The sequence below is a fragment of the Nicotiana tabacum genome, chromosome 19 (assembly GCF_000715075.1).
Source record: "Nicotiana tabacum cultivar K326 chromosome 19, ASM71507v2, whole genome shotgun sequence".
Classification (NCBI taxonomy): Eukaryota; Viridiplantae; Streptophyta; class Magnoliopsida; order Solanales; family Solanaceae; genus Nicotiana; species Nicotiana tabacum.
This window is the reverse complement of record NC_134098.1, coordinates 93856620-93928708: the sequence shown is the minus strand read 5'-3', so window position 1 is coordinate 93928708 and position 72089 is coordinate 93856620. Positions and strand designations below refer to the sequence as shown.

The 72089-nt window shown below is 39.4% G+C and overlaps 2 protein-coding genes and 1 pseudogene across 3 annotated transcripts; 1 reads left to right on the top strand and 2 right to left on the bottom strand.

The window, feature by feature from the left end:
- Positions 1–28948: 28948 nt before the first annotated feature.
- Positions 28949–29624, bottom strand: LOC107812590 (agamous-like MADS-box protein AGL62; annotated as a pseudogene).
- Positions 29625–30625: 1001 nt separating this feature from the next.
- Positions 30626–47559, bottom strand: LOC107812591 (aspartate--tRNA ligase, chloroplastic/mitochondrial). Of its 2 annotated transcripts, none has more exons than XR_012702856.1 (15): positions 47063–47559; positions 46117–46260; positions 44437–44546; positions 42538–42649; positions 42278–42349; positions 41808–41899; positions 41445–41565; positions 34905–35027; positions 34221–34416; positions 33699–33886; positions 33509–33580; positions 32192–32290; positions 32009–32089; positions 31287–31919; positions 30626–31139 (listed from the first exon to the last, which is right to left on the bottom strand). XR_012702856.1 is itself a non-coding variant. In XM_075238206.1 (15 exons), the coding sequence occupies exons 1-15, from the start codon at positions 47555–47557 to the stop codon at positions 30970–30972; spliced, it is 2133 nt and encodes a 710-aa protein (XP_075094307.1). In that variant the 5' UTR covers position 47558; the 3' UTR covers positions 30626–30969. The 2 variants fall into 2 exon arrangements, 1 of the variants encoding a protein (XP_075094307.1); XM_075238206.1 differs by having other exon boundaries at positions 31862–31919; positions 47063–47558.
- Positions 47560–65495: 17936 nt separating this feature from the next.
- Positions 65496–68708, top strand: LOC107781975 (uncharacterized). Its single transcript, XM_016602788.2, has 3 exons — positions 65496–65847; positions 65973–68161; positions 68251–68708. Exons 1-3 carry the CDS (start codon positions 65661–65663, stop codon positions 68323–68325), a joined length of 2451 nt encoding a protein of 816 aa, XP_016458274.1. The 5' UTR covers positions 65496–65660; the 3' UTR covers positions 68326–68708.
- The last annotated feature ends 3381 nt before the right edge of the window (positions 68709–72089 follow it).

The following is a 72089-nucleotide window of genomic DNA, read 5'->3' as shown; positions in this document are numbered from 1 at the left end:
ATATGTTTTGTTATATGGCTTTGAGCCAAGCGGGGGAGTCTTCTATCTACGATTTGATTGCATGCTTATGTGCGGTATTGGTTTTGGTCTAAGTCATACTTGTTGATTAGTTATGACTTGCAGAGATTGAGATCGGGGATAACTCGAGTAAGAAAATTTCTTGAATGCGGGTTATATTGCACTTTATGAAAATATAAAAAAAATCATGAAATGATTAAATTGTTATTTCGAAGGATGTAATGCGCACGAAGTATGAATTTGATTGGTGGTGTTAAGGCAGGGTTACTTCTTTGGGGGCTGTTGTGCTAATGGGTCTTGTATCTTTCGGCCCATTTGGGCGGTGCAATTTAGATTTGAGCATAGTGGGTGACTTTCGAAAGGGCTCTAATGGATTCAAAATGTATATGTGTCAATTAAAAATTTTTCGAAATTTGTATATTGCCAGAATCGGTTATTTAAATTGGATGGAATCAGGACATGCGGTAATTTTTTATGACTATGGATTCTACATTTCAGTATAAAAAGGAAAGAGAAACAATTTTAAAATTCACATAAGGTCCGTCAGAGTGGGTGTGTCGGTTGTGGTACTTTTGTGGTGCTTAAGAATAATACAGTGGCTTATGGACCTTAGGGCGGTATGGTTTTACGTTAGGATGTCTTGTAGTGAGCTTTGGGTAAGGATCGTAATGCTCTGACAAGGAGAAGTGTCAACTTGAGGGTAATTATGATGTGGTGAGGCTCTGTAGATGTTTTGGTGGCAATATTCTTGGGTTTGGTGACTTGCGTGGCTTGGTCGAGTTAGAGGAATTTAGTTCTGATAGTTTGATTAGGTGCAAATTGATTTCAAAGTGTTCTTGATGGTTTCTACCATGGTTTGAACCGGATATTTTCTATTGGTGTGGGGAACGTGTTATTTATTGTGATTTCCTCCTGGAAGAAAGCAAGAGGAAGGTTTCTAAATGACGGAGTATGTAATTTGCTAGTTACCAGAGTAAATAACGAATTCTTGTGCTTGTCACATGATGGCATGATAGATGTAGTGTGTTGTGCGGGATTAAGATTTACATGTACAAGGTGGCAGTTTATTCTTGAAGGGAAGGTCACGAATTATGGATAGAATGGTAAGTTTCAGATATTTAGATTAATGTTATAACTACTCGGTACTCCCTGAGAAGGTTGCGTATTTTAGAAGGCGCATTGTGTTTTGACTTACGGATATTCATCGGTATTGCGGTACTCACATGGGTGATAGGCTGCTGATATTCCAATTATCTCTATGCGGCACGGAAGAATTATGGAAATATTCCTAGTGGGATGATCGTGCATGAAAGATGTGTTAGTCATTCGAGCGCTGGAGTTGAGATCAGTTACGGTGATTCATGTGTTCTATGAATTTGGAGACTGAGAGTTCTCATAAGCATATTATTTTAGGGTGGCGGCCTGTTTGAGGTGAGTGTTTTTATTTAAACTCAATAGAGGCACTAGTTGCGTTAATTATTTGTGGTAGCTACGCGCTATGAGTGCGCATATATGTATGGTTTGAGCCCATGTGTGGGCATCGGAGCAAGTATTCATACTCAGAAGAATTCCTAGGCTATAATATGCCTAGAGTTGACTGTTAAGCATAACGTTATAACATTTCTCGTATTCGTACCTTTGTCGAGAACTATCTGGACTACACTTGAGGCTACAAAGAGACTAATTCCCTGAATAAATTGGGTAGTTACTATTTTTGCATTAACTTGCCGATTCTAGTGGTGATAGCACACTTTGCACCTGCCTACTCTATTGCGTGTTATTTATACCAGTCCAGAAGCATGAGAATCTTAATTCATTTATCATATACATGTGTACTTATTTGATTTCTCATGTATGATATGCTTGGACTGGAGGCATGTGGCAATGCCATGCGGATTATATTATTGGCACGTGAGTTGTCCGTGCGGATTCATATACTGATATTATTGGCACGTGAGTTGTACGTGCGGGTCCTGATATTGATACTATAGCACGTGAGTTGTCTGTGCGAGTGATGTTAATGTGAGCTCTAGAAGAGCTGGTTACTGTTATTAAATTTGTGTGTCTTGGTTCTACTATATATAATGAGCTTATAGCATTGCAGTTGTGGTGGTGCTTGTTGAACTCGCAATACGGTTCTCTTCTTTGAGACATTTTCTATTTTTGGGTACACGGGTTGCACAGTTGTGGCTTGAGTTATATTGATGTGGCATGTCTGTGGGATAGTTGTGTTTAATAATATAAGGTCATTGGGCCTAGAATGTGTGCTATCGGATTTGGTTACGGTATATTTGGGAGGATGACATCGAAAGTCGGCTTAGAAAGTGATTATGGTTTGGGTTGGGGCGAGAGAGCTCGATGACTTGTTGATCTAATAAGTGGTTATAAGATTCCGCGTGTTTCTTTTAATATCAGCAGTATACGAAGTTTTTGGAACGAGGTTTGGCTTGATATGGGGTTTAATACTATTACCGTGTTAGTTTGGAATAGTTACTGTGATCGGCAATCGTGCTGCGAGCATGCGAGTTGTGTAGTATGTTACGTGATAATATCTGGGGTTATGGTTATGGCTTGATACAGCTTGTTCAGACTCATACAGTGTGTAGATGTGAGATTCGGGTCTTGAAAAGAAATTCTGAATGTTGGAAATTGAATTCCAAGGTTTATGGGCAGAGGTTGAAGAAATGATCTTCAATTACGTGGTATTGTCAGGCCTATATGGAATAGGGTGGTGGGATCACCCTCGGGTGTGTGCATGGTAAGATGGAATAGTGATGTGTGGCTTGGAAACAACTCTTGGCACATTCAAGGACGAACGTATGATTAAGTGGGGAAGAATGTAACGACCCGGCCGGTCGTTTTGAGTATTTCAGCCTCGTTCCCCCATTTATTGCTCAATTTTTGCTTTACAGCTGTTATGTGACTTGCCGGGGTAATTGGTTCAGGTCCAGTGAGGTTTTGGAATAAATTGGAACACTTAGTTCCAAGGTTTAAAGTTTAAGTTAAAATAGTGATTGGATGTCGACTTATGTGTAAACGACCCCAAAATAAAGTTTTGATAATTCCAATAGCTCCGTATGGTGATTTTAGACTTAGGAGCGTGTCCGAAAAATTATTTGGAAGCCCGTAGCTAAATTAGGCTTGAAATGGCTAAAATAGAAATTTTAGTTTGGAAGTTTGACCGGAGAGTTGACTTTTTGATATCGGAGTCGGAATCTAGTTCTGAAAATTTTCATAGCTCTGTTATGTCATTTATGACTTGTGTGCAAAATTTGAGGTCAATCGGAATTGAATTGATAGGTTTCAGCATCAAATGTAGAAGTTGAGAGTTCTTAGTTTCATTAGGACTTGTTGGTGTAGTTGGTTGAGGTCCCGGGGGCCTCGGGTGAGTTTTGGATGGTTAACGGACTAAATTTTGGACTTGGAAGAAATCTGTAAATTTCTGCCTTCTGATGCAATCGCACCTGTGGAATTTGGCTCGCAGGTGCGAGCACGCAGAAGCGAGCCTGGCATCGCAGAAGCGGGAAGTCCGCAGAAGCGGATAGAATCTCGCAGAAGCGAGTCCGCAGAACTATGTACCCACCGCAAGTCAAAGGCAACTTGTGGATGATGAGCAAGTGGTAGAAGAAAAGGAAATCCCAACCAATGTAGTGCAAGCTAATAATGAAGTGTGGATTGATATTGATGACACGGTGGACGAGACTCGAGAGGAAGTTAACCCGTCTAGGGAGCATGTGATTGACATATTAGAGATGGTAGTGTAAAATGCTAAGGCACCATTGCCTAAGACACCTCCTCCATATCCTCAAAGGCTCGCCAAGAAAAATGGCGAGAATCAATTTAAAAGGTTCATTGATTTGATGAAGATTCTCTCGATAAATGTGCCATTAGTTGAAGCCTTGGAGCAAAAGCCCGGATATGCAAAATTTATGAAGGACTTGGTGATAAAGAAGAGATCGATGAATTTTGAAACTATCAAAGTCACTCACCAAGTGAGTGCAATTGTGTATTCGATGGCTCCTAAGTTGTAAGATCCCGGAGCTTTCACAATCCCTTGCACCATTGGAAGTGCCGAGTTTGCCAAAGCTCTTTGTGATCTTTGGGCAAGTATCAATTTGATGCCCTCTTCAGTTTTCAAGACATTGAGAATTGGGCAACCAAGACCGACATCTATGAGATTACAAATGGCCGATCGTATAATGAAGAGACCATTGGGGGTGATTGAGGATGTATTGGTTCGAGTTGATAAGTTCATTCTCCCAGCGTATTTTGTTATTCTTGATTGTGAAGTGGACTATGAGGTCCCGATTATTCTTGGTAGACCTTTCCTTGCTACGGGGAAGGCTCTTGTTGATGTGAAAGCCGGAGAACTCACTTTTCGGGTGGGTGATGAAAAGGTAGTGTTCCACGTGTGCAAATCTATGAGGCGACCGAATAGAAAGTAAGTGTGTTCGTTCATGGACTTGGTAACCGATGTGATTATTGATGATACAAGAGCCACGATTAATGTGGGTGACATGTTGGAGGCCGTCTTGCTAAATTTTGATGATGACGAGATGGATGGCTTCATAGAATGTGTTAATTCTTTGCAAGGAATGGGGTCGTACAATTATGCACCCCGGAAGCTTTCCTTGGATCTTGAGAACAGGAAAACTCCTCCTACAAAGCCTTCAATTGAATATCCCCCTATATTGGACTTGAAGCCATTGCCTCCATATCTCAGGTATGAATTCCTTGGCCCTTATTTTACTTTACTGGTTATTCTTTCCTCTTGTTTGACTAACGTGCAGGTTGACTCCACATTGGCGGTGCTCCACAAGAGGAAGAAAGCTATTGGGTGGACTTTGGTGTATATTCGGGGAATAAGCCCCGCATTTTGCATGCACAAGATTAACTTGGAGGAAGATGCCAAACCCTCCATAGAACATCAAAGGATACTCAATAAAGCCATGCAAGACGTGGTCAAAAAAGAGATCATCAAGTGGTTAGATGCCGGGGTGGTCTACCCCATTTCCGACATTTTGTGGACTTCTCCGGTGCAATGTGTCCCTAAGAATGGGGGCATAACTCTGGTCACCAATGATAAGAACGAGTTGATTCCAACAAGAACGATGATCGGGTGGAGAGTGTGTATGGACTATCAGAAGTTAAACAAAGTGACAAGGAAAGACCATTTCCCACTCCCCTTTCTTGACCAAATGCTTGATAGGTTGGCCGGTCATGCTTTCTATTTCTTTCTAAATGGATATTTGGGCTACAACCAAATCCGTATTGCCCCGAAATATCAAGAGAAAACAACTTTCACTTGTCCCTATGGAACTTTCGCTTTCAAGCGGATGCCATTTGGCTTATGCAATGCACCGGAAACATTTCAACGGTGTATGATGGCGATCTTTATGGATATGGTCGAGGACTACCTTGAAGTCTGCATGGTTGACTTTTTGGTAGTCAGGGATTCCTTTGATGATTGCTTGGCAAATTTGGATAAAGTATTGGCAAGGTGTGAAGAAATGAATTTGGTGTTGAATTGGGAGAAATGTCATTTCATGGTCGAGGAGGGAATTCTCCTTGGACACAAAATTTCAAAGAAGGGCATTGAGGTCAACAAGGCAAAGATAGAGGTGATTTCTAAACTTCCACCTCCAACATCAGTGAAAGGCGTGAGAAGTTTCTTGGGTCACGCGGGGTTCTACCGACGCTTCATAAAGTATTTTTCCAAAGTAATGAACCTCTTGTGCAAGATTTTAGAGAAAGATGCTAAGTTTCACTTCAATAATGATTTCATGAGAGCCTTTGAATTGCTAAAGTTTAAATGGACAACAACTCCCATTATCACCGCTCCTAATTGGAGTATTCCTTTTGAACTCATGTGCGATGCTAGTGATGTAGCGGTTGGAGCAGTTTTGGGGCAACGTATCAACAAGATTTTTCATCCGGTCTACTATGCTAGTAAGACCATGAATGATGCCCAAGTAAATTATACCGTTACTAAAAAGAGCTCCTTGTCATTGTGTTTGCAATTGAGAAGTTCCACCCATACTTGATGGGTGCAAAGGTTATTTTTCATACGGGTCATACAGCACTTCGCTATCTTATGAGCAAGAAAGATTCAAAAGCTAGGTTGATGAGATGGGTGCTATTGTTGCAAGAGTTTTATATTGACATTCAAGATCGGAAAGGGAGTGAAAATCAAGTGGCGGACCACTTGTCTCGTTTGGATGAGGAGGATAGGATGCATGATGGCCGTGAAATCAATGAGTCATTCCCCGATGAGCAACTCTTGGACATTTCAATAAAGGAGAAGCCATGGTTCGCTGATCTAGCAAACTTCCTTTTATGTGGAATCATCCCGAATGAGTTCTCTTCAAATCAAAGGAAGAAGATCAAACGGGATTCTCAAGATTATTATTGGGACGAGCCTTACCTCTTCCAAATTTGCAAGGATGGGATAATTAGAAGATGTGTACCGGATGAAGAGCAAAATGTTATTCTTGAGGCTTGCCATTCTTCGCCTTATGGTGGTCACCATGGCGGAGCAAGAACGGCGGCTAAAGTGCTAAGTTGTGGATTCTATTGGCCCACTCTCTACAAAGATGCAAGTGATATGGTGAAAAGATATGATGAATGCCAACGGGCCGGTGGAATCTCGAAGAAGAATGAAATACCTCTCACTATCATTTTGGAGATCGATATCTTTGACGTAAATGTAAATTGGCGGCGCATAAGTACTCGTCACCTCACATATACGCCGCTCACATGAATTTCACATAGCAAATAGTTTAAGGTTTCTAATTCCCTCAAGTCAGGGTTAGACACAACACTTACCTCGCTCCGAAGGCCACTTAATCCTCAATCACAGTTTTTCCTTTAGAATTCACATCCAAACCACTCATATCTACTCAAAAATGACTCAATAATATCAAATATAGCTAAAGGAATCAACTATATTGCATAAATTAAATTTTTCAAATTTTCCTCCAAAAAGTCAAAAAATTGACCCCGGGCCCGCTTGGTCAAAACCCGAGGTTTGGACCAAAATCCATTTACCCATTCACCCCCGAGCCCGAATATATAATTGGTTTTGGCATCCGACCTCAAATTGAGGTCTAAATCCCCAAATTTCCGAAATCCCTAGTTTCTACCCAAACCCCTAATTCTACCATGAAAATTCTATATTTTAGGTTGATAATTCATAAAATGTAATGGAAAATTGAAAGAAAATAATTTAGAATCACTTACCAATATTTTGGTGAAGAAATGACTCTTGAAAAATCGCCTCTCACTGTTTGGTTTTTGAGAAAAATAATTTTTTGGGCTAAATCCCGTGTTTGGATTCTGTTAAGTGCTGGGCGACAGTGTGCATCGCGATCACGAGGCCACTGTCGTGTTCATGAAGAGCATTGGCTGCCAAGCCTTCGTGTTTGCGAGACCTGGCTCGCGTTCGCGATTGTTACCCCCCTAGCCTTCGCGTTCGCGAGACATTGCTCGTGTTTGTGATGAAGGAACGATCGACTCTTCCCCAGGTGTGCCTAACACTACGCGTTCGCGAGGAGCTGGTCGCATTTGCGAAGGGTAACGCCCCCATCGCTTCGCGTTCGTGACTAAGCCTTCGAGTTCGCGAAGAAGAAAACTCCAGCTGCCCAGTTTACTTGGGGTATTGACTTCATGGGTCCTTTTATGAGTTCTTGTGGAAACACCTACATCTTGGTCACGGCTGATTATGTGTCGAAATGGGTAGAGGACGTTGCTCTACCCAATAATGAAGCGAGGAGTGTGGTGGCGTTCTTGAAGAAGAATATTTTCACAAGATTTGGTACTCTGCGGGCTATCATAAGCAATGGGGGTCGCATTTTTGCAACAAGGCATTTGACACTTTGCTTAGTAAGTATGGTGCCACTCATAAAGTTATATCTCCCTATCATCCTCAAGCTAGTGGTCAAGTGGAAGTCTCAAATTGGGAGATAAAGAGTATCTTGTCAAAAATAGTGAATGCTAACCGGACAGATTGGCCAAAGAAGCTTGATGATGCACTATGGGCCTATCGGACTGCTTTCAAAACTCCTATTGGGATGTCTCCATACCAGTTGGTTTTTGGCGAAGCTTGTCATCTTCCAGTGGAACTTGAGCACAAAGCCATGTGGGCTTTAAAGAAGCTGAATCTTGATTAGGATGCAGCCGCTAACTTGCGGGTTGCACATTTGAATGAATTGGATGAATTCTGGTACCATGCATATGCAAGTTCGTCCTTGTACAAAGAGAAAATGAAGTACCTTCATGACAAATACATCTGAAACAAGGAGTTCAAGGTGGGCGATCTTCTTTTGTTGCTCAACTCACGGTTGAAGATGTTTCCCAGAAAGCTGAAATCCAAATGGAGTGGTCCCTTTGAAATTGTGGGTGTGACACCTTTTGGTAAATTGGACTTGAAGAACAAAAATGATGAGGTATTCTGAGCCAATGGTCACCGGGTGAAGCATTATTTGGGGCAAGCTGATGATGGCCACGTGGTGGCAGTTTTTCATTTGAAGTAATGCTAATCTGCATCGTGTCGCGATGTTAAATCAGGCGCTACTTAGGAGGCAACCCATGTTTTCTTTTTCTTTTTTTTTTCTTTTTCTTTTCTTCTTTTGTTGATAGGTGTTATTTTGTGCTAACTGGATTTGAAGTGAGTTGCAGGAATGAGTGTGCTTTACAGGAACTGTGCTCAGAAAATTAGCTTAGTGTGGAAAACGTGTGGACCGCACAATTTTGAATGCTGCAGTAGAAGGCAACTGCGACCGCACAATTCTTGTGTGGACCGCACAAATTGAGATGGGAAATTGCAAACTCTCTGAAGTTTGTTTTGTCAGAGAAATGGCCAATCTATGGCCGCACATCGAATTATGCGGTCCGCAGTCAAAAACTGCGGGCACACAACAAATTTTGCGGACTGCAGGTCAACAAAGGCTATTGAGCCTCCAGGTAACAGATTGCGAACCGCAGAAGGAATTCTGCGTCCGCACTCCTCCTTTATTTCCCAAGTCTGCCTGCAAATATAAATAGTATCCTAAGGACACTGTACTAAATTTTTTCCCTCTCTGCGCACTCTAAATTTTAAAACTTGGAAATCATCTGCCACACTCCATACACTTATGTGATCACTTAGTTGCACTCCTTCATATCTGGTATGTCTAATTTCTCATAGAATTTTTCAACTTTTAGTTAAATTTTTAATTTGTTATATAGTTTTAGGCCATTTATCAATAGATTTAAATTTTACTACCATGTGGGGTTTAATCTGTGTTGGGTCAACTACTAATTGCTTTATGGGTACTGGGTAAATTGATTTGCATACTTAATTGTTAATATCATGTCAATTGTTGAAAAAATTTGTAAACCCTAGGAGTCTGATCGACTTTGGTTTGAAACCTGCGGCCACACTTGAAATTATGCGGACCGTAGAAATTCCACTGCAGCCGCACAAGAAATTGTGCGGTCCGCAGAAGTAGAGAATAGGGTTCTTTGATCAAGCATGATTCTGCGGCCGCACTTGAAATTGTGCGGACTGCAGAAATTCCACCGCGGCCGCAGAAAAGTGTGTGCGGTCGCAGATCAGACCAATCTCTGTCATCAGAGAGTTGGTACTTATTGGAATTCTAATGTGCGGCCGCAATAAGAAATGTGCGGACCGCACTTCTATTCTGCGATCGCACACAAAATTGTGCGGATCGCAGTTCCATTTCTTCGATCGCAAGTTCAAGTTGTGCGGTCCGCACATCTTCCCCACCCTGCACTCATGTTCTACACTGTGATATATTGTCTGTATGCAATTGAATTACAACTGACTTCTGTTGTTGCTTGTTGCAGAAAATGGTTAGATCTCGTGGCCGCGGTGACACTTCAAAGGGGAGGGGTGAACCTTCTAGAGGCTGAGCCAAAAGCACTTTACCCCTCGCCCTCCAGAAGATAATCACCAAGAAAGTTGCAGAAGGCCGAGGAAGACAGCCTGAGCCCTCCGAATCTAGTTCATATGCCCCATCTCAGGAAGCATCGGATGGCGACTTAGTGCAAGAGCAGCCTGCAGCCCAATCACTACCACGACAGCCACAGGGAAGGTATCAACTCCGGGACGAGCCTTCCTCCTCACATAGAACTTCCAAGGGTTCGGAGAGTGCAAGCCAGGCTTCAGATCCCTCTTCAACACTTGTCCCTAAGGCACCAGTAGCTATTGTTGACGTTATTCTAGATGATGGCCGAGGGGGTGATACTGCAGTTGTCGGCCTTGAGAGGTCGAAGAATAAAGAGGTCTGGGAGGACAGTTTTGTGAGTCTAGCTGCCTTCACCAGCTTCCGTGGGTGGTGGCCGGTGAGATCGCTCACTCTTGAGCTATAGTTCCAGCTTAAAGATCTTGACAAGTACAATCCAGAAATGTTGAGATAGTTCCGAGAAAGGAGAGGGTGGATGTAGTTCACCCAGTCAGTTGTGGACACCAAGGAGTATTTGGTTCGGGAGTTCTATGCCAATATGGCACATATAAAGAAAGGGACAAAAGTTACAAAAGCGAGAAATCTGAAGGTGCAGTTCGACCAACACACACTGAACTCCTACTTGGGGTTTGAGGATGTTGATCTGGCACAGTATTTGGAGAAGCTGGCAATGGGTGATGCAGCTCATCCACGGCTAGTTGAGCTTATTGCAGCCCCAGGGCCACCACCACCATGGATCACTGCAAAGGTTCCTATTCAGCGGAATACCCTAAATTTCAAGGCGAAGGGATGGCAGACCTTTCGTATGCAGCATACTAGACCCATGCTAGAACGAGACAAACTTACCTATTCCACAGGCAGTTCTAGTCGCCTCTATTATGGCCGGGTACCCGATCAATGCGGGTGTCGTGATGTCAGTCAATATGTCAGTGGTCACCAGGCAGGCTGATACTTCCTACCAGTATCCCAACATCATCACTGAGTACCTTACGGATGCACGGGTAGAGCCCAGATATTATGACACGAAGGTTCGGGCGAAGAAGCCCTTCTCTTGGCATTCTCTGATGGATGCACATAACCCAAAGAGAAAGGTTCAGCCGACTACCACCGTAGGCCAGTATGATGAGCCATCGGTGGTGGGTACAGAGACAGCTGATATGCCATCCCCTTCAGCAGAGCCTTCTACCAGAGCAACTGTTATGCCTCCACATTTAGCCTCAATACCTCCCACCTCGGCTTTGAAGCCGGTACCTATGCCATCTGCTCTACTCTCTGTGCTGCGAGTCTCCTAGACACTGGCAAGCCTCAACAACTAGATGCAGACAGCTACTGCAAAGCTGACTAACATATCCAGTCATGTTGTAGCACAGTCATCCTCTCCGGCACCCCAGATTCCCCCAACAGTTGATGAAACTTTGAAGAAGCTCCTGGAAAATCAAAACATGATCATGGCCACTTTAGTGCAGCATGGGGCAGTGATCGAAGAGTTGGCCAAAGAGTAAAAGAAAATGAGAAAGTGGCAGGCATATAAGAAGTCAGAGGACGAGCTTCGGAGCCAGGTTACAAAGCTTGCAGTAGCCGAAGACATTCCAATTGACATGTTGATAGACCCGCACCACCCAGGCCAAGCTCCTACAGCACCTACAGTACCAGCTGGCCATTCTGAGGAGCCAGACACTGCTATTGACAATGCTGAGGTAGTCTGTCAGATGTTCACCAACCCAGCCACTCCCGGACTTGAGGATGATAAGATCCAATTGGATGACGCTGAGGTCGGTGCCACTGTTGGGGACAAAGAGATGGCAACAGAGCCATAGGGAGTTTTCTTCACTCTCACCCTTCTCTTACTCTTATGTTGTTAAGCATTGGGTACAATGCTTATTTTTATTCGGGGGGTGGAGTTTCTTTGACACATTTTGATGATTCTGTATTTTGATAACTATGAGACATTTGGCCAGTAATTATCTTATTACTATTTTCTTCCTCTTTCTCATTATGTATATATTCCCTCTTATCTCTCATTATGTATATTCGCTTAGCTTTCAATAGTTCTTTTGTTTTAAAGCTTCTTTATCTTTATGTTTGTCCTCTTTTTGAATTAGTAGCTTCTTTTTATTTAATAACTTCTTTTTATGTCTTAGTGGATAATAAGCCTTTGGTTTTCTTAATGCCACAGTTCTTTCCAAAGGTGGTTTTTGTGTAAACCAGTTGGCTCTTCCCAACGATGGATGGCGTGACAACTTTCTTAAGGGATTGAGTCTGTTTTTGGTGTTTAGGTAATAATAGTAGTAATAATTGTGAGAAGGCACGGGAGAAAATATGTTATTGATATTAGATAATAAATACAATACAAAAGGTCCCTATTTATAGCTATACACTACAAGGAGATATTACTCCCTTTCCAATGTGGGACAAGACTACACTATACATATCTGTAAACTAACACTCCCCTCAAGCCGGTGCATACACATCATATGTACCGAGCTTGGTACACAAGTAGCTAATACGAGAACCAATAAGAGACTTTGTGAAAATATCTGCTAGTTGATCATTCGACTTTACAAACTTTGTAACAATATCTCCTAAGAGTATTTTTTCTTTGACAAAATTACAGTCGATCTCAATGTGTTTAGTCCTCTCATGGAACACCGAATTTGACGCAATATGAAGAGCAGCTTGGTTATCACACACTAGTTCCATCTTGCTGATTTCTCCGAACTTTAACTCCTTGAGCAACTGCTTGACCCAAACTAACTCACACGTCGCCATAGCCATGGCCCGATATTCGGCTTCGGCGCTAGATCGAGCAACTACATTCTGTTTCTTGCTCTTCCACGAGACCAAATTACCTCCTACTAGAACACAATATCCAGACGTAGAACGTCTATCAAAAGGTGATCCTGCCCAATTAGCATCTGTGTACCCAATAATTTGCTAGTGGCCTTGATCCTCGAATAGTAATCCTTTGCCTGGAACTGACTTTATATACCGAAGAATGTGAACAACTGCATCCCAGTGACTATCACAGGGAGAATCCATAAACTGACTTACAACACTCACCGGAAAAGAAATGTCAGGTCTAGTCACTGTGAGGTAATTCAATTTGCCAACCAACCTCCTATATCTCGTAGGGTCTCTAAGAGGCTCCCCCTGTCCAGGCAGAAGCTTAGCATTCGAATCCATAGGAGAGTAAATAGGTCAGCAACCCATCATTTCAGTCTCCTTAAGAATGTCTAAGGCATACTTCCGCTGTGAAATAACAATATCTAAGCTAGACTGAGCGACCTCAATACCTAGAAAATACATCAATCTACCCAGATCCTTAGTCTGGAAGTGCTGAAAGAGATGTTGCTTCAGATTAGTAATACCATCCTGATCATTGCCAGTAATAACAATATCATCAACATAAACCACTAGATAAATACACAGATTAAGAGCAGAATGCTGATAAAACACAGAGTGATCAGCCTCACTACGAGTCATGCCAAACTCCTGAATAATTGTGCTGAACTTACCAAACCAAACTCGAAGGGACTATTTCAAACCATTAGTGACATGCGCAATCTACACACACAACCATTAAACTTCCCCTGAGCAACAAAACCAGGTGGTTGCTCCATATAAACTTCTTCCTCAAGATCATCGTGGAGAAAAGCATTCTTAATGTCTAACTGATAAAGAGGCCAATGACGTACAGCAGCCATGGACAAAAAGACACGAATAGATACTACTTTAGCCACGGGAGAGAAAGTATCACTATAATCAAGCCCAAAAAAGCAACAGGACGAGCCTTAAGCCGATCAACCTAGCCATCCGGGCTGACTTTGACTGCATAAACCTAACGACAACCAAAAGTAGATTTACTTGCAGGAAGAGGAAAAAGCACCCAAGTGCCACTCGCATGTAAAGCAGACATTTTCTGAGACAGCTTCTGTTGTTCAAATAGGTAATAGTGTGACTTGTTTCTCCTAATCTTCATCCTATGAGTCTTGGGTCATTGATTCAGGTGCATCATATCATATTTCTGGTAACAAATCTCTTTTTACTACTATTTCATATTCTCAATATCTGATACCAATCTCACCAATCATAGCATGTCGCCATCCTAGATGCGATAGTGCTCCACTTGTAGACTTAGGGATAGAAACAGTGGACAAAGAAGATATAAAAGCATAATGAGGTGACGACAGGTGATGATAACTTAAACCGGCATAGTGGGGATTAGGATTAAGTGTGGATCGTACACCTTTGCGGAGTGCAATTGGTTGACTAAGAGGAGACAAGGCCGCAGTAGGTGCAGAATCTGATGCGGGGCATGAATCACTAGGGCCTGATGCTGGATGTGGACGATGATGATAAGTCAAGAGTGGTGGAGCTGCAAAAGGTTGAATTGGATTAAGTGGAGGAACTGGAGCTATAGGTAGTGGAGCTACAAGTGGAGTTGTAGGTGGTGGAACTGGAGATATAGGTGGTGGAGCTATAACTGGAGCTATAGGTGGTGGAGCTACAACTGGAGCTGTAGGTGGTGGAGCTGGAGTGATTGAATCTCCAAAAGATGAAATTGGTAGTACCTAAAAAATATCTAAGTGATAACCTGAACCTGTGAAGTATGATTGGGTTTCAAAGAAGGTAACATCAGCGGACATAAGGTACCGCTAGAGGCCAGGAAAGTAGCATCGATACCCCTTTTGTGTTCTCGAGAAACCCAAAAATACGCACTTAAGAGCACGAGGAGCTAACTTATTTGTTCCTGGAATAAGGTTATGGACAAAACAAGTGCTTCCAAATATACGAGGTGGAAGAGAGAACAAAGGTAAGTGGGGAAACATGAAAGAGAATGGAACTTGGTTCTGGATAGCTGAAGATGGCATACGATTAATAAGATAGCAAGATGTAAGAACTTCATCCCCCCAAAAATGCAACGGAGCATGAGATTTTATGAGTAGGGTACGAGCAGTTTCAATAAGATGTCTATTCTTTCTTTCAGCTACCCCATTTTGTTGAGATGTGTACGGACAACATGTTTGATGAATAATCCCATGAGATTTCATAAACTGCTGAAATAGAGAAGACAAATACTCTCGGGTATTATCACTACAAAATGTGCGAATAGAAACCCCAAATTGATTTTGAATTTCAGCGTGGAAGGTCTGGAAAATAGAAAAAAGCTCAAATCGATTTTTTATCAAAAATATCCAAGTGCACCTGGAATAATCATCAATGAAACTGACAAAGTAACGGAATCCTAAGGTGGAACTAACCCGACTAGGACCCCAAACATCTGAATGGACTAAAGTAAAAGGTGACTCTGCTCGATTATCAAGACGCCGAGGGAAATGGGAGCGGGTATGCTTACCGAGCTGACATGACTCACACTCTAGAGCTGACAAGTGAGATAAACCAGATACCATTTTTGGAAGTTTTGAAAAACTAGGATGTCCCAACCGTTTATGTAATAAATCTGGTGAATCAGTAACAGGACAAGTTGTAGAAGGAAGACAAGATGTGAGTCCATGTGATTTAGCAAGGATAAGGTAATAAAGTCTGTTTGATTCACGCAAGGTACCAATGATCCGCCCCGTACTGCGTTCCTGCATAAAAACATGATCATCAAGAAATAAAACAGCGCATTTAAGTGATTTGGCTAGGCGACTAACAGCTATGAGATTAAAAGGACTATTGGGAACATAAAGGACTGAATCTAAAGGTAAGAAAGGAAGTGGGCTTGCTTGACCTATTGCAGTTGCCATGGTTTGAGACCCATTGGCCATTGTGACTTTTGGAAGAGATTGAGAATACGAAATAGTAGTGAAAAGAGATTTGTTACCAGAAATATGATCTGATGCACCTGAATCAATGACCCAAGACTCAGAGGATGAAGATTGGGAGAAACAAGTCACGCTATTACCTGTTTGAACAACAGAAGCTATCTCAGAAGATGTCTGCTTACATGCTTTATACTGAAGGAACTCAATATACTCTGCTAAAGAAACCATCCGACTATTCAAAGCATCGGTTCCCATGTCGCTACAATTTGTCGCTACAATTTGTAATAGTATGGTTAACTTGAAATAGTGAAAATAAGTAACTCCTGTGACTATTCAAAGCATCGGTTCCCATGTTTCTATAATTTGTAGTAGTAGGGTTAACTTGAAATAGTGGAAATAAGTAACTCCGGTGAGAAAACTTAAGAAATAGCTGGAAAAACACTATTTACAACAGTAAAAACATAGCATTGTTCTATGTCGGAACACTGTTCACGCCGGAATCTACTATAGCTGACGGAAAAACTCAAAATGGTCGAAATTAAACAAAACCAGTGAGGGTAGGATTGGGATTACTAAGCTATCCTACTGTTCAACTGGAACTTTTCAAAATCTGACAGGAACAGTGCTCACGTGCCGGTGCATGGGTCATATCTCACCGGAAATTTTTCTTTTCCAGGCGCGTGAGGGCACGTGGACGTGTGTCTTCCGGTGGGGTTGACTGGGGTTTGGTCAACGGAGCCTGAGGAGTCTTGTGGTGGTGTTGGTTTTTGCACAACATTAACAGAAAGTGATATGCTTATGGACAGCCTTCTAAGTCGCCGGAAAATTACAAGGCGAAGAGGTCTTTCTTCCCGGAAGTCGCTAAAATAATGCACATCGATGGTTTTCTCACTAATGCTCTGATACCATGTGAGAAGGCATGGAAGAAAATATTTTATTGATATTAGATAATAAATACAATACAAGAGGTCCCTATTTATAGCTATACACTACAAGGAGATATTACTCCTCTTCCAATGTGGGACAAGACTACACTATACATATCTGTAAAAAGACCTAATTGAGTCATGCTCGAAGAGTCAAACATGCTTCACTTGGTACCAACACACTTAACTACGTGCTTATGGTTAAAAACAAGGTATTTGGAAAGAAATAGCTCTAGTTAGTGACCTTTTGACTCCTGTGTCGACTTAGGCATTGAGTGGTTTAGTCGAACCATAGTAATTTTCAATCTTGAATATGGTCGTTGTGGGCCCTCGACTCTATCCTCTTTAACAATCCAGCTGCGTGAGAGGTGAGATGTTGTTGTTGCAAGTCCAAGTACCCGGGCGAATGGTCTAGAACTTGCCCCGAATGTGTTTCTAGGCAAAATTTTAAGTTTTGTTTGGATTGAGAAGTGATTGTAGGCTCTCCTTGACCCGCTTGAAATTTTTCGTTGCCCACCAATATTGTTATCCCTAGTCAACCCATTCGAGCCTAAGACCTTTCTCATTTGATAACTATGTAACAAACCTTTACCCGTTTTGTCGTGACTCTCTCTTAGCACCCGAGCTTTCCTTAACACTCTTGTGAAACAATTGGCTAAAAATATAAGTTTGGGGGAGAGACGAGGAGTTTGAAAAAGGTATCAAGGCACAAAAGAGAAAAGAAATGAAGAGAAGAAAAGGCAAGAAAAAGAAAGAACAAAAAGAAAAATGCAAAAAGAAAGTGAATAAGTTTAAGAGTTGAAGGGATTCAAAGAAAAGTGATGATGCAAAGCATGGAGAAAACAAAGAAGGAGAAAATGAATATCATGACCAAGAAAGAGTGATGTTAAATCTCTCTAGTTCCCCTAAGAAAAAGAAAATGCCTCAAAGAGTTGGCAAAGCATGAGCCTAGAAAAGAAAATGGAGTGCTTAAGGAAAGATGAACTTGTTCTATCATAGCATCTCCAACCTTAGTCCAAAAGCCTTCATTGCATTACGAAAAAAGCCCTACGTGATTTCAAGCCGAGTGAGCTTACATTAGTGGTGATTTACATGAGGGGCAAGCCTATGGTACTTAAATTCGTACTTGCGACATTCTTTTGAGAGAGATGAGCTAAACTTTCACAAAACTTTGGATTGAGTGCTATATTTTTAAGTGAGATAGGCAAACGGAGAGTAGAGGAGGGGGAGTTTGGGATCCACAATGACCTACATGAAAGAACGAGCTTCCTTTATGAACAAAGTCAACTCTTGATGCTCAAGTGTCACACTAGAACTAATTGTGCTTAAAATTTTAACTTGTTGCCTTGTTGATAATTCATAAGTGCTGTGGATAATTGTTGGTCCCAATTGATGTGTGATTGATTTACTTTTGATTAGATGGAATGGCTCCTAGCTTGTGGAGGTGGGAACTACTTTATTTGCTTGAGGACAAGCAAAAGCTTAAGTTTGGGTGAGTTGATAAGTAGGGATTTTGACTACTTATTAGCGTCCTTTAGCTTTTGTTTTAGTCCAAAAGCGCTTAATTGTGTTCCCGAAAACTGATGAATTGTACTTAATTACAGGAATATTGGAAGATGAGCTCCCGAGATGAAATCCAACTCAAGAAGGAGTAATCTAAACTCAAGGACAAAAACAGGCACAAAAGATCAGAAGTGCGGACCAAAGAATATCATCTGCGGCCCCAGGGTTATGAAGAATCTTCCATCAGAGAATGTTGCAAAGTGCGGTACGCACATGAAGTGTGCGGCCACAGAAGATGGGTCAGAGCAAACATTCAGAGAACCTGCATCTCAAGTCCACCAAAAGTGCGACCGCCGAAGAAGAGCTATGCGGCCGCAGTCACATTTGTGTGGACCACATAAGAACAAGGTGCGGCCGCACTTACAATTGTGCAGACCACAGAAAGAGTGCAGTGCGGCCGCAGATCAGAATTATGCAGCCGCAGATTTCCAATCCTGTCAAGCTGAAGAAAAGTGCGGACCGCACATGGAATTGTGCGGCCGCAAAACCTCTGAAAGGGCATTTTTGTCCGAAAACTCCAACCCTGTATAAATAGAAGAGTTTCACTTTTTTAGGTTAACTTTTGACATCAGGTGCTACAGTAGACGGTTCCTTTTACTCTTTTTAGTAGTTTTTGCTATTTTGAGCTTTTTGAACATAGAGTTTATCATTTTAATTAGCAATATGGGTTTAATTATCATTTTTTCTTATTTTTCTTCCAATTTAAGCATGAGTAGCTAGATTTTTACTAGGGTTGTGACCCAACCCTAGTGTGTAAACTTAATGGGTGTTTGATTTATTGCTTGTTTATGGTTAGGTGTTTAATATTTAGCCTTGTTCTTGCTTTTATTTGAATAATTAATGGTTGTAAATATTAGTTCATTCCTATTTGACTTGGTCTATACTTGAGGAAGAGAGACTTAGTCTAGGAAAACTTGGCTAACAAGAAATTGGGTTAATCGAGAGATTGATAAGCCTAATAAAAGAGTTGAACCTAGAGATAGTAAAACCCGACTTGAGCTTTTATTCAACCACTTTGTTCAATACCCATTCGGACTTGAGAAAGCCAAATTTGGCAAAATCACTCTCTAGCCGAGAGCTATTGAGTGGGTAACCGAGTGTTGATAGCTATAATACACCCCGACCAAGAAAATAATTTTTAAAGTTTACAACCCATTAGGTAAACACCTAGGTGAAGGTCATAGCCCTAGGCCTTTTATATCATTTGAAAAACAACAAAAATAATTTCCTAGTTTCAGTCTTTAAATTGCAATTGTACTGTAATTTAGGTTTTTAAACAACCAAACTTTGCGGAAGTACAAATTTAGATATACAAACTCACACACTAAGATATATACTACTAACTCCCATTCATATAGCTCCGTGCGGAATTCGACCCCGACTCTTGTTGGGTATTACTATTGCATCGACCATTTTCATAACCTCGAATAAAGGAGTGAAATTGAACAAGATCATTGACCAAGTTTGACTTTTGTGAATTTGACCCCAAAACGGAGTTTTGATGGTTCGGTTAGGTTCAGATGGTGATTTTGGACTCGAGCGTATGTCCGGATTTACACTTGGATGTCCGTAGAAGGATTTGGCGCTAATTGGCGAAAGTTGGAAATTTGAAGGCTTGGAAAGTTCATAAGTTTGACCGACAATTGACTTTGAGGATATCGAATTAAGATTTGTGGTTCCGGGAATTGGAATAGCTTCGTTATGTCATTTGGGACTTGTGTGCAAAATTTGGGTTCATTCCGGGTTGATTTGATATGTTTCAGCGCGAGTTATAGAAGTTGAAAATTTCAAAGTTCATTAAGTTCGATTTGAGGTGGGATTCATCGTTTTGATGTTCTTATGCCTCAAGTAGGTCTGTATTATGTTATGGGACTTGTTGGTATATTGGGACGTGGTCCCGAGGGGCTCAAGTGAGTTTCGGACGAGGTTCAGATTTGTTTGGATCATTTTTTGCTAAAGTTGCTGGTGGCAGCTCTAGTGTGATCACACCTGCGACTGGGTTGCACATGTGAGATGGTCGCAGAAACGATAGAGGAGTCGCAGAAGCGAGGTGCGATCTGGTGAGGAAGACCGCAGAAGCGGACGTAAGGGGGCATCTGCGCGTTCGCAGAAGCGTCGTGTGGCGCAGAAGCGGGGAAAGCTCCACAGGTGCGGAAGTCTGGTCTTTAGAGGGCTTCGCAGAAGCAGAGGTTGCAGATGCGATAATGTGACCGCATATGCGGAAATGCTGGGCAAAAGCTATATATCGAGGGTTTGGTCATTTTGTTTATATTTTGAGATGTGGGACTCGGATTGAGGCGATTTTGGAAGCTCATTTTATCACAAGGATTGGGGTAAGTGTTTTACACTCGGTTTTAATTATATTTCGTGATTTTGTCTTCATTTTTGGTAATTGGATTATGGGCTTTAAAGAGAAAATTGGGGATTTTCGCCTAAAGTTTCATAGAGTGAGTTTTTTAGTTTCGAATGCCAATTCGGAGTCGGATTTGAGTGAAACTAGTATGGTTAGACTTGTAATTTAATGTGTTGTAGGATTTTGTGAGTTTCATAGGATTTTGAGGCGCGGGCCCGGGTTGGGCTTTTGGGTCAATCTTGGGTGTTTTTATTAAGATTCGACCTTTATCATTGGAATTGTTTCATTGGGCTTTACTTGATGTATTTGAGTTGTTTTTGGCTAGTTATAAGCCGTTCGGAGTTCGGTATGTGTGGGATGACATTGCGGAGCTTCGTTTAGCTTTCTCGGTATTAGATTTGGCTTGTTCGATGTAAGTAACACTTCTAAACTTGGTGTTGAGGGTATTAAACCCCGAATTACGTGTTATATGAATTGTTTGGAGGTGACGCACATGCTAGGTGACGGGCGTGTGGGCGTGCACCGTAGAAATTGAGACTCAGTCGATTTTGTAGAGCTGTGTAGTCAATTAACTTGTATCTTTCCGTGTATTTGTAATGTGTTAGAGAAACTGAGTTGTAACTCATGTTAGAAATCATGCTTAGGCAAATGCCGGTATTATTGGGACCCACTGAGATCATTTCTGTTGTCGAATTATACTTTTAAATTGTAATTTCGTACTCAGTCATATACATTCATTGCATATCATATCTCAGTCTCTGTTATTATTTATTGATACATCACATCATTATTTTGGGCTAGTTTCATGACATAGTGAGCCCGAGAGACTGGAGAGATTGATTACTGAGTGAGGTCGAGGGCCTGATTGTGAGGTTATTAATACTATAGCACATGAGTTGTCCGTGCAGCACGTGAGTTGTCCGTGCGAACCCAGATATTGATACTATAGCACGTGATTTGTCCTTGCAGCACGTGAGTTGTTCGTGCGGATCCAGATATTGATACTATAGTACGTGAGTTGTCCGTGCGGATTATAGCACTTGGGCTGAAGGAGCCCTTCCGGAGTCTACACACACACCCAGTGAGCGCATGTACCTATTGAGTGCGAGTGCCGAGTGATTGGGAGGACTGAGTGGATTGATACTCTAAGATTATGCCTGTGGTTGTTCATTATGTTGTACTAAATTGACATGCACACTTGACATACAAGCATAGAGATGCATTTTTCCTCATGTTGTACGGTATCACGTCGTTCATGACTTCTCATACACATTGACATGTAGGCATAGAGAAGTATTTTTCCTCATGTCATTTGATAATGAAACATTTACTTGTTGAAAAGATTTGGAAGGGAAAATCACAATTTTACAAACTTACTCATATTTTGGTATTTTCGGTAAAATATTTGGGTTTTCACTGTTATACTTGAAAAGCATGTCTATTTTCTGGAACTGTGAACGAGCTGAACATCTTATTTTTGAGTTATTTCCTCTACCATTTTTATTATATTGTTATGAGTTGTTGTTGGCTATTGGTGTTGGACTTTGACTTGTGTTCCAGCTCGTCACTACTTTCAACTTACGATTAGGTTTGTTACTTATTGAGTACATGGAGTCGGTTGTACTCATACTACATTTCTACACCTTGCGTGCAGATATTAGATGTTGATGTTGATGTGATCGACGGGAGCTGGATTTGAAGACGTGCCTGTATTTCGGTTGTAGCTGCCTCTTATTCATGGTAGCTTTCAATTTATAAAAATCTGTTTATGTACATTTTGAACGGATGATGTATTTATTTCATACCAGCTTTGTATATTCTAATCTTAGAAGATCATGATTTGTACTACCAGTCCTTAGAAATTCTTGTATAAAAGTAGTTTTATTATCCTTTCTTTTCTTAATAAATCTAATCTAAATTGGATAGTTGTTAATTGGCTTACCTGACGGGTTGGGTTAAGTTCCATCACGACTAGGTGGATTTTGGGTTGTGATAAGGTGGTATCAGAGCTCTAGGTTCATAGGTTCTACAAGTCATGAGCAAGTGTCGAGTAGAGTCTTGCGGATCAGTATGATGACATCCATACCTATCTTCGAGAGGCTACAGGGAATTTAGGATAATTTCTCCTCTTTCTTTCCTTATTGTGCGGAATTGATTTAGCTTGAAACATAACTCTTTGAATTCCTTCCACGCATTCGTATGCGCACATAAGCGCTCGGTATCGGCTGTGCATCGACAGCTTGTGATTCTATGGATGAGGTGCGAGATGTGATTTATGTGTGCTGATGATGGGCCAGTCTGGAGGACTTGAGGCCGGGTTATGACTGTAGCTTGAGCACGGGGATATCAGTTATGTGAGCACGTACTTTTGGACTTATATGTCCGGCAGTGTCCCTATGAGTGGAATTTATGGCTCGATGAGTGGCTGGATGGCTGTATGATAAGTATGATGTGACTACGGGATGTGTTCGGATGGTTTGAATGTGATGAAAAGAGTTGCTTGAGATGTAAAAAGGGCTATTGGTTGCTATATTTATGTCTTGATGTGACGTATAGTCTCGAGTGGAATGTGTTGGAAGATTTTTCATGTTGTTTAATTGTAGAACAAAGTAGATTTTCATGTCTTGTGATGATTTCAGACTCAAGAAGATTAAGTGATGGCATAGTAATCGCGGCAGCGAAAGGGTATAGCAAGATGCCAATTTGAGGCTAAGCAGGCGGGTTATCTCCTGCGGAGTAATCTACGGAGGTGTGATCCTTGTAATGTTGTGTGGAGAGTTTCCTTTCTACCAGCAGGGTATATTTGTTGAAATTCTAATTTGAATTTGGTTGAGAAACTTGACATGATCTTCATGTGGATGTATGTGAGCTTATGAAGGATTTAGTTGAATCTCCCAGCGGTATTATGGAAGTGATAGAGTATGGGTATGTTGAGTTATCAGATGTTTTATTCTATGGCTTTGAGCCAAGTGGTGGAGTCCGCTACCTACGATTTGATTGTGTGGTTACGTGTTGCATTGGTTTTGGTCTGAGGCATAATTGTGGATCGATTATGACTTGCAGAGGTTGAGATCGAGGATGACTCAAGTAAGGGAATTTCTGAATACGGATTATATTACACTTTATGGGTATATGGAAATCATGGAAATGATTTAAGTTATTATGTGTGAAGGATGTAGTGTGCATGGAGTATGAATTTGATCGGTTGTGTTAAGGCAAGGTTATTTCCTTAGGTGTTGTTGTGCTAATAAGGCACATGTCGTTCGTCCCGTTTGGGCGGTGAAATTGGGATTCGAGCAGAGTGGATGACTCTCGAGAAGGGCCTAATGGGTTCAAGATTTATATATGCAGCAGTTGAGAATTTTCTAGATTGGTATATGGTTAGCATCTGAGATTTTGCAATGGATGGTGTCGAGACTCACGAGATTTTTATATCATTATGGATTATACATTTCAGCATCAGGAAGGTGAAGTTAACGGCTTTAGATTCATAGAAGGTCTCTTTAGAGTGAGTGTCTCGGTTGTGGTACTTTTGGGGTGCTTGAGAGGGAATACAGCGGCTTATGGGCCATAGGGCGGTGTGGTTTTATGCTAAGATCTCCGGTGGTGAGCTTTGGGTAAGGATCTGGCAAGAAGAATTGTCAACTTGAGGGTAATTAGGAAGGAACTCAGGGAAATAGGACAGCCTGAGTAGTAGGTTGGATCAGCACGGTAAAGGATATGATCAGTTCTTTGGGTATTTATGATGCGGCGAGTCTCTACAGGTGATTCATGGCAATGTTCGTGGGTTTTGGCGGCCTGCGTGGTGTGGTTGAGTGTGATGACCCGAAAGTTCATCTTTAAATTTAATATTTATTTCTGTATTCCGAAACCTCAAATAGCACCATTTAGCTTTCCTCGACTTGCGTGCGCAGTCCGTATATTTTTCCGAAAAGTTTTTATGTGAAAAATTGATAAAAATGTGAAATAGTGCTTTAAAACTCATTTTAAAACATTTTGATGATTCCAATAGCTCTGTATGGTGATTTTGGACTTAGGAGCGTGTCCGAAAAATTATTTGGAAGTCCATAGTTAAACTTAGGCTTGAAATGGCTAAAATATAAATTTAAGTTTGAAAGTCTGCCCAGGGAGTTGACTTTTTGATATCGGGGTCGGAATCCAATTCTAGAAATTTGAATAGGTCCCTTATGTCATTTATGACTTGTGTGCAAAATTTGGGGTCAATCGGACTTGATTTGATAGGTTTCGGCATCAAATATAGAAGTTGAAAATTCTTAAGTTCCTTAGGTTTGAATTGGGGTATGATTCATGGTTTTAGCATTGTTTGATGTAATTTGAGGTTTCGACTAAGTTCGTATGATGTTTTAGGACTTGTTGTTGTATTTGGTTAAGGTCCCGAGGGCCTCGGGTGAGTTTCGGATGGTTAACGGGTTGAATTTTGGACTTGGAGCTTTGCTGGAATTTTTCTGATGCACTGTCTGGTTTCCTTCTTCGCGTTTGCGAGAGAGGTCTCGCATTCACAAAGGGGAACTGGAGGCAGGCGAGTTTTGTTCTTCGCGTTCGCGAAGGGTCGATGGCAGTGTTCATCGCGAACGCGTGAAGGCATTCGCGTTCGCGTAGAAGGGCGAGGCAGGTCGGGTAATGGGCACTAAAGCTTCGCGTTCGCGAAGGCCAAGCTTGGTAAGGCATCGCGTTCGCGAGGTTGCCTTCGCGTTCGCGAAGAGTAATTTTGGGCAGCATAATTTTGTGCTTCGCGAACGTGAGGGTCCTGTCGCGTTCGCAAAAAAGATATCCCTAGACAACAAAACTTAAGTTCTGGAAATGGGATTTCGCCCCATTTTTTATTATTCACGATTTTGAGCTCGGGTAAGGCGATTTTCACGAGAAAATATTAGCGTAAGTGTTTCTTATCCTATATTGATTATATTTCATGATTCCATACTCATTTACATCATGAATCTGTAAATTTATGGAAGAAAAATTAGATTTTTATAAAATCTTCCAAAAATATAAAATGAAGATTTGAAGGTCAATCCGATGTCGGAATTCGATAATTTTTGTATGGTTGAACTTGTATCGGAACGGGTGTTCATATTTCGTGAGTTTTTCTGGGATTCGAGACGTGGGTACCACTGTCGATTTTTAAAATAAATTTCAAGTTTTAATCCAGTAAATTAGTAAATTCATATGGAATTAATTTCATATTGAATTGTTTGTGACTAGATTTGAAGCTTTCGGGCATGAATTCGCGAGGCGAAGGTTTATTGGAATCTTGAAATTGGTTGCGAAGCGAGGTAAATGCCGTGGTTAACCTTGACTTGAGGGAATAGAACCCTTGAATTATTTGTTATGTAAAATTCATGTGAACGACGTATAGGCGAGGTGATGAGTGTTTATACGTCGTCAAATTAATTGTTTGCATAATTATTTGAAAATCATAAATTATTTTAAATTATGAATTAATTGTTATATTAATTGTTTCTCTCATATTCCTTGCTAAATATTATGCCTTGAATCCATGTTATAATTGCTACATGCTTATTTGATTTATGTGACTTAATTGCTACTTGACATTTAGCATACTAATTATTAAATTGCCTATTTCCTCCTTAGTTTCCACAATTAATTGCTACTTGTCATCACTTATTTCTAAATAAATCATAATTATTGTATGCTTGTTGTCTTATAATTTCATATTAATTGTTGCATTTATTGGAGTAATTTCTTTTATAAGAATTGGTAAATTATATTATTTGAGAAGCGGGTTGCACGCCGCAACAGAGTTGATTGAAATGAATATATTGGAGGAGCGGGTTGCACGCTGTAACAGAATTGATTGAAATGAATATATTAGAGAAGCGGGTTGCACGTCGTAACAGAATTGATTGAAAAGATATATTGAGGATCGGGTTGCACGCCGCAACGGAATTAAATGAATATGAATATATTATGGGATCGGATTTTATCTTCATTTTTGGTAATTGGATTATGAGCTTTAAAGAGAAAATTGGGGATTTTAACCTAAAGTTTCATAGAGTAAGTTTTTGAGTTTTGAATGCCAATTCGGAGTCGGATTTGAGTGAAACTAATATGGTTGGACTCGTAATTTAATGGGTTATCGAATTTTATGATTTTTATCGGGTTCCGAGACACGGGCCCGGGTTGGGCTTTTGGGTCAATTTCGGGTTTTTTATTAAGATTCGACATTTATCATTGGAATTGTTTCCTTGGGTTTTACTTGATGTATTTGAGTTGCTTTTAGCTAGTTTTGAGCCGTTCGGAGGTCGGTACGTGCGAGATGGCATTGCGTAGCATCGTTTGGCTTGCTCGATATTAGATTTGGCTTGTTCGAGGTAAGTAACACTTCTAAACTTGGTGTTAAGGGTATTAAACCTCGAATTACGTGTTATATGAATTGTTTGAAGGTGACGCGCATGCTAGTGACGGGCGTGTGGGCGTGCACCATAGAAATTGAGACTCAGTCGATTCCGTAGAGCTGTGTAGTCAATTAACTTGTATCTTTCCATGTATTTGTAATGTGTTAGAGAAACTGAGTTGTAACTCATGTTAGAAATCATGCTTAGGCAAATGCCGGTATTATTGGGACCCACTGAGATCATTTCTGTTGTCGAATTATACTTTTAAATTGTAATTTCGTACTCGGTCATATACATTCATTGCATATCATATCTCAGTCTCTGTTGTTAATCATTGATACATCATATCATTATTTTGGGCTAGTTCCATGACATAGTGAGCACGAGAGACTAGAGAGATTGATGACTGAGTGAGGTCGAGGGCCTAATTGTGAGGTTATAGATACTATAGCATGTGAGTTATCCGTGCAGTACGTGATTTGTCCGTGCGGACCCAGATATTGATACTATAGCACGTGAGTTATCCGTGCGGATCCAGATATTGATATTATAGCACGTGAGTTGTCCGTGCAGCACGTGAGTTGTCCGTGCAGCACGTGAGTTGTCCGTGCGAATTATAGCGCTTGGGCTGAAAGGAGCCCTTCCGGAGTCTGCACACACACCCAGTGAGCGCAGGTACCTATTGAGTGCGAGTGTCGAGTGATTGGGAGGACTGAGTGGATTGATACTCTGAGAGTATGCATACGGTTGTTCACTATGTTGTACTGCATTGACATGTACACTTGACATACAAGTATAAAGATGCATTTTTCCTCATGTTGTACGGTCTCATGTCGTTCATGACTTCTCATACACATTGACATAGAGATGTACTTTTCCTCATGAAATTTGATAATGAAACATTTACATGTTGAAAAGTTTTGGAAGGGAAAATCACGATTTTACAAACTTACTCATATTTTGGTATTTTCGGTAAAAGATTTAGGTTTTCACTGCTATACTTGAAAAGCATGTCTATTTTCTGGAACTGTGAACGAGATGAATATCTTATTTCTGAGTTATTTTCTGTACCACTTTTATTATATTTTTATGAGCTGTTGTTGGCTATTGGTGTTGGACTTTGACGTGTGTTCCAGCTCGTCACTACTTTCAACCTAAAGTTAGGTTTATTACTTATTGAGTACATGGGGTCAATTGTACTCATACTACACGTCTGCACCTTGCGTACAGATATTGGATGTTGATGTTGTTGTGATCGACAGGAGCGGGATTTGAAGACGTACCTGCGTTCCGGTTGTAGCTGCCTCTTGTTCATAGTAGCCTTAAATTTATAAAAATCTGTTTATGTACATTTCGAACATATGATGTATTTATTTCATACCAGCTTTGTAAATTCTAATCTTAGAAGCTCATGATTTGTACTATCAGTCCTTGGGAATTCTTGTATAAAAGCAGTTTTATTATCCTTTCTTTTCTTAATAAATCTCATCTAAATTTGAAAGTTTTTAATTGGCTTACCGGACGGGTTGGGTTAGATGTCATCACGACTAGGTGGATTTTGGGTCGTAACACCACCATGTCTCTGTATGGCTGATTCTTGTTGGAATTTAAACTAGGGAGCTCTACCACTTTATGATAAGTTAATGAAATGAGTAACGCCATTCAAAAATATAAAACTTATAAGGCACAAAAGAATGGAATAGCAGGACAAACATAAAACATAACTCCACCCTTACGACAACACACTCGACTGATCACTTATATAGCTATTGTTTGAACTCTTTGAATTCCTAGTAACATGAACTATAACTAATGATCATTAACAAAAGACACACACATCGGATAACTCAAATGGAAAATGAACTTAATTAGACGTTTATAATCAAGCTTTTAATAATTAAGCATGTTATTTTCAAAAATTCAATTATGCATGCTAGGTTTTGAAGTCCCGGGATTTCCTGGAATGACAGTCGAACTACTAAGGAACTTCTGAAGAAGTACATCCACAAGCCCTGTTAGCAAAAGGCGCACCAAAGTTGTGTCTTGAAACCTTATTTTGAAATGGAAAAGAGCCATAGGAAGATCTTGCCCTAGCACCAATAGGATCCAAGGCACTTCCAAAGGTGAGAAATGGGAATGCATTACTAGTCACCATTTGTTGGTTTTGTGCCTCTCTTTCAACTTTTTTCTTTATGCTTTCCATTGCCTCCTTCAGTTGTTGCAGTTGAAAAAAGCTAAGTTCTTTAATTGGAGCTTCCCACCAATGACTGTTATCTCTCTTCCTTGCTTGTAGGGCTTCTCTGCAATTTTTTCCCATTTGGAGAATCCCCTCAATGTTCGTGAACTCCATATTGAGATCACGGACACTAGCATTTCGATGAGCCACAATGAGCTGGTTATGGCCCATTATTTGGTTGAGAGTTCCTTGTGAGAAACCTATCCACTACCAAATCCACACAAGGGTGGCCAAATGAGTAAACTTTCTTGCCCGGGGAAGATACCACAATGGCGACTTCAGCACCACATAGTGTACAAAGGTCACTAGCCTTCTTGAAGAGACCAGCATGACGCTTAGAGAAAGTCACTTGTAAATTACTCTCGTTCTGCATCTTCACCATATCAACCTTTTGGCGACCCTTACTCCTTTTTGCCATGGCTAATTAAACACTCGGGATTTGAGAAACAAAGAAATTGGTGATTTTGAGTCTCAACACCAAGAGCTTTACGTAAGAAACTGTTATTTTTCATTCTCATTGTAATTGTTTTAGGTAAATGAATTCAAATAACTTGGGAGTCTAGAAACTTGTGTTCTTTCTTTTTTATGAAGGAATTGAACCAAACCCATTTTGCCTCCATTCTTTGTTTCTTTGTCTCGACTGCGCTAGTCCTTAATGATCATAACTAGACAATACATACTTTTATTAATTAGAATTATATTATTGGATTGCACTTGACCACCATTTTATAATTTGAGAACAAATTGAAGAAACGTATTAAAAAGAATATATTAAATAATCAGTATAACCTTTTATTTAATAACACGACTTTTCGATTTGATTCAAAGTGAACAATAAGGAAATGAAATGTATATCTAATGAGTTTATATATATATATATATATATATATATATATATATATATATATATATATATATAAAGAATATATTAAATAATCAGTATAACCTTTTATTTAATAACACGACTTTTCCATTTATGAATAATGTTTCAACAATAAGGAAATGAAATGTATATCTAATGAGTTTATATATATATATATATATATATATATATATATATATATATATATGTGTGTGTGTGTGTGTGTGTGTGTGTGTGTGTGTGTGTGTGTGTGTGTGTGTGTGTGTGTGGGCATTTAGATTTATAAAAGTTATAATTTATTTCACGTTAAAGCTTAGGTTTTTTATTACAAATTCTTTTATTTGTCGTGAGTATTAGGATTAGGATTAGGATTAGGATTAGGATTAGCATTAGGATTAGGATTAGCATTTTATGAGGAAAAATAATACTCATCAGCAACGAAAAATAATACAAAAGAAAAAAAAATTGACAAAATCCTAATCAAGTGAAATAAAAAAGATCGAAATTTTACTTTAATACTCGGGCAAGACAACAGTATAAGTCAACTTCACCAAATATTCCAAGGTCAAATAATTATCTACATTATTAAAAAGACTCGCTTTCCTTTATCAGTATGTCAACAAAGCAGATATTCAGAAAATCAGAGTAACATCTTTACTCTCAGCTATGAAAACTGGAACCTAATGATTTTGGTGCTACAATGTAATATTTCAAAGAAACTGTGGGGAATGATGGCGCCTTTTCTACTTGCAATAAAAATTGTTTAGGATAACAATGTCGCCATAATGACAGGGATTTCCTCCAACATCTGTGGACTTTACCCCTGCCCCAGCTAGCCACCATCTCCTTTTGATTTTCCAATTTTTCCAGTACACAGTACTTTCAAAAACAAATCAAGAACCTACATCTTCTGTAATGAAAGATCTTTAAGCTGCTGTGGATCGACCTCTGATGGTGAACGAGTAAGGGCACATTGAGCAGTTGTTGTCTTTGGAAAAGCTATAACATCCCTGATGGAATTAGTGCCAGCCAAGAGCATCACCAATCTATCCAACCCATAAGCAATTCCTCCTGCAACAATCTCATATTTTAAGTACCACCCACACGAACCAAGCAAGATTTTCTCAGGCCAAATAACATCATAATAGAAACTATAACCCTGAAGAAGCAACTGCTCTAAAAATAGTTTAAGGAATTAGGTAAGATCAGGACTGTTACCATGTACACCAAGGAAATTTCCTGGGGAGAAAAGCTCCAATTTCGTTCCAGTTCAGGTTTGAGGTTCCACTTTAGAATCAATAGCAGTAGCTGTCCCTTTGGCTACAAAGGGACAGATCTATTCCTCAAGGCCAGGGGTCTAGGACTACTTCATCAATGAATGCCATACCGAAAATCATGAGAAAAGATCACCATGACATTATAGAAGTTTAAATCCAGCTATATCTGTCATAGCGGATAGGGAAGGTAGTTCTTCATAATATAGTATTCACATAAAAACCAAGAGGTTGTGGGTTGCTCTAGTGGTGAGCACCCTCCACTTCCAACCAAGAGGTTGTGAGTTCGAGTCACCCCAAGAGCAAGGTGGGGAGTTCTTGGAGGGAGGGAGCCGAGGGTCTATCGGAAACAGCCTCTCTACCCTAGGGTAGGGGTAAGGTCTGCGTACACACTACCCTCCCTAGACCCCACTAGTGGGATTATACTGGGTTGTTGTTGTTGTTGTTGTATAAAAACTCTGTAACATTTGATTAGCAGAACAAATAAAGTGTCAAACAACAGAAAGAATTCAGCAATACCGTGAGGAGGAGCACCCATGTCCAGAGCCTCCAAAAGATAGCCAAATTTTGCTTCAGCCTGCCACAAACAAAAAGAGTGCATATCTGGAGTATTCTATAAAACTGGACAACCACCAAATGCAATGCAAACCAAAGGAGTCAGCTTACCTGTTCTCGGGAAATGCCAACAATATTGAGAACCTTCTCTTGGACTTCACGCTTGTAAATTCTCAAGCTTCCTCCACCAATCTAATTCAAGATGTAAGGTAACAACAGAACATAATTTATCTCCATCACATTATTACCTTCTCTCACAGAAGCAACTAGTAAAGAGAGCATGAATTCATGTACCTCAACTCCATTGTAAACCATGTCATAAGCTAAGGCACGGGCAGAAGAGAGGTCATTTATATCGTCTGGATTAGGTGCGGTGAAAGGATGATGCAAGGCCTGTAGGAAAATTGTGGTCACTTCACTTAACGAGATATCATAACCGAGAAACAGATTAGTCTTTGAAATATGCCACTAAAAGGGCAGCCCGGCGCACGAGGTATCCCGCGTTCATGCAAAGTCCGGGGAAGGGCCGCACCCCAAGGGGGTGTGATGTAGGAAGTCTACTCTAATGCAAGCATCAGTGGTTGATTCCACGGCTCGAACCCGTAACCTAAAGTTCAGACGGAGACAACTTCACCGTTACTCCAAGGCTCCCCTTCTTGAAAAATGCCACTATTTGATTGAAACAACTTAAATGCAAAATCAAGGATATCCTTACTAGATCAGTCCAAAGTCCTAACAATTAATGTAAGGCACTAAATTCGCTCATAATCTTCAAAAGCAGCGAAATACAAATTTCTAGAATCTTGGGTTGTTGTCACATTTCTTATTCAACAACAATTACGCCTCAATCCCAAACAAGTTGGGCCGGCTATATGAATCCTCACTGACTATAATACTCCATTTAAATCATCTCATGCCAATATTATGCTACTGGTGAGAGTTCTAGAGGTAGAATTCGTGATTGGTATGGATTTATTGACCTGCGCCTTCTAGATCTTGATATGTAGAGTTTTGAGGTACTGAAAAAGGAATGCATACTAGAGAAAATCAGGGTAGGATCATGATAAACTATTTTGGCCATTGAAAACATGAGGGTTGTATCTCTCCAGCTAGTAAGGTTGTAACAGGTAAGAGCAATACCACATAAAATAATTGTGAAGCTCATATTCACCAACAAACGAGCCAAGTATGCGGTAGCATTAAATGTTCTTTTTAGTCTATTAAAGCAGTAGCATTATATGTAAACATTGAGATCTTTTGGTGCTCTTTAATCCTTTCCTTTGATAATTAAACATTGAGATCTTTTGGTGCTCCTTAATCCTTTCCTTTGATAATTAAACATTGAGTTCTTCCGTGATTTTCTTTCATGGACCTCTTGCATCATTAAAAGGGCACTATACGGCTATACCTCACAATAATAAAGGACACCTTGGGCTCGCTTATTTTACTTCTATACGGCTATACCTCACAATAATAAAGGACACCTTGGGCTCGCTTATTTTACTTCTCTTTGATATTCAAAAGTAAACCACCTAAGGCCAAGAAGCAAAATGACTGATGGACTAGTCGTGCACATATATCATGGAAGATAATTCTAGGCACCATACATACCTCAAATCTCTGTTCTGAATCATTCCACTCAAACATTGGAAAGTCAGTCACCCAGAGTATTGAATGCCTGGACTAGATATACAAACAAAAGAACGTTGGACATTAGGACATACAAGATGCTAGTCATGAACCTAGCTCTTCTACAGATAAACACATCATGTTGACCCAATTTTGGTCATCAGAAACTTACATTGTCAATTAAACCCAATTCGTGTGCTACATATGTTCTCAGACGATCCAAAGTTTTATTGACTTCTGCATAGTGACCAACAGCAAACAAGATAAGATCATCTGGTACCGCAGACAACTGATTCAGCAATTCCTCTTTCTTTTCCGTATCCAAACTAGAAACCAGCTGGGGAATCCCTTCAATGCTCCCTGAGAAATTTCAAATAACCAATATAAGGCAAGAGAGAAACTTTTCTGATAAGTAAGGCAAGAGAGAGAAACGTGAAGGTACATCCACATAAAGTGTAAGGTCTTGAAGCCTCGATATGGCCCACACCCTGGACCTAATTTTTCTTCTTCACACTTACTTGGAAGCCATGGATGTGTAAATTTTGTGGGGGAGGGAAAGAACTGTTTCATTTGTATGGCAATTATTGAGAAAATCCCTTCATTGCGGGAAGTGGACTAACCCCACAAAGTTACTAAACTTAAAGAAGAATTTCATCTAAGGCTAAAAGAGAACCATAAGTAGAACTTTCATTACCATCATTCAAGACCTTTAAAAAAGGCAAACCCTTTGCCCCAGATTTGATTGCTTCTTTACATATGTCGCCTTTCTTCAAAGAAGTATTTGAATAAGTTTTTGTCCCAGAAGGCACACATAAGGCCTTAATAATTCCTCCACTTGCTAAGGCATCTGAGAAAACCTTGAATGTGGAATTGGAGAAAATGCCGGACACCTGGATGTGAAACAAAACAAGGATCATCAGCAACACTGCCAAATCCAAACTAAGGGTGGTATCATAAATGACATACTTGGTTAAATTTCTTCATATGGAGCACCTATGCAGATAATACAACTATATAGACAAGGAGCGGAAGTTGCAACGCAGAAGCAGTAAGCTTGTAGACTAAATGCTCTTAACACAATCAGTTGTACAGAAAAGAGCAAAATCATTGTGAAAAAGGTAAATTCAGATATACTAATTCAAGGCAAGTGAATTGGGTTGTGCTCGAACTTAATTGGTATGATCACCTCCAGCTCCCCCCACCCCACCCCTGAGCCCTAAAACAAAAGCCCCAATCCAAAAGAGTAAGAGAAAGAATAAGGTATGTCAACAAGACAACAAATACATGTCCATTATAGCAAGAAAGAAGAAATACACTGTCAAGACAAACAGAAACAAAGAAGAGCAAAGATCTATATTGGAGTCTGCAGAAGAATTACATCTCTCAATTCGACATCAAAACGAGTATCTGGTCTGTCTGAACCATATCGACTCATTGCTTCAGCATATGTAAGCCTTGGAAAAGGATTTGGCAGTTGGACACCTTGGATTTCCTGAAAAACCTGCAACAAAAGATGTGACCATGCATCACTTGTTTTGAATTTTTTTCCTGGATAGAAAGGTAAAAGTTTTCACTTGCTTTGAATCTTTTTACCGTGCAAAGACAAACTAAGTCTATCGGAAACAACCTCTCTACCTCACACAAGATAGAGGTAAGGTCTTCGTACACCCACCCTTCCCAGGCCCCACTTGTGGAATCATACTGGGTATGTTGTTGTTGTAAAGACAAACTAAAAATAAGGACATCATTAAGTACTTTAGACAAATCATCCCATGAATTTCTGACAAGACACTCTTTTGGCATATGAATAGTCTGCTTAGCAATTTTTAAACAAAATTGTATGACGTCATTCCACCTCATTCTAAACACTTGAAGTTCTAGATAGAGATCTTGGCCAAAGGAGCCTCCAAAGATAAATGTCTTAAACACTCAGTGCGCCATGCGGGACTCGAACAACTATAACCACCACCAGTATTTAACATCATTTAGTTTCTTTGCTCAGCTACAAGACATGTTTCTTTGGTCAGCTACAAGACATGTCACATAAGCATAAGCACACAACTTACAATCTTTGAAGAGTGCTAAAACTTGGAAGAAAGAAAAGAGGATAGATTTTGTGCTAACACAAGTAATACCCATGTGCCAGTATTGACTGATAAGAATGCATGCCAAACCCATGTTCAAGTAATGCTGACAAAAGATAAAGACTTTGAGTTTTCACTTTCCACTGCATATCAAAGCTCACATATTTCAAGAAATGTAGCTATATATCCCAGTTCAGCAATTATACCCACGTCTCTGCAAAAGAAGATGCTCAACGCACACTAAATAGGGGGGAAACCAAAAAATAAACCCTACAGCAGCTTAATATTTTATTGCATATCAAAGCTCACATTTCAAGAAATGTAGCTATATATCCCAGTTCAGCAATTATACCCACGTCTCTGCAAAAGAAGATGCTCAACGCACACTAAATAGGGGGGAAACCAAAAAATAAACCCTACAGCAGCTTAATATTTTATTGCAGGAAAACTTCTGTTAAGATACACACAAGGCTGTAGCTACTTTATGTGTAATGTGACTAAGGTCCATAGGTCAAAGTGTCCGAAGTCAGTTGACCGAATCCGGGACGTATCCTGCTCCCTAGGATTGACAACCATACACCCTAGGATTGACACCACATGTATATTTTGGTGATTTTATAAATAACTAATATAAATGCGGCAATCCTTTCACAGCTTTGTCATCTCCAGCATCTCTGGAGAAATGTATTTCCCCATAGGCATGTCCATGTTGCATAAATTCTAAGATAGTGAAAGTGTTTCCCAACAACTTGAGATGCACTACTGTAGGAAACACTTTCTCCAGTAATCTGCCTTTTACATTGTTAATTTACAGCATGTATATAGTGTAGTATTGTCCCACATTGGTAGAGGAGTAGTATGTCCTTGTATAATATAGCTATAAATAAGGACCTCTTGTGTAGTATTATTCATTCATCCAATATCAATAACATATTTTCTCCCGTGCCTTCTCACATGGTATCAGAGCAATTGTGAGAGACTTATCGCTGTGCATAAATTCCAGCGATTCCGGGAAAGAGAAATCAGTATTTTTTTTAAGGTTGTTTTCTATCTGCTTCATTTCTGTCAGTGTTGTGCAAAATCCAACACTACCACAAGAGTCGTCACTGTCCGGCGACCAAACCCCAGTGAACAACTCCGGCAGAAGCAGCCTCACGCGTACGACCACTTCCGGCCATTTTTTGAAAATCTTCCTTCAGAACAGTTGGGTCGCCTGGTAATTCCGATCCTACCCCTACTGTTTTCATTTCATTCCGACAACTTTGAGTTTTTTCCGGCAGCTACAGTACTATTCCAACAGCTACAGTAGATTCCGGCAGCTACAGTTTCAGTATTCTGTTTCTGTGTTTCCGTACACTGTTTCAGTGGATTACAGTTGATTCTTTCTCCTATTTGGCAATAATTTGCAACAATGTCTTTGGGATTTGATGCTTTTGGGTCTAGAAACATGAGTTCTGGAAACTCTAGTGCTATTATTACCTCGGAACCTTTAATGGGAGGTTCAAACTACTTAGCTTGGGCTTCATCTGTCGAGTTATGGTGTAGAGGTCAAGGTGTTCAAGATCATCTAATCAAACAGTCTAGCGATGGAGATGAAAAGGCAATAGCACTTTGGGCAAAAATCGATGCTCAGTTATGTAGCATCTTGTGGCGATCTATTGATTCCAAGTTGATGCCCTTGTTTCGTCCATTCCAGACATGTTATTTGGTTTGGGCAAAGGCACGCACCTTATACACTAATGACATATCTCGCTTCTATGATGTGATATCACGGATGACAAACTTAAAGAAGCAGGAATTGGATATGTCTACTTACTTGGGTCAAGTACAGGCAGTCATGGAGGAATTTGAGAAGTTGATGCCAGTTTCGGCTAGTGTGGAAAAACAACAAGAGCAGCGACAAAAGATGTTTCTCGTTCTTACCCTCGCTGAACTTCCTAATGATCTTGATTCAGTACGCGACCAGATTTTGGCTAGTCCGTCTGTCCCGACAGTTGATGAATTATTCTCTCGATTACTCCGCCTTGCTGCAGCACCAAGTCCACCAGTGATCTCATCACAGATACTTGATTCCTCTGTTCTTGCATCCCAGACAATGGATGTTCGGGCATCTCAAACTATGGAGCATAGACGAGGAGGAGGTCGTTTTGGAAGATCTAGACCCAAGTGTTCTTATTGTCACAAACTTGGACACACTCGTGAAATGTGTTATTCCTTACATGGTCGTCCACCCAAAAATGCTTACATTGCTCAGACCGAGACTCCAGGTAACCAAGGATTTTCTTTATCTAAAGAAGAATATAATGAGCTCCTTCAGTATCGAGCAAGTAAGCAGACATCTCCACAAGTAGCCTCAGTTGCTCAGACTGATACTTCTGTTTCTGGTAATTCTTTTGCTTGTGTTTCCCAGTCTAGCACTCTTGGCCCATGGGTCATGGACTCCGGCGCTTCTGATCACATCTCTGGTAATATATCACTTTTGTCAAATATTATATATTCACAGTCTCTTCCCACTGTTACTTTAGCCAATGGATGTCAAACTAAGGCAAAAGGAGTTGGACAAGCTAATCCTTGTCTTCTATCACCCTAGATTCCGTTCTTTATGTCCCTGGCTGTCCTTTTAGTCTTGCATCTGTTAGTCATTTGACTCGTGCCCTCCATTGTGGTATATATTTTATTGACGATTCTTTTATTATGCAGGACCGCAGTACGGGACAGACAATTGGTACAGGACGTGAATCAGAAGGCCTTTACTACCTTAACTCACTCAGTCCTTCCACAACATGTCTAGTTACAGATCCTCCAGATCTAATCCACAGACGTTTAGGACATCCGAGTTTATCCAAACTTCAGAAGATGGTGCCTAGTTTATCTAGTTTGTCTACATTAGATTGTGAGTCGTGTCAACTTGGGAAACATACCCGAGCCTCCTTTTCGCGTAGTGTTGAGAGTCATGCAGAGTCTGTCTTCTCCTTAGTTCATTCTGATATATGGGGTCCTAGTAGAGTCAGTTCATCCTTGGGATTTCGTTACTTTGTCAGTTTCATTGATGATTATTCAAGATGTACTTGGCTTTTCTTAATGAAAGATCGTTCTGAGTTATTTTCTATATTCCAGAGTTTCTGTGCTGAAATCAAAAACCAATTTGGTGTTTCTATTCGCATTTTTCGCAGTGATAATGCCTTAGAATATTTATCTTCTCAATTTCAGCAGTTTATGACTTCTAAGGGAATTATTCATCAGACATCTTGTCCTTATACCCCTCAGCAAAATGGGGTTGCTGAGAGAAAGAATAGGCACCTTATTGAGACTGCTCGCACACTTCTAATTGAATCTCGTGTTCCGTTGCGTTTTTGGGGCGATGCAGTTCTCACAGCTTGTTATTTGATTAATCGGATGCCTTCATCTCCCATCAAGAATCAGATTCCGCATTCAGTATTGTTTCCCCAGTCACCCTTATACTCTCTTCCACCTCGTGTTTTTGGGAGCACGTGTTTTGTTCATAACTTAACCCCTAGGAAAGATAAGTTAGCTCCTCGTGCTCTCAAGTGTGTCTTCCTTGGTTATTTTCGTGTTCAGAAGGGATATCGTTGTTATTCTCCAGATTTTCGTAGGTACCTTATGTCAGCTGACGTCACATTTTTTGAGTCTAAACCTTTCTTTACCTCTGCTGACCACCATGATATATCTGAGGTCTTACCTATACCGACCTTTGAGGAGTTTACTATAGCTCCTCCTCCACCTTCGACCACAGAGGTTTCATCCATACCAACTGTTGAGGAGTCTAGTGTTGTTCCCCCTAGTTCCCCAGCCACAGGAACACCACTCTTGACTTATCATCGTCGTTTGCGTCCTCCATCAGGCCCAACTGGTTCTCGTCCTGCACCTGACCCTGCTCCTGCTACGGACCCTGCTCCTAGTACACCAATTGCACTTTGGAAAAGTATACGGACCACACTTAACCCTAATCATCATTATGTCGGTTTGAGCTATCATCGCTGTCATCTCCCCATTATGCTTTTATATCTTCTTTGTCCTCGGTTTCCATCCCTAAGTCTACAGGTGAAGCGTTGTCTCATCCAGGATGGCGACAGGCTATGAGTGACGAGATGTCTGCTTTACATACAAGTGGTACTTGGGAGCTTGTTCCTCTTCCCTCAGGTAAATCTATTGTTGGTTGTCGTTGGGTTTATGCAGTCAAAGTTGGTCCCGATGGACAGATTGATCGACTTAAGGCCCGTCTTGTTGCCAAAGGATATACTCAGATATTTGGGCTCGATTACAGTGATATCTTCTCTCCCGTGGCTAAAGTGGCTTCAGTCCGCCTTTTTCTATCCATGGCTGCGGTTCGTCATTGGCCCCTCTATCAGCTGGACATTAAAAATGCATTTCTTCACGGTGATCTTGAGGATGAGGTTTATATGGAGCAACCACCTGGTTTTGTTGCTCAGGGGAGTCTCGTGGCCTTGTATGTCGCTTGCGTCGGTCACTTTATGGTCTAAAGCAGTCTCCTTGAGCCTGGTTTGGTAAGTTCAGCACGGTTATCCAAGAGTTTGGCATGATTCGTAGTGAAGCTGATCACTCTGTGTTTTATCGGCACTCTGCTTCAAGTCTCTGTATTTATCTGGTAGTCTATGTTGATGATATTGTTATTACTGGCAATGATCAGGATGGTATTACCAATCTGAAGCAGCATCTCTTCCAGCACTTCCAAACTAAGGATCTAGGCAGATTGAAGTACTTTCTGGGTATTGAGGTTGCCCAATCTAGCTCAGGTATTGTTATTTCTCAAAGAAAATATGCTTTAGACATTCTTGAGGAGACCGGGATGATAGGTTGCAGACCTGTTGACACTCCGATGGATCCGAATTCTAAACTTATGCCAGGACAGGGGGAGCCGCTTAGCGATCCTGCAAGCTATAGGCGGCTGGTTGGAAAATTAAATTATCTCACAGTGACTAGACCCGACATTTCCTATCCTGTGAGTGTTGTAAGTCAGTTTATGAATTGTCCCTGTGATAGTCATTGGGATGCAGTTGTCCGCATTATTCGATATATAAAATCGGCTCCAGGCAAAGGGTTACTCTTTGAGGATCGAGGTCATGAGCAGATCATTGGATACTCAGATGTTGATTGAGCAGGATCACCTTCTGATAGACGTTCTACGTCTGGATATTGTGTTTTAGTAGGAGGAAATTTGGTGTCCTGGAAGAGCAAGAAACAGAATGTAGTTGCTCGGTCTAGTGCAGAAGCAGAATATCGAGCAATGGCTATGGCAACATGTGAGCTAGTCTGGACCAAACAATTGCTCAAGGAGTTGAAATTTGGTGAAATCAGTCGGATGGAACTTGTGTGTGATAATCAAGCTGCCCTTCATATTGCATCAAATCCGGTGTTCCATGAGAGAACTAAACACATTGAGATTGATTGTCACTTCGTCAGAGAAAAGATACTTTCAGGAGAGATTGCTACAAAGTTTGTGAGGTCAAATGATCAACTTGCAGATATTTTCACCAAATCTCTCACTGGTCCTCGTATTAGTTATATATGTAACAAGCTCGGTACATATGATTTGTATGCACCGGCTTGAGGGGGAGTGTTAATTTACAGCATGTATATAGTGTAGTATTGTCCCACATTGGTAGAGGAGTAGTATGTCCTTGTATAGTATAGCTATAAATAAGGACCTCTTGTGTAGTATTATTCACTAATTCAAATATCAATAACATATTTTCTCCCGTGCCTTCTCACATACATTATCAAATACATGCTGTTTTTTTAATTCTCGACCGAGCTTACTCCGTGCATTGACATTCGAAAACTATTTAACTAACCTTTCTAATCAAATCCTCATTGAGTTTCAGCATGTCCTCCATAGAAGTGAAAGCCATTTCCATATCCAGCTGCGTAAACTCAGGTTGTCTGTCAGCTCTCAAATCTTCATCCCTAAAGCACCTGAAAATTACACCATACAGACTAATGTGAGTCATAACTCACGGGGTACATGCTCATGCATACATTTTTTTTCTTTATAATAAGAATAAGATAACTACTCTTAGGTTTCGTAAAACTATATTGCTTCACACAGTTTTTAGCGATGAAAACGCCTGAGCTTTTATATCTGGATCACCATGAATTTTGCATGCAAGAGATCTGATGCAGAAATATCCTAAAATGCTATTATACACATGAAATACCTTGCTATTTGATAGTACTTATCAAAACCAGAGACCATTAGCATTTGCTTGAACAGCTGAGGACTCTGGGGTAGTGCATAAAATGTTCCTGACTTTATAACACAACCACGAAATAAGTTCCATGTCATGAAGAAATAATTGGAGAAAAAGAGTTTTCCAATTGAAATATGAGTATTGTCCATCAGAAAAAAATATCAGTTAGATGTAATGTTTTTTTATCCATCATAAGGGCAATAATTTTGGACAAGTTCTCATTTTGTTAAGCACAACTCTCCTTGTTCTCCATAAATGTATTTCACTTCAAAGGTAAAAGAGAAAGAAGAATAAATCAGAGGACTGGAGGAACAAGAAGTGTTATTTGCAAGAAAACTCGCTTCTTTTTGTACCAACAACCTTTTAAAAAAATGACAGCAAATAGAGGGACTGAATGAACACAAAAAGTGCCAAAACAGAAGATAAGTAAAGAGTACCTGAACTCTAGAAGGGACCAAATAATCACGAGCACCTTCAGGAGTAGATCTAGATAGTATTGGAGTCTCAATCTACCTTGTAACCATGAGAATGTTGGGGTCAACACTAACAACAAAAGCCACGAAAAAAAAAATAAAAAATAACAATGCAAACATTTTCATCAAAACCAGATAACCAGATTACCTATTCACAAAAGGAAGAAGAAGAAGAATAGATGTCCAAATTCTATAAAAATACAATTAGAGAGCAAAGGTATTACCTCGACAAAACCATGCACATCTTCTAGGTATCTTCGGAGAAGTTTCACTACTCTATGTCGCAAGATTATATTTGAGTTCATTTGTGGACGGCGTAAATCAAGGCATCGATATCTAAAAATGTGTACAAGATTAATTTCTAGCAAGAAGCAATGCATCAATGTAAGAACGGGGTCAAAAGTTTTAGGATAAGGAAACAGTTTCTGCAATGAAGAAAAGGATTGTCTTCACCGAACACATACAAGATCCAGAACGGATCAAAGATGATATTTGATATGTCCAAGAGAGCTGGACTACGCCCTTATCACATCAATACAAAAGCATTGGTAGAAAAAGAGACAGAAAAGTGAAACACAGGACTACAATGGAAAAAATAATGATTATTTTTTAATATGACAAACCAACACCCTAAACTTCCAACCTACGAGCCAAAAAGTAGCCCTTTCCACTTTGCTCTCTTGGTAACTCGCCTTTAGGTTGGAGGGGGAGGACCTTTACCATAAGGTTCTCTCTTTTTGTCCTTCAAAATTATAATGACTTCTAAAGCATTGTATTCTTCTTCAGTCATACTAACCTCACACCGGCTTTTAAATAGTGTAAAATACGGGCCTCAAAGACGGAATCCTTAATGGGTTGTTAACAACATGTCAATAACAGCATGCTCTTGTAAGTGTTAGAAACATTTTAGTGGAAGAGGTGAAGAACATCCGCTAGCTGCAAAATTACCCCATAGCAGGGTTGCCAGGGGTTACCATTGGCATCCATCAAAAGGGATGCTCATTACTGGAATCTGGTGATTGAGAGGGTCGAGAAAATCAGGAAGGTAAAAGGAACACATCTATTCCAAAAGGATTCAAAGAGATACTGATAAAGAACACTCTATCTGGTATTCCACCTACTACATGTCTCTAGTGCATATGCCTGCAACCATGGGCAATGGAGTCGGGCAAACTGCCAAGGAACTTTCTAAGGGAAACAAATAAGGAGTAAAGAAGTACCCACTAACAAATTAGGACATACTCACATCTCCTGTGAAGATTGGAACACATCTATTCCAAAAGGATTCATAGAGATTCCACCTACTACATGTCTCTAGTGCATATGCCTGCAACCATGGGCAATGGAGTCGGGCAAACTGCCAAGGAACTTTCTAAGGGAAACAAATAAGGAGTAAAGAAGTACCCACTAACAAATTAGGACATACTCACATCTCCTGTGAAGATTGGAACACATCTATTCCAAAAGGATTCATAGAGATACTGATAAAGAACACTCTATCTGGTATTCCACCTACTACATGTCTCTAGTGCATATGCCTGCAACCATGGGAAATGGAGTCGGGCAAACTGCCAAGGAACTTTCTAAGGGAAACAAATAAGGAGTAAAGAAGTACCCACTAACAAATTAGGACATACTTACATCTCCTGTGAAGATTGGAACACATCTATTCCAAAAGGATTCAAAGAGATACTGATAAAGAACACTCTATCTGGTATTCCACCTACTACATGTCTCTAGTGCATATGCCTGCAACCATGGGCAATGGAGTCGGGCAAACTGCCAAGGAACTTTCTAAGGGAAACAAATAAGGAGTAAAGAAGTACCCACTAACAAATTAGGACATACTCACATCCCATGTGAAGATTGGAAGCTTAGGAGTAAGGGACCTAAAGGCTTTAGCAAAGCCCTAATAAGAAAATAATTTGGGAGCTTGGCATTGAGGATCAACTGCTATGGAGGAAGGTCACAGCAAATAGATACGAGACTAGATGAGAATTAAAGCAAGTTCAAGGGAAGATAAGAATTTAGAATCCTGAAGCAGATCATGAGGTCGAATACGAAACATAAAAGGAAAACAAACAAAAGATTCAACAAACAGCTGTAGAAGATTCATTAGTTACCGCAATCTGATTTCTTCCTTAGCTGAATCTTTTGCATCGTCTGCAGTTGTTACCAAGAAGGGTAACTTCAATCTTACTGCATTCAACACCTGGACATCCTCTGCAGCAACCTGCGCGCATAACCAATTAGTGGAAATATAAAAACTTTGGTAAGCAACTGGCATATAAAAAAGTTGCATGACGGGATACAGTCAAAGCCACTAAACAGATCCAATCAATTAAGAAATAATTAGAAGATCATGAAAGTGAAAAGACAAACGTCCTTGGATGATAAGAACCTCAGCTTTAGAAATTTGACTAAGGCCCTTGTCCAGTTTCTGATTTAATTTGACTAGTAATACTTTGGTACTTATTCAGAAACTTAACAGCACTTTAGATTAGAGGTAAGGGTGGGCGTTCGGGCAGCTCGGATAGGATATGAAAATTTCGGTTTGGATATTCGGCTTTTGGATTGAAGAAATGACAATCCAAATGCAATTCAAATAAGTTCGGATTGGGTCGGATTTTTTAAGTTCGGTTTCGGATTAATCGGTTTGAATATTTTGGATTATTGGTTTTAAGCCTATAAGTTGAGACGTTTCTTCTTCTTACAAAAATGAACATCCAAATGAAGTATTCATGTTACATTGCCTAAAAAGTTCCTCATTCTCACTGCAATCATCCAAATAAAGTGTTCAAGTAATGAAATCATCATCAAGAAAATGCAACAGAGATATTAATAAGGCCGATAAGAATTAACAATAGTAAAACTATGTCCAAATAGAAAGTATTCTGACAGTAACTTAGTAATTAGTATTGAATATACGAGATAATATCTAATGGATAGGGTATTGGACTTATTACTACTATTTGACATGGATAATGGAGTAAATATAAAATATAAAAAAATTGGATTTTCAGATATCCAAAAATCAAAGTACTAAATCCAACATCCAATCCGAAATCCAAAAATTTTAAAAATTAATTCCGAAATCCAATCCGTAATCCTAAAATCCAAATCAAATATCCAAAAGATTCGAATTTTGGTTTGGATTTCGGGTTTGCCCAAATTATGCTCACTCCTAATTAGAGGTCAATTTATCCAACCGTAAAATGTATGCCATTTTTTCTTTCTCATTTTTTCAGCAACATTTAACTATTTTAGCTGCAATTAAGCTACAGCCTAAAAACCTTTACTAGTTATCACAAGTCCTAAAGTCCAATTACACCAATTTGATCAGTTCTATGGCATCCTGTTTGTTGTTTACCGTTCATTATGGAGAGATGTATGCATACAAGATGCTTGTACCATTGAACAAAATATTCAGATCCCCCAGCATAATATACTATGAACATGCCTCATGACAAAAGCAGTCGCCAGAGAAAGCTGGGAAGCTAATGGAAAAGCTCTACTTGACATAAGTAAGATTCTGCAATATCAGAGCCATTACAAATTGGAACGTCATGTAAACTCATTAAAAGCTTCATGCCTTGAGGATCTTTTATAAGTTTTTAAGGTAAATATAACTTTAGAAATGCCACATGATTCTCAATTGTTACGAGCAACCAATGAACGCAATTATATCAAGTAAAAAACTAAACTAATACTATAAATGAGGAGAGACAGAAGTTCGACACTCACTGAAAAAGATGGAAGAAGAGAGAAGTAATTGTGGTGAATCAAAAGTCGTCTCAAGTTACCTCTATCGTGCCAGTTTTCATCTTTTTGTTGACAGAGTCAGCTGGCCTAGGCCGAACAACACCTTCAATGGCAACTACATATTCAAGCCTCAGATCGCTCACAGCAGAATGAGCATCAGGAAAATCATCAGGAAGTGTCGTAATCTGAAATGAAGAGTTTCATCACCAGTTTAGCCTTAGGGTCTATCACTTACATCAAGAGAGCACAACCAAACTTTGAGAGACTACAATTTTCTACAGATAACGCTGCATAGAGAGAATAACTTGAGGAGAAATGACGTTTCCATAAGAAAATTGGGACATCAATTATTCAATCAACTTCGCATCAATTCAAAACTAGTTGCCGGTATATAAATACTGCTCTATTCAGATCCCATTTCATTCAAATACCTAACGGGTTCCTTAGAGATAACACAGCAACCTAAGAGATCGTCAATTTTTATAATGATACATAAAGATAAAAGCTTGTAAAGACGTGACATTTCCATATAAAAATCGGGAAAAAATACAATCAATCAAGTATGCCTCAAAAACAAATTGCATCATACATAAAGATAAAAGCTTGTAAATATGTCACATTTGCATATAAAGATGGGTTTAACAATCAATCGATCTATCTTTGCATCAATCCAAAAATAGTTGTGTCAGTACAAGAATCTTCTATATTCGTTCAGCTCTATTGTGGCCATTTCATTCAAATACTACAGGGGTCACTTAAAGATAACTCAGGCAAACTTTCAAAAGTGTCAAATTTCTATCATAATACATAAATAGAAGATCTTATAACATGTGGCGTTTCCCTAATATAACAATGGGGATAACAATAATCAACTAATCCTCAATAAAAAACTAATTTGGATTCTAATATGAATCATCTAAATCCATTCGGCTCAATTAGGGTCAACTTGCATTGAAATATTACGGGGGGGGAGGTGAGGGGGTTCACCTGAACAATTCCAGTTTGGTCCCTGAGGTTGACGAAAGTCAAACCACCATGAATCCGATGAAGGGCGACCCACCCGCAAAGCCGAACCCGTTTACCCACATCGTTTTCCGATAATTCACCACAGTATTGAGTCCTGCTAACCCATTGAAGGGTATCAGTAGTTGTAGGAGATAGAGAATTTTTGGTGCTAGGGGTAAGTGTTTCAACGGAAGTTAAAGGACCAGTGGCAAAGGCGGAAGAAAGCGTGCGGCTACTGATAAGTGAAGTTGGGGTAATAATAATGGGGTGGTTGTGGAAATTATTAAGGAAGAAGAAAGGTAGAGAAGTGAGAGGGGAAGGTTTTGAGCGAAGACCTATGGTGGGTAAGGAACGGAAGAAGAGGGACATGGCGAAGAACAGGGAAGGATTTTTTTGCTTTAGAGGTTTTACAGTTTTGTGGACAAGATTTGAGGTTTTGGAGCAGATTGAATTGGACCGTTGTGTGCGCTCATACATAATTCGGCTTATCCCAAGCGATTTATAAGTCGCATTAGCACAACGCGATATATATCTCATTAATGTAACGCGATTATAATTAAAATTGCAGATTAGTTGAATTTTCCAATCAATAATTTTACTACCACAAAATAATACATAAATCAAATATCATCATATAATTGGAATCGACGAAGTATTGAAATATTTTGTTGAATAATACAATGCATATGATATGCATTTTATTTTAAAAAATGCTTTTAAATATTGAAAATAATCTGAAAATATTATGACAATTTTAGCTAAGCAACCTAAATAATTGGTCGTCTAGAAAGCAAATTATGTAGAAGACATTATTTTATTTTTCTTGTTAGGGTATTGAGGAAGGAGTATTGTTTGATGAGACGCGAGACGGTGTGAACGCGCAATTAGAGGTATGGAGGCAAACTCTAGAATCTAAAGGTTTCAAGTTGAGCACTTGGAGTGTAAGTTTAGTGGCGAGACTCATGGAGGGGAAGGGGAGGTGAGGCTGGACTCGCAGGTCATCTCTAGGAGAGGGAGTTTTAAGTACCTTAGGTCTATTATTCAGGGGATGGGGAGATTGATGAAGATGTCACACATCGTATTAGGGCGGGATGGATGAAATGGAGACTCGCTTCCAATGTTTTGTGTGACAAGAAGGTGCCACCGAAACTTAAGGGTAAATTCTACAGAGTGGTGGCCAGACCAACGATGTTGTATGGGGCTAAGTGTTGGTCAGTCAAGATCGCTCATGTCCAGAAGACGAAGGTAGTAGAGATGAGGATATTGATATGGATGTGCGGGCACACCAGGTTAGATAGGATCAGAAATGAGGTTATTCGTGACAAGGTGAGTGTGGCCCCAATTGAGGACAAGATGCGGGAAGCGCGGCTTAGGTGGTTTTGGTCGTGTGAGGAGGAGGAGCACAGACGCCCCGGTAAGGAGGTGGGAGAGATTGACATTGGAGGGCCTACGGAGAGGTAGATGTAGGCCAAAGAAAAGATGGGGAGAGGTGATTAGGCAAAACATGTCGCACCTTCTACCGAGAACATGACCCTTGATAGGAAGGTATAGAGGTCGAGAATTAAGGTAGTATAGTAGGTAGTCTAGAGTGTTCATAACAGTAATATTGGCACGCAGTCTCGCTTTCGTTGGTAGTAGATTTTTATGACTAACCGTTGATTTCTTTCATTGTTGATCACCTTACTATCTTGTTGTTTTTATTGTGCTTTTATATGACTTTTTGGTACTGTCCCTTTTTGTCTATATTTTTATTAATGTGGTGTTTTTACTTTCTTGAGCCGAGGGTCTATTGGAAACAACCTCTCTATCCTCATAAGGTAGGTGTAAGGTATGCGTACACACTACCATCTTCAGACCCCATGGTGTGGAATAATAATGGGTATGTTGTTGTTGTTGGTATTGAGGAAGGAAAATTCTCCAATTGAATAAGACTCTATGTTGTAAGGGATACAACAAATGTAAGGTTGTACGCAACTATTCTTTTTTTTTTTTTTTTTTGAGAAACTATCAAGTTTGTCCTTTTAGAGCAACAATGCTACCAATATTAGTCAATTCATAAAATATTATCAATAATAGCCGGATGCTACCAAATATTAGCCAATTAATTTTTAGTATTTAAGTGACCATAAGTCTTCCCTTTTTGTATATTAATCATGTTAATCATATACTCTAATCATTTCTTTTCATAATTTTTTAATTTTTTGTTTTGTTTTATTTTATGTTGCATTTAAGCTCTTATTCGTCTTGTTTCATTAGTCGATCTTAATAGTAATAAAAGCTAACCAAGTTGATGGTTAACTCTTAAATATCAAGTTCAATTAGACAAAATAAAATCACAAGATGACATCATCTTTCTTTTATGATAAATATTACTAAATATTTAAATATGTAATTTTTTTAAGTAAATTAGATAGAACGTTGGGATGAGGAATCCTAAAAGGAAGAGTTGAGTACTACCCATTGAAGAAAAAGCCTAACTCCATTGTGCTGCTTAGCTTGTTTAAGTTATGAAAACTTTGGCACTCAACTGCTAGCGTATTTCTCATTTCCGTTGTGTTTATAATTGCGTTAGGTGTTAGTAGTCATTTGCTAGCGTATTTTTTCAATTCCTTTATGTTTATAATTAGTTAGGTTTTAGCAGTCAGCTGCTGGCGTAATTCCGTTATTTCGAGCGGATGTTGTTGGAATAGATCGGTACATCTCAAGGAGTTTGAATCCTAATCATGAGACGATTTGATAGAGATTTGACATAGTTTGAATTGAAAATTGAGCCAAAATCAAAGTGAAAGACGAACATGGAAGAAGATGAGATGTGTATCCTCTTGTATATCCACATGTATCATTTATGTATCCCATATATATCAAATATATATCTCATGTGTATCCATGTATACTTATGTGTGAGATACATATTACATACATGTATCACAAAGAAATTTTTAAACTCGATTTTGGCTACAAATTTGACTCCAAACCAGTCTAAATCACTTTCAATCTTTCTCAAACTTTGCATATTGCCTAGAGTTTAAATTTGTAATACAGACTAGATGATTAATCAAGGCTCAAGCAAAGGGAAAGAGGACCTTGTTAAGTAGAAATGGCGTGGGATAATCACTTTTTAATATGGTATTTAATTTTTATCCAGTATTTTTAATGATGAGAAAAAATAGCCACTACTCTATTAAAATGAATACAAAAATATATTTTTACCCTTTTGTCACGAGTGTTGTGTAAATATTAAAGACACGATGTCCTTAATATTTACACTGCACATATGAAGTTAAGGACACTGTGTCCTTAACATTTACACTGTATATATAAAGTTAAGGACATGATGTCCTAAAGTTTAACAACGGAAGGTGCAAATACAGGACACTTTGTCCTTAATATTTATACAGCATTCATGAAGTTAAGGACACCATATCTTTAATATTTACACAACACTCATAAAGTTAAGGACACCATGTCCTTAACATTTACATTGCACACGTGATGTCCTTAACATTTACACTACACATATGAAATTAAGGACATGAGGTCCTAAAGTTTAACAACAGAAGGTGCAAATACAAGTTAAGGACATTATGTCATTAATATTTACACTGCACACATGAACTTAATGACACCATGTCCTTAACATTTACACTACACATATGAAGTTAATGATATGATGTCCTAAAGTTTAACAACGGAAGGTGCAAATACAGGACACTTTGTCCTTAATATTTACACAGCATTCATGAAGTTAAGGACATCATGTCCTTAATATTTACACAACACCCATGTCTAGCACAAGGGTATTTTCGTCTGGGCAAGTAAAAATTTATTAAGCACCGGCTAAAGAGTAAATATATTTTAAATAGTGGCTAAAAACTCTAATTAGTGGCTAAATGTTCACTTCCCCCTTGTTAACTACCTTTTGCAATGCTAAGGAAAGAGAGGAACGTGCAATTTCTAAGTTATCTTTGTGTAAAAATCAAAGTATGAGTAATTTTAGTTTCTGAAGTTCTAAAACGTTAAACTAACAAGAAAGAATGATATAAAAAAGAGAGCCTCGAAGGAAGTTCAAGATTTGATCAAAAAGATTTTTAACATAATCGAAAGATTACAAACAGGAGTATTTAAATTTTGCAATTTTTCGTGGCTATTTTTTATAATTAGTGCTTGCCGGCTAATTGTTGGTAAGTTTGAGCAAATTTCGGCTATTTCCGTACTTTTTCAACTTGCTTGCAACTATTCATTAGAAAATAAATCACATATTCGGTAGGCTACTTCGGTTATTGTCTCATTCTCTTGTTTTGATGCTCGATTTCTTTTGCTTTAACTTATTTCCTAGCATGCCAGCGAGGAAACTGTAGTCTTGAGCTCAGTAAAATTCAGGTAATATAGATGTTTATAAACTATGATAATAAATAGGTGATTATCATCAGTTAATCAAGTTAGTTCTCGAATCTCGTTCCTTTTCTTTTTTTTTTACTATTCACTAGTATTAGTACTCGTGCGATGCGCTGACAAATCATGTCAAATTGCGATGCAGGTTGTTTGAATCATGTGCTAACCTTAAAATATAAATCTCTCTGATAAAAATTATATAACATGAGAATTTAATTATGAAGCAGGATATGAAATTATTGTTTAAATCTTGTAGTAGACAACCAAATTATTTTTTAAATATTTGTAGCAACCTAACCCTTTGATTCTAGTACTTGCATTTCATTTCGCTGTCAATATTAAAGAATACTAAACATGTCATATTGTGATCTGTCTAGTATGAGCACATTAGATCATATTATTTTAACAAAATTCTTACTATCACTTTATTTTTATCTCAAAGTCAAATATGTCTTATTCATCACATCATTTTTACGTAATTTTTTTTCTTTTTGTTCTTTTCTTATAGTTATTGTATTATTTATTATTTAATATTATTATACTATCATATAATTTTTTATTAGCTTATAATTAAATTAATGTCTTGCTTATTATTATTTTAATAGTATTTAATAAATATAAATATTTTATTCTTGAAAATTGATATATTTTTATGCTTGCATCCTCTTATTCAGAATATTTTAATCATTTAAATTTATTAGTAATATTTTTAAATATAATTTAATTATTTTATTTTATTTATTTTTAAATTAATTTAAAGTATAAGTATCCTCACACTACTTCTATACATTCTCTTCCTTACTATAAATTTTAATTAGTTTTTATATTAATGTTTTACCTATAACCAAAATAATGTCATATTTTATTTTAAATTGTAACTTTTAATTAGTCTAAAATATTAATACATAAGTTATTTGATTATCATGTTCCAAATGTATTGAGTTTTCTTATAATTAATTTTGTATTAGATGCAGTTAAATTTTCTTTCTTTTTTATCTATAAGATAAAATTTAATTTTTAAATTTTTATTAGTAAAATTACTGATATTAGAAATTTATTTTGTATTTTTAAAATTTTATTTAATCATAGAAAAATATTTTCTTAATTATTTGAACACATTATTTCTAAATATTATAGTAATATTTTTACTGTCATTTTATTTCATTACGTAATATTTTCAAAAACAAAAAAATCTCATCTCTAATTCACATAATTCTTATCATTTTATTTTCTAAATTGGATCGCATTTTCAAAAAATTATGCTATAATTTCAAGCTTAAACTAACTGCACTCAATTCAGATATTAATCATAAAAAATATATTCTTAATTGTTTGAACATATTATATATAAATGTTGTAGTAATGTTTTCACTATCATCTTATTTATTTACATAAATTTTCTTTCTTTTTTAGTTTTAAGATACAAATTTAATTTTTAATTTTCATTAGTAAGATTATCTATATTAGAAATTTATTTTGTATTTTAAAAATTTTTTATTATTTTTTTATTTTTCATAAATAAAACTTCAATTTTGTGATATTATCCATAATTTGAGCATTCTCATCATAGTTTTAAGAACTTTCTAATCTCAAATTCAAATAATCTTTTCCTTTCATTTCTAATAATTTAACAGAATTTTGCTTTTTTTTTAATCTAATATATAGTCTTATTATGTTTCATGTGGCTTTTCATTAACTTGTAACTTTATTTAATATCATTATCAACTACTTTTCTTTAATAATATATAGATAAATATACAATTTTTTAATTATAAAATAAATATTTATTTTGTTTTAAAAATTTTGCTCAAAAATTTTAAATTATTTAAAATTTAAGAATATTTTTAAGTATTGTATATTTAGTTTATTTTATTTTCTAAACTTATGATTTATTACATTATCTCTAATTTATTTTTAGTTTTTTAATTTTATCTATTAGACTTGAATTATGTGGACTTATATTATGACTTTTATTATCATAATATAAACAACTTCCTCATCTCAAATTTAAATAAGTTTTACCCTTTTTCTCTATGATAAAAATCTGAATTGTTATTTTTTCTCTATTTATTCTTTATTTTTAATATTATTACATTGTCATGTGAATTTTTATTAGCTTGTTTGAATTTAATATCTATTTTTACCACACTCATTCTAATATAATATAGAAAAAGATTAAAAAACTTTCTGATCTCAGATTCAAATAATTTTTATCATTCTATTTTCTTAATTGGACCGTATTTTCAAAAATTATGTTATGCTTTTAAACTTAAACTAACTAAACTCAATTCAAATATTAATCATAGAAAACAATTTTCTTAATTGTTTGAACACATTATATCTAAATGTTGTAGTAATATTTACGTATAAAATATTCGTTTGTATGATTTATCAATATTAATATAACTTTATTATTCTTATTATTAAAATATCTTTTACTGATTATTTAATTTTTCTCTTACCTTATAAATAATTTATATATTTTATGTAAGATCTTATTTTGCTGCTTGAAGTTATTTAATTTTTAAATTTAATAAATCTATAATATCTTAAGAAAATTTTAGTTTTATTTTATATTTTAACTTACTCCAAAGTATAAATAGTCACGGGTTATCTCAATTTACGTCTTTATATATTTTTTATTTTTTTCTATTATAGTTTTTAATTAATTTCTCACCTCCATATTTCTAGCTAATATAGAAGAAAATCTATGAGTAGATCAATATATATATATATATATATATATATATATATATATATATATATATATATATAGATACAAATATACATATAAATATAAATATAGATATATTGATTAGATTTGTCTAAGATCAATTTTGATTATGTATAGGATTCATTAAACTACTTTCATTAATTATATTTTTATTTATAATTTTTAATTATTAATGTTGTCCTAAAATTGCCAAGTGGCTTCATTTTAGCTTGTCACTTGGCTTAACCACGAAGTATACTACTGTCACGACCCAAATTCTTCCTCCGTAAATTGTCGTGACGGCACCTAGTCTCTACGACTAGGTAAGCCCAACACTTTGCGGAAATGAAATGAAAACATAAAAATTAACAACTAACAGTAGCAGATAATCTATATAAGCAATTGAGATGCCGCTCGGCATATACAATAGTCAACTCTAGGAATATACATAACACACCCAAGACCCGAAACACCGTAAGTCACAAGCTTCTACGAGATTCTAACTGTTCTATACATCACTGTCTATAGAAATAAAGGAAGAATAAACATAGGGGAATAGAGGGGGACTCCGAGGATCTGCTGCGCGCGGGCAGATGTACCTTGAAGTCTTCGAAAATAGCAGCGACTGCAACTAAGGACGAGGCTGGTAAGAGGAACCTGGATTTGCACACGAAAAATATGTGCAGGAAAGGGCGTGAGTACACCACAATGATACCCAGTAAGTGTCAAGCTTAACCTCAGTCGAGTAGTGACGAGGTCAGGTTAGGGCCCTACTGGTATATATATAATAAAAACAAGGTAGAATAAAATATCGCAATAACATAAAGACATAAATTTAACAAGAATGAAAACATAGAAAGGTAACAACTCAGTATATAGAAATAATAACAAGGGGTCTCCCGAGATACCATTTCGTAGTCCCAAACGTAAATGTGCAGGGGGATCTCCCGGAATACCGTTCCGTAGTCCCAAAGTAAATATATAAGACAAGGGGATCTCCCGAAATACCGTTCCGTATTCCCAAAAGTAAATATGCAGGGGGATCTCCCGGAATACCGTTCTGTAGTCCCAAAAGTAAATAAACAACTCAAACAATAGAATTCAACAGCTACAACACGAGATCCTACAATTTAAACTAAGTATAAGATAAGGAAAAACAGGAAACTTACTAGACATGCTGCACATAGTTCAGATAAACAATTAAGGTAAGTAGTCATGTTGTTCTAATCTAACAGGATACTACACATGCTGATATGACTCAAATAAGAAGGAAAACATGTTATTACTTAGCAGAAATCGGGTTTTTACAATAATTAGCCCGTGTACGTATTCGTCACCTCATGTACACGGCACTCACATATCAAAACAGTACCAAATCCTAAGGGGAGTTCCCACACACAAGGTTAGGCAAGCCACTTATCTAGAATCAAACTCAATCAATCCGTAACAATGCTCTTTTCACGAATATCCAACTCCGAATGGCCCAAATATAGCCAAAATCAACTACATAACATAAATATAACTACAAGGAACTAATCTAGCTAATGAAATCAAAGCTAAAGCAAAAAATTAGAAAATCGCCCTAAAAAGCCTCCCGGGTCCACGTCCCGAATTCGGGTAAAAGTCACAATATGAACACCCATTCACTCACGAATTCACTTATACCAAAAGTACTCAAATCCGATCCAAAATCTTGATCAAAATCCTAAAATTCGGCCTAAGAACTTTTCTCAACTTTTTCCCAAATGTTCAACCCCAAATCCGAAATTAAATGGAGAAAACAACTATATATTAATGGAATACAACCAAAAATGAGTTAGGAATCATTACCCCAAAGCTTCCTCTGAAAATCCCTCGAAAAATCGACAAATTCCGAGCTCTCAAGTCCAAAAATAAAGAATGAAAACAAACCCTCGCACTTAGCCCTTTTTTCTGCCACTCAAACCGCTTCTGCGGGCCTACAACTGCATCTGCGGTTCCGCACCTGCGAAAATTCCATCGCAGGTGCGGTTTTCACTTAAAACTCATCGCCCGCTTCTGCGATCAAAAGTTCGCACCTGCGTGTGCGCACCTGCGGCCTATGTCCGCTTCTGCGGTCCTCCACCGCTCCTGCGATCTCTCCAGCGCATCTGCGGGCATCGCATCTGCGGAACTCACCTCGCACCTGCGGCCCCTGACCACTCCCTCCAAATCCGCTTCTATGCTTAATCATCCGCACGTACGCCCCCCCCGCAGGTGCGAAACACCAGAAACCAGCAAACTTCAGAAATTTTCTAAGTCCAATATTTCCTCCGTTAAGCATCTGAAACACACCCGAGGCCCCCAGGACCTCAATCAAATATACCAACTAATCCTAAAATATCATACGAACTTAGTCGAGCCCTTAAACCACATCAAATAACACTAAAATCATGAATCATCCTCCGATTCAAACTTAAAGAACTTGAAACTTCCAAATTCGACAATCGATGCCGAAACAAACCAAACCACGTTCGATTGACCCCAAATTTTGCACACAAGTCGTATTTAACCCTACGGGCCTACTCTAACTTCCGTAATCGAAATCCGACCCGATATCAAATATTCCACTACCGATCAAAATCTCTAAAACTTCGACTTTCGTCATTTCAAGCCTAAATGAGCTACAGACCTCCAAAACATAATCCGGACACGTCCATAAGTCCAAAATCACCTAATGGAGCTAACGGAACCGAAGAAACTCTATTTCGGAGTCGTCTTCACACAGTTCCGATTGCGGTCTAAATCCTAAGGTTTAAGCTCTCGTTTAGGGACTAAGTGTCCCAAAATACTCCAAAAACCAAAACGAAACCTCCCGGTAAGTCATAATAGCAGAAAAATATACGGGGGAAGCAGTTAGTAGGGGATCAGGGCTATAACTCTCAAAACGACCGGTCGGGTCGTCACATCATCCGCCTCTTAAAACAACCATTCGTCCTCGAACGAGTATAGAGACATACCTGAAGCTGTGAACAGATGAGGATAACAGCTGCGCATATCCTGCTCTGTCTCCCAAGTCGCCTCCTCGACCGGCTGACCCCTCCACCGAACCTTTACTGAAGCAATGTTCTTTGACCTTAGCTTTCTGACCTGCCTGTCCAAAATAGCCACTGGCTCCTCAACATAAGATAGGTCCTTGTCCAACTGGACTGAGCTGAAATCCAATACATGAGCCGGATATCCGTGATACTTCTGGAGTATAGAAATATGAAATACCGGATGAACTCCTGCTAGGCTGGGGTGGTAAGGCAATCTCATAAGCAACCTCCCCAACACGCCGCAACACTTCAAAAGGACCAATGTACCACGGGCACAACTTGCCCTTATTTTCGAACCTCATAACGCCCATCATAGGCGATACCCGAAGCAAGACCCGCTCTCTAACCATGAATGCTACATCGCGAACCCTCCGGTCCGCATAACTCTTCTGTCTGTACTGGGCTGTGCGAAATCACCTTCACCTTATCCAAGTCTGTACCTAATAATCTGGCCTCGCCCGGCTCGAACCAACCCACTGGGGACCGACACCGCCTACCATATAGAACCTCATACGGTGCCATCTGGATGCTCGACTGATAATTGTTGTTGTAGGCAAATTTTGCAAGTGGCAAGAACTGATCCCATGACCCTCCAAACTCCATCATAGACACACGAAGCATATCCTCTAATATTTGAATAGTGCGCTCGGACTGTCCGTCCGTCTGAGGGTGAAATGTTGTGCTCAGGTCCACTATAGTGCCCAACTCATATTGTACGGCTCTCCAAAACCATGATGTAACTACGTACCCCGATCAGAGATCATAGATACCGGTACGCCATGAAGCCTAACGATCTCACGGATGTAGATTCGAGCCAGCTGCTCGGAAGAATATGTAGTCATCACAGGAATGAAATAAGTTGACTTGGTCAACCTATCCACAATCACCCAAACCGCATCAAACCTCTGTTAAGTCCGTGGGAGTCCAATAACGAAATCTATAGTGATCCACTCCTATTTCCGCTGCGGAATCTCTAACTTCTGAAGCAACCCACCCGGTCGTTGATGCTCATACTTCACCTGCTGGAAATTTAGGCATCGAGGCACATACTCCACTATGCCCTTCTTCATTCTCCTCCACCAGTAATGTTGCCTCAAGTCCTGATACATCTTCGCGACACCCGGATGAATGGAGTACCGCGAGCTATGAGCCTCCTGAAGAATCAACTCACGCAAACCATCTACATTAGGCACACATAGCCTGCCCTACATCCTCAATGCGCCAGCATCCCCAATAGTGACCTCCTTAGCATCACCGTGTTGGACCGTGTCCTTAAGGACAAGCAGGTGGGGGTCATTATACTGACGCTCCCTGATAAGATCATAAAGAGAAGACCGAGAGACCACACAAGCCAACACCCGACTTGGCTCAGAAATATCCAATCTCACAAACTAGTTGGCTTAAGTCTGAACATCCAATGTTAAGGGCCTCTCTGCTGCTGGAAGACATGCTAAACTCCCCAAACTCTTCGCCCGGCGACTCAAAGCATCGGCCACAACATTGGCCTTTCCCGGGTGGTACAAAATAGTGATATCATAATCCTTAAGTAGCTCCAACCACCTCCGCTAATGCAAATTAAGATCCTTTTGCTTGAACAGATGCTGTAAACTCCGATGATCAATGTAAATCTCACAAGGAACACCGTACAAATAGTGGCGCTTCAGGGCATAAACAATAGCTGCTAACTCAGGGTCGTGGACAAGATAGTTCTTCTCATGCACCTTCAGTTGTCTGGACGCGTAGGCAATCACCCTACCGTCTTTCATCAACACCACGCCAAGATCAATCCGAGATGCATCATAATATACAGTGTAGGACCCCGAACCTGTAGGCAATACCAAAACTGGGGCTGTAGTCAAAGCTGTCTTGAGCTTCTGAAAGCTCTCCTCACACTCCTCTGTCCACCTGAACGGAGCACCCTTCTGGGTAATACCCCGCCAAACCAAGAAAACTACGAATCCCGTAGTTGATGACGGTCTAGGCCAACTCTGCACTGCCTCCACCTTCTTCGGATCTACCTTGATCCCATCACTCGATACTACATGACCCAAGAATGCCACTAAGTCTAGCCAAAACTCACACTTCAAAATTTTTGCATACAACCTCTTTTCTCTCAGAGTTTGAAGCACAGTCCTCACGTGCTGCTCATGATCCTCCCGAGTCTGGGAGTACACCAGAATGTCGTCAATAAACACAATGACGAAGGAGTCAAGATAAGGCCGAAACACATTGTGCATCAAATGTATAAAGGCTGCTGGGGCATTGGTCAGTCCAAAAGACATAACAAGAAACTCATAGTGACCGTATCAGGTCCTGAAGGCAGTCTTCGGGATCTCTGGCTCCCGAATCTTCAACTGATGATAGCCTGAACGTAAGTCAATCTTGGAAAATACCCTGGCACCCTGTAATTGATCAAATAAATCATCAATGCGAGGCAAAGGATACCTGTTCTTCACTGTAACATTGTTCAATTGGCGATAATCAATACACATACGCATAGAACCATCCTTCTTCTTTACAAATAAGGCCGGAGCACCCCAAGGCGACACACTAGGCCGAATGAAGCCCTTATCAAGCAACTCGTGCAACTGCTCCTTCAATTCAGGAGGAGCCATACGGTATGGAGGAATAGAGATGGGTTGAGTGCCCGGCAACAAATCAATGCCGAAATCAATATCTATGTCGGGCGGCATGCCCGGAAGATCAGCTGGAAACACATCTGGGAAATCCCGCACTACTGGAACTAACTCAACTCTATGGGTATCAATACTGGCATCTCTCACATAGGCTAAATACGTGTCACACCCCTTCTCAACCATTCGTTGAGCCTTAAGAAATGAAATAACTCTACGGGGAGTATACTCTAAGGCACCTCTCCACTCTAATTGCGGTAAGCCTGGCATAGCCAGTATCACGGTCTTAGCGTGACAATCAAGAATAGCATAATGGGGCAACAATCAGTCCATGCCCAAGATAACATCAAAGTCTACCATGTCGAGTAATAATAAATCGGCTCTGGTCTCAAAACCACTAAGAGCAATCAAACACGACCGATATACACGTTCCACAATAAGAGAATCTCATACAGGAGTAGACACATAAACATGGGAACTCAAAGAATCCCGAGATACGCTCAAATATAGGGCAAAATAAGAGGACACATAGGAATACGTAGAGCCTGGGTCAAATAATACCGACACATCTCTATGACAGACTGGAACAATACCTGTAATGACAGAGTCAGAAGCAACTGCCTCTACAGGAGCCGGAAGAGCATAATACCTGGAATGGCCTACCCCTTTAGGGCGACCTCGACCTCCCCGACCTCCACCTCGAGATGGCTAAGCAGGTGGGCCGATAGCTGGTGCTGGAATCATAGCCTGAGGACCCGGTGGAGCACGTGGTGGCTGAGAAGTCTGTGGAGGTGAACCCCTCATAAGTATGGGACAATCCCTTACCATATGGCGAGTGTCGCCACACTCAAAACAACCCATCAGAGGGCGTGGCTATTGTGAGTGACTCGGGCTAGGTCTGCTGAACTGGCCGCTAAAAGCATCCCGAGCATGAGGCACACTAGATACTGGCGGTGCATAATAAGGCTCCTAAGGTCTAGAACGGGCTGGAACACCACTGGCAGCTGGAAGAGTTGAATGAACGGGGCGACTCACATAACCCCTACCATGGCGAGCTGCTGGGGCACGAACACCAGAATAATAACCAGTCTCTCAAGACCTCTTGGCCTCCCTCTCTTCTCTGTCCCTAGCAAGCATGCCCTCCAATCTCCTAGCAATGCTCACAACCTGCTGATAAGAGATATCCATCTCCAACTCCCTGGCCATACTAATCCTGATGCTGAGGTGGAGTCCCTCAATAAAGCGACGAACCCTCTCCCGAACTGTAGCAACCAAGGCCGATGCAGATCAGGCCTAATTACTGAAACGGACTGCATACTCTGACACAATCATAGAACCCTGGCACAACTACTCAAACTCCGCGTGCCATGAGTTCCTGAGGCTCTGAGGGACATACTCTCTCAAAAACATGTCAGAGAACTGAGTCCATGTAGGTGAAGTTGCCTCGGCCAGACTACTCAACTCATAAGCACACCACCACTGATAGGCTTCTCCTCTAAGCTGGAATGTAGTAAAAGAAACCTCGTTCGTCTCCGCTACGCCCATAGTACGGAGAATACGATGACACTCCTCCAGAAAACCCTGAGCATCATCTGTAGACAATCCGTTGAAGGTAGGTGGGTGGTACTTCTTATACCTCTCAAGTCTGAGCTGCTCCGCCTCAGAAGCTGCTGCCATAACCTCGGGCTGAGCTGGATCTACCGGCTGAATTGGTACAATCTCTGGAACCTGGTCGACCTAAACCAGCTACTCTGGAGTACCGGCGCAGGAGTTTGTGCCCCTCCCCCGGCCTGAGATGTGGATGGAGCTAGTGGAATCAGTCCAGCCTGAGCTAAGGTGCTGAACATCCTCATGAACTGGGCTAGAGTCTCTTGGAGGGTTGGTACAATAATAAGAACCTCTAGTGCCTGCCCTCCAACTGGAGTTGATGGGGGCTCCTCTGTCGTAGCTCACGCGGATGCTCTGGCTGCACCGCGTGGTCGTCCTCTACCCCGACCCCGGCCTCTGGCGGCTTTAGCAGGGGGCACGGGTGCCTGGTCGTCATATCTCTCGGTACAGGTCCTCACCATTTGTGAGAAAGAATAGAAAAGAGAATTTTAGAATTTGATGCCAATAACTCGCACGACAAGGAATCAAAAGAAGTATGATTGTTCCTACAGTTCCATAGCCTCCAGAAGATAAGTACAAACGTCTCCGTACAGATCCGCGAGACTCTAATAAATCGGATTATGACTCACGACACCTATGAACCTAGAGCTCTAATACCAACTTGTCATAACCCAAATTCTTCCTCCGTGAATTGTTGTGATGATACCTAGTCTCTACGACTAGGTAAGCCTAACACTTTACGGAAATGAAATGAAAACATGAAAATTAACAACTAATAGTAGCAGATAATCTATATAAGCAATTGAGATGCCCCTCGGCATATACAATAGTCAACTCTCGGAATATACATAACACACCCAAGACCCGGAATACTGTAAATCACAAGTTTCTACGAGATTCTAACTGTTCTATACATCACTGTCTATAGAAATAAGGGAAGAATAAACATAGGGGAATAGAGGGGGACTCCAAGGATCTGTTGGCGCATGCAGATGTACCTTGAAGTCTCCGAAAATAGCAGTGACTACAACTAAGGACGAGGCTAGTAGGAGGAACCTGGATCTTCATACGAAAAATATGTGCAGGAAAGGGCATGAGTACACCACAACGGTACCCAGTAAGTGCCAAGCCTAACCTCGGTCGAGTAGTGACGAGGTCAGTTCAGGGCCCTACTGGTATATATAGATATATAATAAAAACAAGGCAGAATGAAATATCGCAATACAATAAAGACAGAAATTTAACAAGAATGAAAACATAGAAATGTAACACCTTAGTACACAGAAATAACAACATGGGGTCTCCCGAGATACCGTCTCGTAGTCCCAAACGTAAATGTGCAGGGAGATCTCCCGGAATACTGTTCCGTAGTCCCAAAGTAAATATGCAAGACATGAGAATCTCCCGGAATACCGTTCTGTAGTCCCAAAAGTAAATATGTAGGGGGATCTCCCTGAATACCGTTCCGTAGTCCCAAAAGTAAATATACAACTCAAACAATAGAATTCAACAGCTACAACACGAGATCCTATAATTTAAACTAATTACAAGACAAGGAAAAAAAGGAAATTTACTAGACATGCTGCGCAGAGTTCAAATAAACAATTAAGGCAAGTAGTCATGTTGTTCTAATCTAACAAGATACTACACATGCTGATATGACTCAAATAAGAAGGAAAACAGGTTATTACTTAACAGAAATGGGGTTTTTACAACAATTAGCCCATGTACGTACTCGTCACCTCACGTACACGGCGCTCACATATCAAAATAGTACTAAATCCTAAGGGGAGTTCCCCCACACAAGGTTAGGCAAGCCACTTACCTCGAACCAAGCTCAATCAATCCGTAACAATGCTCTTTCCACGGATATCCAACTCCGAATGGCCAAATCTAGCCAAAATCAATTACATAACATAAATATAACTACAAGGAAGTAAACTAGCTAATGAAATCAAAGCTAAAGCAAGGGATTGGAAAATCGCCCTAAAAAGCCTTCCCGGGCCCATGTCTCAGAATCGGGTAAAAGTCACAAAATATGAACACCCATTCACTCATGAGTTCACTCATACCAAAATTACTCAAATCTGATACCAAAATCTCGATCAAAATCCCAAAATTCGGCCTAATAACTTTTCTCAACTTTTTCCCAAATTTTCAACCCCAAATCCGAAATTAAATTAAGAAAATAACTATAGATTAATGGAATACAACCAAAAGTGAGTTAGGAATCATAACCCCAAACCTTCCTCTGAAAATCTCTCGAAAAATCGATAAATTCCGAGCTCCCAAGTCCAAAAATGAAGAATGAAATCAAACCCTCGCACTTAGCCTTTTTTTCTGCCAGTCAAACTTCAACCGCATCTGCGGTTCCGCACATGCGGAAATTCCTTCGCAGGTGCGGTTTTCACTTAAAACTCATCGCCCGCTTCTGCGATTAAAAGGCCGTACATGCGTGTGCGCACCTGCGGACCTATGTCCGCTTCTGCGGTCCTCCATCGCTCTTGTGATCTCTCCAGCGCATCTGCGGGCATCGCAGATACGGAACTCACCTCGCATCTGCGACCCCTGACCACTCCCTCCAAATCTGTTTCTGCACTTAATCATCCGCACGTGCGGCCCCCGCACCTGTGTTTCCCCCACTGCAGGTGCGAAACACCAGAAACCAGCAAACTTAAGAAATTTTCTAAGTCCAATATGTCCTTCGTTAAGCATTCGAAACACATCCGAGGCCCTCGGGACCTCAACTAAACATAACAACCAATCCTAAAACACCATACTAACTTAGTCGAGCCCTCAAACCACATCAAATAACGCTAAAATCACGAATCATCCTCCGATTCAAACTTAAAGAACTTGAAACTTCCAAATTCGACAACCGATGCCGAAACCAACTAAACCACGTTCGATTGACCCCAAATTTTGTACACAAGTCGTATTCAACCCTACGGACCTACTCCAACTTCCGGAATCAGAATTAGACCCTGTATCAAATATTCCACTCCTGGTCAAAATCTCCAAAATTTTGACTTTCGCCATTTCAAGCCTAAATGAGTTACAGACCTCCAAAACACAATCCGGAAACGTCCCTAAGTCCAAAATCACCTAACGGAACTAACAGAACCGACGAAACTCCATTCCGGAGTTGTCTTCACACAGTTCCGACTGCGGTCTAAATTCTAAGGTTTAAGCTCTCGTTTAGGGATTAAGTGTCCCAAAATACTCCAAAAACCAAAACGAAACCTCCCGATAAGTCACAATAGTAGAAAAAGATACGGGGGAAGCAGTTAATATGGGATCGGGGCTATAACTCTCAAAACGACCGGTCAGGTCGTCACAACTATCCTCCTTTTAATATAATATAGATATTTCTAGCTAATATAGAAGAAAATCTATGAGTAGATATATATATATATATATATATTAGATTTGTCTAAGATCTATTTAGATTATGTATAAGATTCATTAAACTATTTCCATTAATTATGTTTTTATTTATAATTTGTAATTTATAATTATTGGTGTATACTACCCTCCTTTTAATAGAATATAGATTTCTAATTATTAATATTATCCTAAAGTTGCCAAGTGGCTTCATTTTAGCTTGCCATTTGGCTTAACCACGATGCATACTACCCTCTTTTAATATAATAAGATATAGAAGATATAGATTTTGTATCATCTCCTATATTTTTTGCACGTTGTATTGTGTTATGTATAATAATTACTAAGTTATTGAAGCATACGACTTCTAATCTACTTAAGGTCGAAAGAACATAACTTTTAACAAGATTTAATATAAAAAAAAAATATGCATCATATACCTTTATTTTATTTTTTCCCCTAATTCAGGCTCTATTTGAATTAAAGTTTGTTATCTTAATTCAAAATCCACCTTTATCGCCACAAGAAAAAAGGAAGTAAATCATCAAAAGTCACTGCTTTTGATCGTTTCACTCCAACGGTCAAAACAAGGCAGCATTCAAATACCAAAACCCCTATTCCGAAAGTTCAAAAGTAGCCGTTACAAAAGATTTACAGCATCTTCATAGAATCAAACACCCACAAGATATCCTCTCTAAAAAAATTCACTTTCCTTTCTCAATTCACTACCCTATTTCATTTCCTTATCTATTTTCTGCAAACGATTCTCTTACCTTTCTTGGTATAGTCCATCAATGGCGGGTTCTTCTAACAGATCTCCTTCTCCACTTTCTGCAAAACCCATTCCTCCTCATCCAAGAACCTCTGAAAACACCAATTCTACAGCAAGGAGAAGTTTTAACGGCAACCCTTTTTCACGACCTTCAGTTCTTTCAACCCACAGAGGATTCAACCCCGTTACACCTGCCAATAGCCCTGCTGGTAATTTCTCCTTCCTCCACTTCAATTTCTTTATTTGAAATGTCAATAATATGTTGCAATATTTCTTGATTTGATTAATCACTTTGCTGTATTTTTCTTGTTTTTTGTTGTTGTTGTTGTTGTAGATTCTGCTAAAAGGGTGTCTAATTTAGGGAAAGAAGGGGGTTTTGAAGAGAAAGAGAATGAGTTGAAATCAGCGAAACTGAGGTCACCGGCGGCAAAGGGTTCAAAGAATTTTATGTCTCCAACAATTTCAGCCTCTTCCAAGATTGCTTCATCCCCTAAAAAGAAAATCTTGGTGGAAAGAAATGACCCTCTTAGAACTTCAATTTCCTTATCTGACGGTAAAGCTACATTTTTTAATGCATCTTCCGAAAATTATGATGTGGGTTTTGAACAGAGCAACAGTACTGTAAAATCTATGAAAAAAACTGAAATTTTATTGGACCCTAAGGAGGAGAACGTTCTTGTTGAAGAACAAGGTCTACCTCCAGTTAACAAAATCCCTAAAAAGGTAACATTTTTGGAAGTACCTTTACCCTCTGAATTCATTTCTGATACTGTAACCATGGATTCTGATATTTGCAATGATGAGCCAATACTGGTTTCTACTTTAATAGCCCCACTTGATGCTGATCCCTCTCTACCTCCATATGACCCTAAAACCAATTACCTCTCCCCCAGGCCTCAGTTTCTTCACTACAAACCCAACCCAAGAATTGAGGTTTTACTCAATAAGGAAAAAGGATTGGATGTAGTAGGAGGAGCAAAGAGTCTAGATGACAGCTTCTTGTCTGAGTTATTACTGTCTGATAACATTTCAGACACAGAGGACAGTGAAAGTTCTCAAACTGCTGAAGAATCGCCGAAAGAATCTGATGGTTCTTCTTCAGAAGAGATGTTACTTGAAGCAGCAGTTGATCAAAAAGAGGAAGAGGAACCTAAAATTCCTGAACCTGCTTCTCAAACTGCTGAAGAATCGCCGAAAGAATCTGATGGTTCTTCTTCAGAAGAGATGTTACTTGAAGCAGCAGTTGATCAAGAAGAGGAAGAGGAACCCAAAATTCCTGAACCTGCTGCTGAGGAAATTGCAGAAGCAAAAATGAGAACAAAGCCAAGATCTTCAGTAATATCAAAGTTTTTTTCTCTGCTGTTGGTACTATTGATTGCTTTAGTATTGATCTCAGTTACTGATTCTCCCTTACTTACTACTACTCCTGGGTCCATAGACTTAAGATTTTCTAATCTGAGTATTCCATCAGACATTCCAGTGTTGGTGAAGGCTAATAGTTACTTTAAGCAATTCTCTGGTGAAGCCATTTCTTACTTCTCAAAGTTGATTTATGACCTTGGTAGCATTCCATCAGATATTCCAGTGCATCCTTTAAAATTCATGAACTTGACTGATGTACAAGATAGTAGCATAGATTACTGGTATTTGAAAGGGAGTACTGGTTCGGTGGAGTTGGATAAAGGGTTTGAACTTGCTGAATTGGATGAGGATGAAGAGTCTGAAACTGAGCCCAAAGAGGAAGAAGTTCAAAAGGAAGCTGATTTTGATGATGATGGCAATGAAGAGGAAGTTGAAGGAGCCCATAAGTTGGAGATTGGAGAAGCTTCAGCAATTAAATTAGATGAGGAAAATGAGGCTGATAGCTCAGAAAATGATCAAGAACAAGGACAACATGACTTGGATACCGAAGAAGTTTCTGTTGTCCTAGTAGCTGAGGGGAATGAGTCTATTAGTTCAGAAAGGGATCTAGACCAAGGGGAGCATGAGTTGGCTGAAACCGAATCTTTCAATGTTGATAATGATGCCAGTTCTGATGTTGTAGTTGAGTCAGTGAACGACAACCCTGAAAGCTTAGTGAAAGATGATTCTTCTGTTGAAACGGTGCACTCTCCAATTGATGATAGACTTGGAGACAATGTTGGAGCATATCAGATCCTTGGGATTTCCTCAGTTATCCTTTCTGTGCTAGCTGCTATAGTTATCTATTTGAAGACGAAAAACGATAAGACTCTGCAGTCAGTAGTCTATTCTGATCATATTGTCAAAGAGAAACATTCCTCTCAAAACTGGCCAACGGAGGTTGACGTCATGGGAGAGTCTTGTCCCTCAGAAATGAGCAGCTTTCAGATAAGTTCATCTTATAGTAAGAAATATCCCAAATCAGCAAATGATGAAGCTCAAAGCATGGAGAAGAAACCAAGAAAGAGTAATAGGAGAGAGTCATTGGCTGCGTCTGAGTATTCGTTGGGTTCACCTTCTTATGGAAGTTTCACTACTTATGAGAGGATTCCTATCAAGCATGTGAGTACTGACTAGTACATTACCTACCAAATCTATTTTTTTCTGTACTACTTTGAACACTTTCTGATTTTTTCATTGTGAAATTTTAGGCAAGTGTAGGGGAAGAAGTCATCACCCCTGTAAGGCGCTCAAGCAGAATTAGAAGCCATGTCACCCCTCCTTGATTCTGAAGATGGTTGCGTGTGTGCTAGAGCAGAAACCAGAGAAGTCACGTCACTTATGCATGTCACTGAAGGAAATTGTTTTTTTGGCTTCTCAGCAAGTCAATCCTAGGCATAGTCATTCCTTAACTATACCTTATGACTTAACTGAAGTGATTCAAGTGTGGTTTTTAGGATTTTAATGTTTAGTTAGCTGATGTTTTTTATCTTGTTAGCGGAACTTTCTACATGCTGCCTCAGTCAGTTGAAGTTTCTTTTATTAGTTGAGGATTTCCTGTAGCTTGTGCATAGATAGCGCTTTGTTTGACCTTGCTTCTATAAATTTTAGGATGATCTGATTGTTGGCTTCATTTCTTGAATGTTATTCATTGGAGTAACTTCTTACACATCGTTTGCCGTTGCTTCATCTTTTACTCTTCCTTTCTTCGCTCAACCTTTTGGTGGTACATTGATTTACCTTTAAAATCTGAAGTTTTGTGAAAATATGCATCTCTTGGCTTAGTTTTAAAATTAATTTGCAAGACATAGCAGCATTTTGTTGATAATAGAATGAATCATTTTAGCTAAACTCTGCTGAATGTTCCGTACATAGATTGAGTTTGCTGCTAAAACTGCAAGCTGTACTGAACAATACACTTGCAATTCAAGTCATAGCTCCAGCCTCTCAATCACACAATGTCTCGCGTATAGTCGAGGAGAAGAAACCATGCTAAAGTTCTAAAACTAGCCATTGGCCTTAACATTCCTTTGAATAAATTATACTGTCAATTGCAGAACATGTAGTCATCTTACTGCCAATTGATAGTACATCATGGGCCTTTATGTCACGACCCGAAATTCCCACATTCGGAACCGTGATGGCGCCTAACATTTCACTTGCTAGGCAAGCCAATGTTAGAATATAATTAGTCATTTTAACAAAATTTTAAATTAATTAATACCAAGGAAACAAATGCGGAAATAATGTCTGAAATAATCCATAATAATCGCGATATCTAATTACCATCCCAAAACTTGAGTCACAAGTGCACGAGCTTCTAGAATGATACAAATAAGGTCTAAACAAAATAAAGCTGTCTGAAAGCAAGCACACAACTAAAGTAAAGTAGACGAGGACTTCAGAACTGCGGACGTTGTGCAGTTATACCTCAAGTCTCCTCTGAGTAGCTCTAATCCGAGCAAATCTATGGTACGCCACTAGGACCAACTCCGAAATCTGCACAAGAAGTTCAGAGTGTAGTATCAGTACAACCGACCCCATGTACTGGTAAGTGCCGAGCCTAACCTCGACGAATTAGTGACGAGGCTAAGGCGGGTCACTTACATTTAACTTGTAGTAATAACAACAATAATAATAACGGGAATATTAGTAAGACCAGTAAATAATATTAATAATTGAAATCAACTCAGCAATCACAATCCCTCAACTTGTTTCTATTGCGGCGGGCAACCCGTTCCCCTAATATAACTTTTAAATAATTCTGTTTCTCACCAAATTCGACAAACAAGTCAAATGACATAACGGACCTATGAAAATTTTAAGAACTCGAATCCGACATCGATATCAATAAAAGTCAATTTGTAGTCAAACTTTGAAATCTTTAAGCCTTTAGGTTTCTAGTTTTTGCCAACTGGCGATAATTCAAGCTAGGAACCTCCAAATTAAATTCCGGGCATACGCCCAAGTCCCAAATAACGATACGGACTTACCGGAACTATCAAAACACTGATCTGAGTCTGTTTGTTCAAAATGTTGACCAAAGTCAACTCAATTGGGTTTTAAGGCTCTATTTCACATTTTAATCAATTTTTCATATAAAAACTTTCCGAAAAATTATACGGACTGCGCATGCAAGTCGAGGAATGATAAACAGTACTTTTTCGAGGTCTTAGAATACATAATTAATTATTAAATTTAAAGATGACCTTTTGGGTCATCACATTCTCCACCTCTAAAACAAACGTTCGTCCTCGAACGGAATTAGAAAAGTACCTGAGTTGGTGAAAAGGTGTGGATATTCACTCTGCATGTCCAACTCGGACTCCCAGGTAGATGCTTCTACTGGCTAACCTCTCCATTATACCCGAACTGAAGGATAACTCTTAGACCTCAACTGTCGGACCTGCCGGGCTAGAATAGCTATTGGCTCCTCTTCATAAGTCAAATCTTTGTCCAATTGGACTAAGCTGAAATCTAACACATGGGGCGGATCACCATGATATTTTCGGAGCATAGACACATGGAACACCGGATGAACCGCTGATAAACTAGGTGGTAGTGCAAGCATGTAGGCTACTTCACCCACCCTTTCAAGAATTTCATAGGGTCCAATATACCTAGGGCTCAACTTGTCCTTCTTTCCGAACCTCATTACACCTTTCATAGGTGAAACCCGGAGCAATATTCTTTCTCCAACCATGAAAGCAATATTACGAACCTTACGGTCGGCATAACTCTTTTGCCTAGACTGAGATGTGCGAAGTCGATCCTAAATAACTTTGACTTTATCCAAGGCATCCTGTACCAAATTGGTACCCAACAACCGAGCCTCTCCCAATTTAAACCAACCAACTGGCGAACGACATCACCTTCCGTATAATGCCTCATATGGAGCCATCTGAATGCTTGACTGGTAGTTATTATTATAAGCAAACTCCACAAGTGGCAAGAACTGAGCCCAAGAACCTCCAAAGTCTATAACACAAGCGCGAAACATATCTTCCAATATCTGAATAGTGCGCTCTGACTGTCCGTCTGTCTGTGGATGAAATGTTGTACTCAACTCAACCCGCGTGCTTAATTCACATTGTACAACCCTCCAGAAGTGTGAGGTAAACTGCGTACCTCGATCTGAAATAATAGACACAGGCACACCGTGAAGGCGGAGAATCTCACGAATGTAAATTTCAGCTAACAGCTATGAAGAATAGGTAACTGCCACTGGAATGAAATGTGCTAACTTGGTCAACCTGTCCACAATGACCCAAAGTGCGTCGAATTTTCTCTAAGTCCATGGAAGCCCAACAACAAAATCCATAGTGATACGCTCCCACTTCCACTCAGGAATTTCTAACTTCTGAAGCAAACCACCAAGTCTCTCATGCTCGTACTTAACTTGTTGACAATTCAAATACCGAGCTACAAATGCAACTATATCCTTCTTCATTCTCCTCCACCAATAATGTTGCCGCAAATTTTGATACATTTTGGCGGCACCTGGATGAATAGAATACCTGGAACTGTGAGCCTCTTCCAGAATTAATTCACGAAGCCCATCCACATTAGGCACACAAACACGACCCTGCATTTGCAGAACTCCATCTTCCCCCACATCAACCTGTTTGGCATCACTGTGTTGTACCGTGTCCCTAAGGACAAGTAAATGAGGATCATCATACTGCCGCTCTCTGATGTGCTCATATAAAGAAGATCGAGCGACGGTGCAAGCTAGAACCCGACTGGATTCCGAAACATCTAACATCACGAATTGATTAGCCAAAGTCTGAACATCTGCAGCTAACGGTCTCTTACCAATAGGAATATACACAAGACTGTCCATACTCACAGCCTTTATACTCAAAGCATCAACCACCACATTAGCCTTTCTGGGGTGATACAAAATAATGATATCATAGTCTTTCAACAACTCCAACTATCTTCTCTGCCTCAAATTGAGATCCTTTTGTTTGAACAGATACTGAAGGCTACGATGATTAGTAAATACCTCACACGAGACACCGTAGAGGTAATGCCTCCAAATCTTCAG

Bases quoted from the DNA above. Each gene is read 5' to 3' on its own strand.
- LOC107781975 (XM_016602788.2), top strand. From the start codon at position 65,661: ATGGCGGGTTCTTCTAACAGATCTCCTTCTCCACTTTCTGCAAAACCC. The intron at 65,848-65,972 runs GTAATTTCTCCT...TTGTTGTTGTAG, and splicing joins ACCTGCCAATAGCCCTGCTG to ATTCTGCTAAAAGGGTGTCT. The intron at 68,162-68,250 runs GTGAGTACTGAC...GTGAAATTTTAG, and splicing joins AGAGGATTCCTATCAAGCAT to GCAAGTGTAGGGGAAGAAGT.
- LOC107812591 (XM_075238206.1), bottom strand. From the start codon at position 47,557: ATGTATGAGCGCACACAACGGTCCAATTCAATCTGCTCCAAAACCTCA. The intron at 32,291-33,508 runs GTATGTATGGTG...ATTTTCCTACAG, and splicing joins ATTCAGAACAGAGATTTGAG to GCCTTGCATCATCCTTTCAC. The intron at 32,090-32,191 runs GTACATGAATTC...ATCTTGAATTAG, and splicing joins TGGTTTACAATGGAGTTGAG to ATTGGTGGAGGAAGCTTGAG.